The sequence below is a fragment of the Onychostruthus taczanowskii genome, unplaced genomic scaffold, assembly GCF_017590055.1.
Source record: "Onychostruthus taczanowskii isolate IOZ18803 unplaced genomic scaffold, ASM1759005v1 scaffold12, whole genome shotgun sequence".
Classification (NCBI taxonomy): domain Eukaryota; kingdom Metazoa; phylum Chordata; class Aves; order Passeriformes; family Passeridae; genus Onychostruthus; species Onychostruthus taczanowskii.
Genome location: NW_024498351.1, coordinates 6,351,800 through 6,423,888, shown reverse-complemented (window position 1 = coordinate 6,423,888; position 72,089 = coordinate 6,351,800). Strand labels below are relative to the sequence as shown.

Sequence of the window (72,089 nt, the reverse complement as noted above, 5' to 3'; positions counted from 1 at the left end):
TGAATTTACCAAAGAATAACATTAAGGTTTCAAGAAAAAATAACAATGATGCTCCACAAACCTATATATAGAAACATACAGACTTCTGCCCTAAACCTTTTCAGAAACCTACTTGGCAAAAGGAATTAAGTCCTTGTCCACAGTCTTCTAAAAGCAGATGCCACTGTATTCACGTTCTGATAAATGTAATGATCAGTTAAAAAATAATGGGACATATCTCTTGTCCATTTCAGAAATAGAAGTTTCAGTTCAGATAAAAAAACCATGTCAGACAAAAAACCCATTCACATATACATACAGAGAGAGCTTGACCTATGCAACAGCATTTTTTACCTATCTGGGTATGTTTTCAGTGTTACTTTCAGTCTGACCTGACATTCCTTGGCTTGAGCTGTTGTAACATTGTTTCCAGAATATGGGCATGAGCCTTCAATATACAAAATTTTTAATTCAAGCATCTGGCTCACAGGCCACACATGACTTAAAGAGATAAATTAGCTTACTAGTAAGTGCTCTCAGATAATCCTCTTCAGAAAATGGATTGTAGAGTTTACCTAATGTCCTGTTTTTGATTTATCTGACATCCAAAACAAACCGCTCTTCACTCTTTTAAATACTTATTTGTGTACCCTTACACGTACATCTGTGTATACACACATGCATATCTATCTTTATATGTATATATACACATTTTTGTTTACTGTGGGTTCAGTCCTCTTTTTAGTTTCCTGAAAATTAGTCCTATCAGCATTTAATTTCAATTAATAATTTAAAATTATATTTTCCTTAAGAAGACATTTTTTAATAATTTAATACTGTTTTCACAGAAGATGCCTGATAAATTATGTCATCTGAATTTTCAAAATAATGATAATAGAATAATCTTTACCTGTTTAATGCATTTTCAAACTAATACATTCCCAGGCATTATATACTCTCCTAGTAATTACTGAGTGTTCAAAAGGAATTATTTATCTTAAATATGCCTTAATTCTCAAAAGTATTTTAATCATGAGAAGCTTGAAGAAAAGAACTAATGAAACCAGCAGTAACAACATCACTCAGTGCAGTGGTGCTTAGTTTGGGTACATAACACATACAGGATAGTAACGGAAGCATTATGTACAAAAGGAGTTAAGTACATCCCCAACTACGTGCAGTCAATCACACCTATCAAAGTCAGTGTAAATTAAAACTTTCATTAGCATAAACAGAAAAAAACACATTTTCATATTTTATATACGAATAAAATTACATATAAACACATGCATTGAAGAGACTGACTGATGATATTGGTTTATTTCCAAGCTTGACTGGCATATTTAAGGCTTGATTGCCAAACTACTCACAAACTACTATTAAACATAACTCACTTTCAGATTTGTAGGAGTAAAATATATATTTGTACTGTATTCAAAACTGCATGGTAAATTTTTTCAGAAATTATGGACAAAATTATTTCCACAATCATATAATAAGAATTTGGAAAGTCAAGCAAGTAAGAGAAAACGGTTGGGTTTGTATCTGCCCACACTCTGGATCACGGCTGTGTGAAAATGGTCTGTGAGCCAGGCACAAAGACGCACAGCAGGGACAGCTCTGTCACACAATAAATACCCCAGGTTTCTTTATGAAGAACTCTCGGCAGTAGAAGAATGTTTAAAGTTTGCTACAGAGATCAATTTCGAGAGAAGAAATGTTTTGAAAGAAGAAAAATCACAGGAGGCTACATCCTAGTTTTATTGTATCATTTTACTGCAGAAACTCATCTGATCCTCACCATTTTAATTACAAGGAGGCACAGAACCTATTTCACATCTGCTCACTGAGCCTGAGAAATGTTTTATAGTGAAAAGGAAATGAGAAGGACCAAGAATACAAATGAACTGAAACACAAGCAGCTAATAAATTCCTCCTTTCCTTAAAATCAGTTCTAATAATTTATTGTGAAATACATTTAGGCTTGGTCCACAGTAATTTTAATTCAAATAAACACGTCTAAATTTTTTCCATCCTTCCCATTAAAGGATATTTATTTTTGCTTGTTCTTTAAGCATTATGCCAGCATTCTGCTCCATGCTATTTCTTTAAGAATGAAAGCTATAGCATTATATTCCAAAATGGTTGAGGAAACCTTGGCCATGACTCTCAAGTTGCAACATGCCAGATATTCATACGTTTTCAAAGCTGCTGGTTGAAGATATAATGAAAGGATCTAAGGTTTATGCATGAATCAGCATCCCCTTGTCACAATGTCATGGTGCAGTGATCCCTGCAGAGCTGTAAGACTTGATTTAAAACAGCAAAGCTCAACACTGACTCTTGAGCCAGCAGGATTAAACATCCAAGATTGTACATATATAACTCTGTGCTCAAACTACCATACAAAAAACTTGTTATCGTTACGGCAGTTTTATAGTACTCCATAGGAACCTCTCTTTAAGTGACCCCAATATCCTCTCAATTCTAAAATATGTGAGAACACAATACAACCAGTCCAGAAGCTGTCGGTAGGCAGATTTAAGAGGAAAGGATTTCATCTTCATCACTTTCCTTCTTACTTATTTTGACAGAATTAAAACTTTTAAGAAATCTGGTATCACTAATGGTCAACGCTCCTTCAATTAGACTAGACTCAATTACACTGTGCTGAAGGACAATGAAGTCCAGTGTTCTGGATGTGTTCCAGTGGTTTGGATATGTTCCATTCTGCCCTGTGAACTGCCTCCAATGCTGTACCTTTGCTCCAGTTGTTAAGCCAAACAGAACCAAGGAGGTTCTGTTAGAATGAACCAAGACTTCTCACACACTGCTATGCCCAGCCCATTTCTCTTGAAAGCTGCAACTGCAGTCATGGCAGAAAACACTGCTCTTAATTGTGCCATTACTCTGAAAAAAACGTGCACCACCTCTCAACCTAAACCACCAGGCTTCCTAGTGATGCTGACTTACTAAGTGTCAAACTGCAATTAGATTCCAACAGCTACTCCCACTGACCTGTCAACACAGCAGTCCAACAAACTAAAGTGACTATTTTTATGGCTGCTTTTTGAACATAACTGTGTTCCTTTCCCACGTTACATGAAAGTGGCCTGTCCACCTTGGTCAGAATCAGTAGAATTGGGCCAAATTTGCTGTCAGGCAACACATCATGACACGATCTCTTGGTGTTGAGGTGAAATTCCCACTGAAGTGCAAGTCATTACATGAGTTAAGGCTACCTACTCACAGAGTGTCCGCTCCACTTCTACACCCATTTTTTGCCCATCTTTAAATGACTGAGTAGCATCACTGCTTGGAACATCACTCAGGGGTACGTGACCACCTCCTCCTCTCTAAAGTTTAGGAAACTAATTTCAAAGTAATACCAGCAACACTGGTTCATCTAAAAACCATTTGCTCCTTCAACACACTCCAAGCAAGCACCGAAAATTAGTTTGAAGACTTTTACATATTTTTGCAGCGGGCTTTTTGTTTGCTTGTTTGTTTTTAAAGCAGATGGAGTAGTGTGCTGTTGCCCCAAAGCTACCAGGGGTGGGAGGGAGGCAGGCCGAGCCCCAGTGGGATGGACCCCAGGGCCTGCCAGCTGCCACCAGCTGTAGTGCCAGGTCGGGACCAGCGGGCAGGGCACCCCACCTCTGCCACACCAGCCAGAGCTTCTGCAGCCTGAACCACGGCTGGCTCAGGGGTTTAAATCAAGCGCCAAAATATTTCAGTGGCCAGTTTGGTGCAGAAAAAGGTAATAATTTCTACTATGGTATAAGTCTGTACATTTCTGTGCAGGACAACTGCCTTGTTGGAGTGAAACACCCAGGTAAATACTGAAGCATTTTCAGATACAGATTATCCTATATTTTTGTGACCTTCTTTTACACCTGCATTGTTTCATAGTGCTGGTTTGGGGCACAAGTTCTTTGAACCCTATTCCAGAAATAAAAAAAAAAAAACAAAAAAAACCCAAAAAAAACCAACACCCCTCCCCACCCAAAAAAAAACCCCTAACAAAACCAACCTGCAGAATGTTCACTATTTCAGATGAGAACAAGCATAGAGGGAACAAAAAGAGATGGATTCTTCTTAACCATTTTGTATGCAGTGCTCTGCAATCAGCTCCTAAATTCTACTTCTTGTAAGCCAAATATCTGTCTCTGGAACTCCTTGTTCTCCAATCAAACCCTTCTGGAAATGTAATCGAGGGGATACTGTACATATTTTTAGCACATGCTTCATTAGTCAATTAAATCCAATGCACAAGACAACTTGACTACATCAGTGGTAACTGAGGTGATGATAAAACAAGTACATTTTCATGTCTTAATTTGGAGCTCTTCGAACCACTTGAATGTCGAAGCACGGGACAATGTTCAGACAAAGGAAAATCCGACACATGGACGGCATCCATCTCCCTTCTGCTGGAAGCCTCGAAGTCCACCACTGCAGTCTACAGCTGACACGTAGCATCTGAGTTTTGTAAAAGCTCTCCATGAGAGACAAGAGCAAGGCTAGTATACGCACACAAATGCTGGCCAAAAGCATTTGATGGTCTTGGAGAAAAATATGTAACCTTTAGTTTCTCAAAGACAAGGTGACTATGCTCGTCTCTACCGCTAGTAGGAAAATACTGGTGTTTTGCAAAACGTGTTTTCAGCATTCTGTTAACTTTACAGATTTGAGAAACATATTGTCACATTTTTGCATAATGCCATGAAACTGCTATACTTACTTCACCAACAGTCCAAGTAACATCATCTGCAAGTACTGACCACGTGCGGTTCTGGTTGATACAAACCCCCATAATTTAAGAAAGGAAGAACTATCCAACACTTTGCAAAGATTAACAATTTAGCATTACTGTGGCTGATTACATTCTCTGACATTTTTTGCCTTCAGCTATGGACGCTATATCCTCCTACCCTCCCACATGCCAGTGAAAGCTCCTTGCGTTGAGCTCTTGCACCACCTATCCCAGCGTCCGTGCCAAGCCGCCCCTCTTCAGCACCACCGCACGGGGTAGCTGAATGGGGGAATAAAACAAGGTCGCCAACGGAGGAAAACTGCTCCCGCTGACAGCTAATCTCCAGATGCAGTGTCCCTTACGTCTTTTTCCCAGGAGGGACGGGAGAACGCCTGGGGGAGCGGGCGATGGGCGGGAGCGGCCGGCACGGCACCGAGCGCGCTCCCCGCTCGCTGCAGCCCGCGCCGCTGCGGGACCTCCGGTTCGCCTGGACCGGGCACGGGCGGCGGGGAGGGCAGCGGGGCAGAGGCGGGCACGCCTCAGCGACCTGGGAACGCCGGCCGCGGCACCCCGCTCTCACCCCGGCACGGGCAGTGCCAGCCGAGCCTGGGCGCGCTCCGCCCGGCCGGGCCCGCCGCCCCGCGGGGTCACAGGGCGCCCGCCGGCCCGAGCCACGGGAGGCAGAAGCGCGCACCGCTGCGGGACTCGCCGCCCGCCCGGGGCTCCCGTCTTCGCGCTACCGCCACCGCGCTGCCCCGCCCCGCCTTCCCCGTCGCCTGCCGCGCAACGCATGTGCTCCGCGCCCCGCGGCACGCGTGCGGCCGGGCCCCGCCGAGCCGAGGGCGGAGCCGGGCATGGCCCCGCCAGGAGAACCGCGGGGGCGGCGGGCTCCCGGCGAGGCAGAGCGGGCGGCGAGCGCGGCCGCCCACGAGCGCTGCGTGCGGGGGGCGAGCGGGCGGCGAGATGGAGAGATGGAGCCCGCAGCCCCGCGCGGCGTAAAATGGCTGATCGACCCCGCCGCCCCGCTCGGCTGCTGGCCTGAGGGGGCCCCGGCTCTGCCCGCGCCAGTAGCGAGGTGCTCCTCAGCCCGCGGGCAGCCCTGGGGCGGCGGGGGAGCGCTGCGGGCAGCCCCGGGGCCGCGCAGCCTTACATAACGCGCGGGGGGAGCCGCCGGGAACCATCTTACACCTCCCGGAGGGCTGCGGGGGCGCACGGAGACCCCCGCGCCCCCTCCGCACGGGGCCGGGCGCTCCCGCACCTGCTCGGCGGCGGGGCGGCTCCCCCCGGTACCGCGCCCCGCACACAGCCCCGCACCCCGCGCACACGCACACACACACACACACGCACCCCGCACACCTCCGCACACACCCCCGCCGCACCGCTCGCAGCCGCCCCGCCCCCGCCGCCACGGCAGGCTGGCAGCGCCCGCTACTCACAGGCGTTGGTGACGGCGAAGCTGTTGGCCACCTCCAGGTTGTCGATGTGGGGAGTCAGCCTGAACTCCGAGGTGGAATACTGAACCATCCCTACCCGAAACGCGCTGTACTCCTGATCGGCGCCCCTCGGGAACAGCCCCCCTGCAGGGAAACACACACGCGTCAGGCGGGCGGGGGCACCGGCGGAGCGGCGCCGGGGCCAGGTCTCTGCCCGCCGCGGGGCTGGGCTGGGCGCGGGTGCCGGAGCGCTGCCGGCCGCGGCTCCGTCCCGTGTCGGGGGGCGCGGGGGCCGGGCGCTGTGGTCGGGGAAAAGGCGAGGGGACCTCGCCGGCGCCCGGCGGGCACCGCGGTGGGACTGGGAGCGCGGCGACATGACAGGAATGCCCGAGTGACAGCGGCGGGGATGAGGGATCGGAAGATCCGCCGGGCGGAGAGCGGGGTCCCCCCAAATGCGGGCACCTACCGATCTGTATGCTGTTAGAATTGACCCCCCAGAGCAGTCCCCACAACACAGGAGCCAGGAAGACAGAAATATGCATAATCTTTTGCATTTCCAGGAAAAGTAGAGCATCCACAAAGCCACGGAAACAGCCTTTTCTTCTTCTTCCTCCTCCTTCTCCTCCTCCTCCTTCTCCTCCGCGGAGCGCGCTCGTCAGCAAATTAGATCCCGTGCGCTCCGGGCGAGCGGCCGGCGGGAGCAAGCGAGCCACGGGAGGGAAGGAACGAGAAGAGCCCCGCGGCGGGCGCGGGAGAAGCCGCTGTCCGAGGAGCTGCCGCTGCCGCCGCCGCTCCGGCGCTGCTGGCGGCTCCGGCGCTGAGCGGGATGGAGGTGCCGGCGGTGCCCGCTGCGCTCCCGCCGCCCGGCCCGGCCCTGCCCTGCCCTCGCACGCGCTCGCCCGCGCTCCTCGCACTCGCCCGCCCCGCCGGGTCCAGCACCGCGGACAGCGGCCTCGCTGTGCGGAGCCGCTCACTTTATTCATTATTTATTTTTTTATTTGTTTATTTATTTATTTCACTGCTTTCCCCAGGATGCAGCCACCTCACAAATGCACCTGAAAAGCAAAATTTGTTTTGTTTTGTTTTGTTTTGTTTTGTTTCAGCTGCTGTACCCAAACCAAACGTTAATATGCAGAAAGAGTTAAAGCCATTCTGATGCTTCATTTCCATGCATAATGGGGATTTTTTTTCCTTTTTTTTTTTTTTTCCCCTTTCCAAGATGGGTTCCAGCTGTATTAGCTAGACATGCTATTTACTGCAAGCTAAATTTAACATTTCTCAGTTTGGCACGAAGTCTGTTGCTCCACAACACACAGGAACACACACATTTTATACAAGAAAAGGCAGTGTAGCATTCCTGTGACCATGACAATGAATTTGCTATTAAGTAATGATTTTCTGGCATATTTTTTATTAACTTATATTTACTTAATAATGCTGGAAAATATCCACATAGGAAAGGATACTGATCTTGCAATTACTTGCCTTTCCTTTTTTTCTCCCTTTTTATTTTTATTTCTGTTATTAGTTTTTTTTAATTCTCCTTTCCAGGAGGAGGGTGTCAAAGCTCCAGGTATTCAGATGTCAATATGAGTACATATCCTGAACACATAGGAAGTTGGTAATTTTAGTCCCTTTACTCATTACTAATTCATGATGAGTTTTTTTCGTTTGAGTCATTTTACCAGGAAATCCTGTGCAAGCCTTTTTCTGAACTTGTCTCATCTTCTCTCTCTCACCCACAAAATGAGATGAGCCTGGAAAAGAGAGCTTTAACACCCTGAGCATAAAGCCCCTATGGGCTTATCTGGCTGGAATGGCAGAGTTGCTACAGCCCTTCCTCACTTTCTCCCCCAGTCTGGTGTCTCCCAGAAGCCACATTTTGCACTGCCTCGTAAAACCTACTGTTGAATTCTGTGAAAGGGGCAGGCAGCGTCACTGTGAGAATCAACAGATTAAGCTGCCAGGGGAAAGCTTGTATTCAGGTCGTCTTCAGTGCATCCCAGACAATGAAATGTACAGACATTTACTTTTAATAAATATTTCAGTGCAAAACTGCCAATCTTTAAGAGAAGCATAAATAAATTGTATGGGGTTTTTTTTCACTGACGTCTAAAGCATCCCCTTATGTATAAAAAATGAGGTTAAAATGAAGGAAAAAGTCTCAAAGATCTCTGTATTTTAATATGTTATAATAAAACAAAAAAAATCAAATTTGCCAATACACATTATAACTCCATAATGAAATAAAATAAAAGAAGGATTTGGGTGAAGTAAGACATAAAAATGAAATAATTGTTGTTGATTTTGTAATGCATATTTTTCCATTTCAGAATTGTGAACACTTACATATGTGAATGTACTACTCCAAATTTGTATCAACACTTCAGAACATGTAGAAAAAAAGAGTCGGACTATGTGGCCATATTCCACTGTTGGTGTGACAGGGAAAAATAGAAGATTTCAACTGATATGAGTAAGTACAAAAGGACAGCATGGGTGAGTCAATCACCAAGGAAACAGTTCAATCACAATTTAGTAATAGTGAAAAATGTCGATAATAAAAAAAAGTCTTCTTCAACTGTCTATTTCTTATAACAATCCTATGCTAATTGAAAAGATGCAATTGGGCAAAGGAGGAAAAAGAAATTTATAGGTGATAGTAATTTATGGACATGTGCTAAGAATAGATATGCTCATTAACACTGTGCATGAGAAAATCAGACTACATTACTGGGAATCACATTCAATAGTTTTTTCTCAAGGGAAAAGAATCTTGCAAGACGTAAGTAAAGATTCTGTTCTTAAAAACAGAAGATTATATTATTATATGCATTCTTCTGAATCTATGAAAGGAGCTCATATAAAAATGCATTAATTCAGAATGTGAACAAAGCATCAGTGGGGAGACTTTTAATAATAAGCATCCATCACTTGTTGAAAGGAACATAGCAGTGCAATAATAATGAAAACAATGGCAGATGACAGAAGTCCAGATATCAAATAAAAAGATGTCAGACCCCTGAAAAGCCAAAGTGCTTAATCTTGATTCCATAGAACTCCAAGAGAGGTTTGCTACTCACTGCAAAGAATCATGGCTATACTTGATTTAACAATTTAATGCTGTCTAATGGATATTCTGAATGTAAGGCAGAAGTTGGTGAGGAAGTTGAAAAGAGCTGATATATGTGCTAATCAGAAGTATAATTTATCAGGAATACATTTCCTCTGCAATTCATCCTGGCACAAACCTGGTTGAGACCGTGGCTGCAGCTCAACTAAATGTTCATATGTTTCATCAGTTGAATACAAGATGCAGAAAGAAACTTGGAAAAGACTGAAAAACTGAACATTTTTGCCTTGTACTCAGAAACATTTAAAGATCACTCCAGATACTTTCCAAAAAATAGTTCAAGAATGATGCCATGCCTCAGGAACATCACTTAGACAATATAAAACACTTGAGGAGATGGATGGAGTAAAAAACTGAGTTGTTCAATGCTGATATTGATCACATTCAGATTAGAAATAAAATTTATCTTTTGTTTTGCCATTTTAATAATGTGTCATTGACCTTGCAGCCATATGCTGAGCAGTTCAATGAAAACAGTCAAAATCAGACTCTTCTAAAAATCCTAGCTGAAAAAAGTTAAATTCTGAGAAGGTCCTTGGCAAAAGCTCAGATTAAATAGTTATAGTAGGCCTTTTGGACTTTTATCATATCAATTTTTGGGGTTTATATTCACAACTATTTTCTATATCTTCTTCTTTATCAAAAAATCTTAAAATGTGCAGATTTATTAGGAAGCAAAAATGCTGTACCAACATATGAATCCTTTGATTCCATGGGTTATCAATAAATACTTCCCTTCAATAAAGATTGTTGTCTTTGGATTTTTGAGATCTGCAGAAATTTTTCAAATACCAGTAAGTGTAAATGAAGAGGAAATACAAATGAAGGTTCCAAATCTATTTTGAAGTGTGCAGTCCCATATGTTCACTCTGGATCTCGAGAGTCTTTTTAAAAATAAAAAGTATGTCCTGATCTTTCATGCTCGTTCTGCCTCCTGTTCTGATTAGCAAACACGCACTGTTCCCGTTAACAGCACCCACACCCGGGGAGGACACGTTCTGAGTAGCTTAACCTACCTTCTATTACATGATTTTGATGATAGAAAAAGCAACATCATGATCCTTCTGGCACAACTGATGTAAAATAATTGGTAATAACCATACAGCTTTCACTTCCCTTTGCTGTGCTGTGACAGTGCAGTTTGTTACCATGTTAGCTAACTGTTATGAGAAATTTATAGCAATGTGGGATTTACTTTTTTTATTCGAGCTACTTCTGTTCTTTCTATTTGCAGGAAATTTTATATTTATTTTGCCAATAAAATCACTTAAGTATATGCTAAATAACCTCTGTGTGTGGAAAATCTGCTATAGATTACTTCAATTTTTTCTACTGAGATTATAGAAAATTACATTATTAAGTCTCTGGAAAAACATAAAAGGAACATTTTCAGATTTGACTATGCATGCTAAATCCCTGATTCTTGTCTGGAAATATCTCTTTTTCTTCTAGTTGTGTAAAAAACTTCCATGGCTTTGTCTCAGACCCAAGGGATACCTTTCTTATTCCTGTCCTAATTTTTCCCCTGCCTACCTGCTACTTCTCTTCTGCTTTGCTGTCTCCTTTCCCGGATTTCCATCTGGTTTTCCAATGCATTGCCATCAGAATCTCCTTTTCTCTACAGTTACTTTGATTTTACCCTCATATCTTACTCCCCATTCCCCCTGTGGAGCACAGCTAACTCAAATGTGTTGGACTGTTGCTTTAGACTATAATGGCCAGCCTTGATCCTCTCTTTTTTCATCTACCACCTCTTCCATCTGTTCCACAAACAATGCCAGCCTTGACTTCAGTGTTGTTTTTTATTCTCATCATGTTCTTATTCCCTTTTTCATGCCAGCATCTATATTTGAAGTATCAACTCTACACCCATATCTCAGGTCAATTCCTAATCACTGAAATTCCTCTTTAGCCTTGCATCTTTTCTGTCACCTGTGAGAAATGTACTACTTGTTATTCAGAATGAAAAGCCTTTTGGAGATGATGAAGACATCAGATCTCATATACCAGTGGACTGTTCCCTGCTGAGATATGGTACTTGTCAAATCCCCAGTACTCGTCAAATCTCCTCTCCATCTCACTTACCTGCATTCATAAACAACACGCTAAAATGTTAAAAGGCAAATATGAGCTGACAGGAATGTTATAGTCTGCTCTCTATTGACATATCTGGGGTACACTTTTAGTGTTAGTCTCTAATTTCTACTAACTTGTGACTTAGACCTTTTTTCTGTTAAAACCAGGTGTTTTTCCCCTCAGCCATCATAGAACTGTGTGGTAATCCCACATCTTCAGAATCCCAAGCAAAAATACTGAGAAGCAGCTCTGGAGCTACAAATTACAAACAGATTGAAATCCAAGGCTAATATGTGCCAGTGACAGTAAAACCTCTGTACATGCTTGGTCACATATTGCTCTGCACTTAAATTTATGAGTGTTGTAGGAAGTTGATTGTGTCATTGTAGTGGGTACGCAGAAGTAATATTTTAAACAAGGACATAGGAAAAATACCAGCCAAATGGGGAATGGACTATGTAATGATCATTCTCAGCGTGGAAAAGACGTCTTCTTAGTTTAATATTTCATTCATACATAAAAACTATTCAGAACATATATACTTACTCCCTTTACCTCCAGAAACATGGAGAAATCAGCTGACTTTTTAAAAATTTGAACCTGTCACAAAGCTGATGAGCATCAGAGACTTGACTTCTTTTTGTATGCCAACAGGTAAAATTAATCCATGAACACTGAATTCTCATAAAGAATGGAAGCTCTCCCTCTGGTTCTCCATGCCAATCAACACAACAATTTGCTTTATGACCTTGCACAGGATTCAGGGCAGTGTTCACATAAGCTTTGCAAAGATGCTTCCTACCACAGCAGAACTAACTGCTAAACTCCTTAATCCAGAGAAGACAGCTTCTCATAACATTCCACATTGCAGGAGTGAATCTCTCCTTCTCCTTCTGGAATGCTTTCTGTATGACCTTGTTCAAATCCTTTGCATGAGGCTTTGAGGCCAAGAGCTTTTTGAACAAGCAGGAAAGCTGCAATGACTACACCAGTGCTAATCCTTCTTTTGGGTTGGGGACCAAGGCAGCCAGGGCCAAATCAGGGGAGGGGAAAGGGCAGTGTGTCACCTCCTTCCAGCCCTTGGAGCTGGGGAGCCCCATTCCAGGCTGCTCAGTGGAGCACACACAATTTGGCCAGCTGTCAGTGAGGGGAGACGTATGAAGGAAAGAGGCTGCTTTGCTGCTCCCTCCACAGTAAAACAGAGCAAAATCCACTGCAGTCACCAAGGGAGAAAGCTCAGTTTTTCTTCTTCAAAAGAAGAAAAACTTCCCTTTAGAATCTTACAGCAGCATCAGAAGGCATGCAGGCATCAGGTTCCACTTGCCCCATTGCCACTGGTCACAGTCACAATGGTTGTACACCAAACAGGTATTAATGTGTCCACACGTAACTGAGAATTAGGGCATAGATTCATTTATAAGCACATTGTGCTAAGCTGCAATTTTTTTTAAGGGTTTTTAGTTTTGCTTTTAAAAGTGAAAAAGCTTCAGAAACCTCATTTTAAAAAGAAAGATGTTCATGATAAGGATTTTGTTTAAAAATGATTATGTTATTGCAGTGCATTTTATTTATTTAATAGTTTTATAATTTTTTCAGGGCTTCTGTCACTGGGAAAATAGAGTAAAATTACGAGTAGAAGTTTAAACACCTATAAGTAAAACAGTCCCTATTATGTTTTCATTAAAAAATCAATCAAAGAAAAAGCATCAAGCAAATGTTAAAATCATTTATTTTATGACACAAATAGATAAGAGACAAATTGTTTCATAAATTCTACTATGGAGTACAAGCATTTAGCAACATTAAAAATAATTTAAATTGGAGGAATAGATAGAATTGCATGAGGCAAGATAATAATCCCTTTCTTCAGGAAATATCCAAAGGATAAAAAAAAATTATTTTGTCCAATTACCCATTGCAGACATTTTACACTATATTTTTAAAAACCACATCAGAAATAGGATGTAAGATTAAAAGGATTTCTGTGATTTGAAACATCAGCTCTCCTATCCTAATCATTATGATCTTTCCACAACAGAAATTTCTTTTGGGTTCACCATTTACCTTTTTGACATCCATAATTTTTTTTTTTTTTTTTTTTTTTTTTGTCTAGAAACAGCTTGCTCAAGTTAGCATGGAAATATACAGAGCTGTGCTCAACAAAAGTTTATTTTTAGTTCTGAAAAACCACTTCAGATGTTCAGTCCCAGAACTAGTTCACAGCACAGATATTTTTACTTTCACCTCTGCATTGGCATACCTTCCCAGAGATTAGTTGTGATAGTGTGGTGTTAATGGCAAGCTTTTACAATAGGAAAAAAACCCCAAACCAGAAACGTAAAAGAAAACCAAACAATTCTTATGAGGCACTTAATTTCACACTTTGGACTAGAAATAAATCTACTTCAGAGTAAATATGCAGATAATAACATTCTGCTAACTGCACAATTGTTATTAATATAGGGTTTAATAGACAAGCCTATAGCAGGAAAATTTCTGCTTATAGAATTTGTAACATTAAAGACAACCTAAACAATTCTTGCATGTCTTTACTGAAACTTCATTGGTGTTGTACTGTTATCTTATAGCTATTAATTGCTAGTTATTATTGTGGTCTGTGGAGTTGCCATTCAACCTGAGACTGACCTTGCCCCTCGCATTTGCATTGCCCTTAATGAGACGTACTCACGGAGGTGATGTGCACGTGTGGCTGGGTTCTGAACAATTCCAAATTTCTGGCTTCCTTTCACTACAGGGACACATACACAGCACAATGAATGAGGGAATGCATGAAAGGCTCCAAAAGAAAGAGATGAGCTGGTGGGGTCTCAAGGGCAGTTCAAAAATTATTGTTAACAAGAGGAACCTAACCTTGGTCTTGGAAATGTCACTGGCATAAGTCTAAATAAGTAACAACAAAAAAAAAAAAAAAATGGGCAGAAAGATGATTTATGCTACAGCTAGGAATATGTGTGGCAATGACAGGGATACATCCTCTCTCCCAATCCTGGCGGCACCTGACCTGTCAGTACCAGCTGTAGCTACTGTGAGAATAGCATTAGTGCCTTGCTGTTAAATTAAGCAGGTCTTCTGATGCTATCCAATGAATTCATTTTCTATAACTGAAACTATAAAAATGCCTTTGCTGATTGTATCTGACATAAATAAGAGCACAGAAAGGCATTTTCTGCAGGAGAACTCTCACAAACATTTGCCTTTATTCTGCTGGACTCCCTGTGGTTTTAGTGGCACTAACAAAATAGGACCTTAATTTCAGAGGTTGGTCAGCTGTAGCAAATAAACGTCAAAGGCGATGAAATGAGCTTACACAAAACACACAAGGCCTTTAGAAAAAGCTAGAGAAACATAAAGAGATCAAAAGCTTATCTCCTGAAACGTGTATCCAGAATCATCCAGTCCTTACTGATGTTTTCATACTAGAATGGTGGCAATAGTTCAGATTTTCTTCACAGCAAGAAGCATTCAGTTATTTGAAGCAGTTAAGAAAAATCACAGATCTCACCAGCACTCGAAGCACTACTGGTGAACAAGATAGCAGATTGCAATATTGCTTCCTTGCTTGCTTCTTGCAGCACTGCACATAAAAGTCTGTAGAAAAAATGTTATGCTTCAGAATGGAATTCTCTCCATTCATCATCTGATTATTTTATAATTTTATTAATTATAGCTCATCTCAATTCAGTGCCTCATTAGATGAACAGACAATTTGGTGTTATTGACAAATGATTGTGTGATACATATGAATAATAAATTACAGTAATACTCCATGAAATGAAAGTGAAATGGATTGAAAATACCACCCTTCATGGGTTCCTGCAAACTTTTCTTTTTGAATGTCAGCCATGAAAGACAACCTAGCACTAAGCAATTCATGGGTCAGACAGACTTGTGGCACACACTTTAGACTTCCTGTGTATGAACCAGTCCCCAGGTGATTCTATTTACACTGCTTTTGGATTACATCCTTTAAAGGCAGATAGCATAGCCTGACAGGAACTTCCCACCTCAAGGATTTAGCTAACAAACCTCCAGAAACATATCCATATTTTACTGTACCTCTTTTATTAATTCATTTACTAGTAATTCACTTAATATGCCTATCAATTACTATTGATCATTACTAGCACTGGTGAGCTAATAAAATACTGGATACCGACTAATCACACTTTTTCTTTAAAGGAATGAACTTACTGTAGATTCTATATGACAACACTTGCTTTGAATTTGTAATTGAAAGAGCTATTCCAATATGTGACTTGAGTGTCCAATAAAATCCTGGAAAAGATTATTTTGGGAAGTATTGAAAAACATCTGTAGGACAAGGCAGTCATTTGGCACTGCCAGAATTGCTTCATGATGGGGAATTCTTGCTTGTGATGAAGGTGATTATTACCTAGGTGATGAAGGGAAGCCAGTTGATAACATCTTTTGGACTTAACAAAAGTTTCAATATTGCCTCTCACAGGATCCTTCTGGACAAAACATCCAGCATTCATCTGGATAAAGACATCATGTGATGTGTGAGCAACTGGCTCAGGGGTCAGGCACAAAGAGTTACAGTGAATGGGGAGACATCAGGCTGGCAACTTGTCACTAGTGGGGTTCTGCAGGGCTCCACCCTAAGCTCAGTTCTCTTGAACATGGTAATTAACAGGTTGGACACAGGACTCAAGGAAATAATAAGTAAGTTTGTTGAGGACACTAAACTGGGATGAGCTGTTAACTCCCTCAAGGACAGAGAGGCCCTGCAAAGAGACATTCAAAAATTAGAGAGATGGGCAGTCACCAACTCTGCAAAGCTTAAGGGCAAATGCTGGATTCTGCACGTGGGATGGACAACCCTGGTTGTGTGTATTGTAGACAATGAAAGGTAGATCAAAATGCTGGAAAGCCGTGCTGTAGAAAGGGACGTGGGTCAATGAAGTTGAACAGGAGTGATTGTGCCCTGGCAGCCAGGGAGGCCAACCTGTCCTAGGGGGTATCAGGCACAGCATCGCCAGCTAGGCAAGGGAGGGGACTGTCCCACTCTGCTCTGCACTGGGACTTAGCCTCACCTTGAGTGCTGGGGGAAGTTTGGGGGTCCACAATATAAAAAAAATGCATTATTAGAGAGTGTCCAAAGGAAGGCCATGAGGATGGTGAAGGGCCTTGAGGAAAAGCCATGTGAGGAGTGGCTGAGGTCACTTGGTCTGTTCAGCCTGGAGGAGACAGAGGGAACCTCATTGCAGTTACAACTTCCCTGTGCAGGGAAGAGGAGGAGGGGGCACAGATCTCCTTTTTCTGGTGACCAGTGGCAGGACCCAATGGAAGGGCCTGAAGTTGCGTCAGGGGAGGTTAAGTTTGGATACCAAGAAAAGTTTCTTCATGGACAGGGTAGCTGGGCATTGGAACAGCTCCTCAGTGAAGTGGTCACAGCACCAAGCCTGACAGAGCTCAAGTGTTTGGACAATGCTCTCAGGACACATGGTGGTACTCTTGGGGTATTCTGTGCAGGGCCCAGAGTTGGACTCGATTATCTTTGTGGGTCCCTTCCAATGCAGAATATTCTATGATTCTATCACGATTTATATCCCATGGCCCACATTTCTCACTCTGTGCCATGGCAGGGGATGATTTATTTTACAAGGAACTGGAAAAATACATGGTTTGATATGGATGCACTTTGCAAATGCTTGCCAAACAAAATAATATTAATAATGGAAAGGGAAAATACTGGTAATTTATTAAATCCTGACATACCATTTTCAAGAAGGCTTAGTCCTAGGAATGCCATTATATTAAATATAGATATTGATGCTTGTGCATATTAAATTATAAATGGGTAAATATATCATTTTAAAAACTACAACTTCTTCCTTTGTTTCTCTTCAAAGTCCTCTGGGGAATTTGGATCCAAGTAAGGAACTAAGAACTATGAGGTTATTTTAAGAATCTTTTTTAGATATCAGAAAGAAGTAATATTAAAGGAAAGAATGCATGCATGCATGCATGCAGTGGATTCTCCTCTGACAATAAATCAGAAAGAACTACAGTGAAAAGCCAATGTAGATGAAGGGGAAGATCAGGCACTTGAAATCAGTCAGACGACTTCCAGAAATGTTAAGACTGGGAGAAGACAAATAGGCATATCACTATTTTATGCCACTGAATCTATGATTAATAGTAACTGAAATATTTTTTATTACTACTTGTGTGCTTTACAGTAGTGCCTTAAGGCATTGTGCAACATATAGCAAGATAATATTTTTTGCCCCAGCCATATCCTACCTAAACAAAAGGCCCTTGACACAACAGAAAGCCACCTTATTGTCCTCTGTCACTTGGTGCAGAGGAATGGAAGAAAATAGAGGAAATAATCTGCCAAATTTGCAGTGGAGACCTGGGAAAGGACACTTGCCTCTGCCTGCTGGGTATTGTGTTTAGCTACAGAGCGCCATGTGCGATGTGCAGACTTGGGCTGTGCACAGAGCCGTGCCCCAGCCAGGGCCCGTGTGCACCCAGCCAACAGCCAACACCTCCTACTGCTGGGTCAGAGAAGGAATAATCCCATTGATTGAATTCTTGCAGCAGGAACTGGCTGAAAAACCGTATTAAAGGAGAGCATGATAGCTGCGTGCAGATATGAGGACAATATGGACAAGACTACCTGGTCTCTTTCATAAAGGTTTGGTTTTTATTTTCATCTGAGAAATGAGAACTGTTGAAAGATTAAATGCTGTCCTATCTTTTCAACTGGAATCTCCTTTCAGACAAAATAATTTATTCCAATTGTCAAAGCTCATCAGACTCTCAGTGTGAGTCTTGCATAAATGGGTTTATTCCTGGGTTTATTCCTGACTGTTTCATTTGCACACGCCATGAAATTTTTTTTCCACCTATTTAATTTCATCAAAACTTTCTTCACAGATGCTAGCAAACTTGCTGCAAGATCACTGTAATGTAAAATACACTATCTCTTCCTTATGTTCCTGTGGGAAAAAATAGGGTAAACCACAATATATTTTAATAATTAGTATACTTAGAAAAATATCCATTTTAAAATGCTGTTCCTGAAATAGGAAGAATATGGAGGCATAGGACAAATAAAGTAATAAAGTCATGCTTATGGGTAACAGATAATAAAGTACTGCCAGCTTGGATATGCACTTGCTGTTTAAAAACTCCCATGGTAAAATTTGTAACATTTGCTGTTCTACAGTAGTGGTGTAGAATACTCCCATGAATCTGCAGAGCCTGGGAATATTATTATGGTACCAACATTGTTATTTCTCTCAAGAAAGTGCTTCTCTGTTGCAAGAGAACTCATCAAGTGTTGAATGTGATGAACATGTTACTGCAATGGCACAGAGCTTGGGAAACATAGCTGTGTTTTCCTCTGGCTGCTTTGCTTTGAATGCAGCTTTGAATACAGGGCAGGTCCTAAGCAGGGAGGGTCTTGTCCTTGTCCAGCCTTCTGTGGGGCAGCCAAAATTACTTCAGCTGCAGCATATCTTCCAAAATCTCCTGGCATAAAGACCAGAGCAAGATAAGAGCTGTTAAATCCAGAGAAAATGAACAAGGCCACTGTGATCCTCTCCTGCCATCATGCACATTTGGTTTTATTAATGTAAGAATTATGTATTTAAGAAGATTTCACCTTGTGGAAACAACTAGAACATATGAAGAATTACTAAATAAATTACTAAATTAATTACTAAATAAAGTCTAAAGTTTAATTCCACAAAGTAGATGATATCTCATGGTGGATTCTGTATATGATTTGTATTTGCTTGAAAAAAGATTGCTTCTGTAATAGTGTGGTCCTGAAGCACATCCAGAAGGGGAATGGAAGCAGGGCTGTCTCAGAAACTGACACAATCAGACAAATATTTTAAAAAGCCTACAAAGATTTTACGCCCTCGAGTAGGCTGAGGCTAAACAGGATTTGTCAGAAGCAGGAGCACGTATCAAGACAGGCTTTGTCAACAGCAGAAGCTGATGCTGGAGTGGTACTGGTCAGAACCATTACTCTTTACAGTCAGTTCCTGTCAGCACGATGCCTTTGAAATAACCAGTCTCCAAATTAATGTTTTCCAGTGAGCTGGCCTTTGAGAGTCAAAGAAACAAACAAATTAATCTGGAAGAATGAGCCTGCCTGAGACACTGATAAATCTGTTATGACAATGTAAGGCTTATTAAACACTAAGAAACATTATTTCTCTAGCCTCTGGGTCAAATTCAAGTTTTAAGGTTAATAGAGGAAATCAACATTATAAAAAATGCCACATGGATTACCTTTTTTTTTTTTTTTTTTTTTTTTGTATTCTGCTTTTCACAGGGAATTCATAAACTAAACTCAAAAATATAATGCATGTAGTTAAATTTTATTCAAATATCAGAATATTTTTATATCAGTTATAGTGACATAACTGAAATGGCGTAACAAACATAATGTTAAAATGAAAGAAACAAGTAGGTCCCAGGTCTTCTCATATATTGCCATTTAAATGTTCTTGAACATCAGCACTGGCTTGCCTTCAAGAACTCTATCAGAGTCACACACTATCTTTGCTCTGACCGCACAGAGATGAAAGGTAGGATATCTAAAGCCTATTGCCAAGGAAATAACTCAGGCTAGATAAAAGGAGTGCTTTGCAGAACAGAAAAGCTAAACAGTACTATTGATTATCATGATGTATGTTACAGGAAAAGAAGGTGGAAGCACAGGGGCTGCCTACACACAGACTTTCCTCTCAGAAGCAGCCACAGTTTCAGCAGAGGTTTTCTTTTCAGTTTATGTTGCTAGAGAAGGTTTCCTCTGAGCTGAAAGGATTTTGCAGGGGGCAGCGGTACAACAGCTTGACCTGCTATACTCAGGAGGGTTCCTTGGCCCAAAAACCTCTTGAGTTTGCTTCTTCAAGTAAAAAAATAACTCCTACTGTGAATATTCATAGAAAGAAACAGACTGACACAGATATAGATGAAAAACCCCATACTTCCCACTGCCACAGCCTGAAGAACTCATCAGGTGGAAAGCATTTACACAATACCTTATACTTTATACTCCACAATCCTCATATTTCTTCCTGTCAGAGCACATTATGTGGCCCAAGTAACTATGTGAAGGGACAAAAATCCTTAGTAACAAGATGTTACTCCACATTGCTCGATTGGTTGGTCTTCGTTACAGTAAACCATATTTAAGATGTTACTCCACATTGCTCGATTGGTTGGTCTCCGTCATGCAATAAGATGAAAGGCCATTAATTTTCTTGAACTAAAAGACATGTGCTTAATCTACTTGCTGCTTCTGTGTGACAGCTAATGGTGCCAGGCAGCTTTGGATTTACTTCAATACTCAAAAGATGAGTTGACTAACAAACTTGAAGGCCCTTCAAACACCCCCCTGCTAGGAGGGAGTCTGTGGGTGCTGGTCTCCAGAACCTGACAGGCACTGACATGTTGATAAATCCCACGCTGAAAAGCAATCCATGCCCCTCAAAATTAGGGTTGACCTGCATGGACAACCAGGAAGTCAAAAAGACTTTTACAGTCTCATTCATGTCATTCTCAATAAATTTTTTAGTCTCATTATTCATTCAAAAGATTGTGATCTAATATCCACTGTTAGAGGCAGGGACCTTAGGCAGAATGGCTCATAAGAGGGATGGTCTTATGGCCTAGACTCAGGAGGAAACCTCGTTGATGCTCAGGTGGGCCAATCCAGCTCATTCATTTACACGTGCACTGGTACAGAGAAAAAGCAAACTGGCTTTTTTTTGTCACTGCCACCAAATGCTCCTGTCAGTGCACAAAACTAAAAACGTCACAAATCCTGTAGGTGATCAAGAGCTGTGAAGAGGATATTTTACTGTGCCATCTTTCCCACCAGCCGTAGGAAGGATCTCTCTGTGCTAGCACGCCGTGCGTCACCCAGCACACACCTACAGTTCACAGGCACGGGCTGACGAACACCCACACGAGTTAACTTTAAACCAGCTGCTTGAGCACAACAGCCAAGGCAGCACAAAGCTTTGTGGGGGTGAACTCCAAGGATGTTTTTTCCTGCCCTAGCCAGCAGGTAGGCTTCCCAGCCACAGCTCACTGTCACCATGGTGATGTTTCCAGCCCGCCCCAAAACAGCCACTTTAAGGCTAATTTGGATAAGCCTGCACTAGCTGCAGACATTTTAGTGACTGCAGCATAGACATACTTGTAGCAATGAAGGGTTTTCAGAAGGATTTCAAAACAGCCAGGTAATCGTTATTTTAAATGTGTGCTGACACTATTCCCACTGATGGAAGGAGTACAGGTGCAGGGGGAGTACAGGTGTGGGCAGCTTTCTTGAGTAAGGCAAAATGCAAGGGAGTGCTGCAAGCAGCTCAGATTGCCTGTGACTGATTTGATACAATGGCACAGACAAAACCACAATGATGAGGAATTTATGTCCTCAAATTTTTCTTTATATTCTACTGTTTACTTAGGTATAGAGCTTCATAGGAAAATAATTTATTTCCTTATCTTTTGGGCACCACAGATGAGCTTAATTTTCCTAGTTTTTTATTAGTTCCTTATAGTAATATAAAAATAAGGTAATTTATTTATATACAAAGCAAATTTCTAGACACAAATTAAACAGTTGACACAAACAAAACCATTATTCAATTTATCTGTATCTGAATTTCTTTCCACATTACCTTCTCTTATCCTGGAATTAGTACATGAAAGCATCAAGTAACAATGTCCTCTCATTCCCTTATCTGCTACACACCTCATTTGTACTCACTGCAGCACTACGGTATCTCAACAGCCTGAAAAATCACTTGACACTGCATATATTCAGGTTGCACTCCCTTGGAAATAAATAATTCAATGCTACCTATTCTATAAACACCCCCATCACAATCCCCCAGTAACCATGAGGATAAGCTCCTTTAATTGAAGCAGAGACCAGGGTTTGTATTATAACTGTATTATAAGGTCTGTTAAGAGATTCCCTTAACAGCTATAAGAGACTGCTTAAGTAAGGTATTGTCTCTCTTCAGAGTAAAATATTTTTAAATAAAGATTACTTGTAAGAGCATTTCCTTTAAAAGATGATAGAGTCAGATCAATCACTGTGGTCACGCCCATTGACACTAACCCAGAAGGCAGTATTGCTGCTTTCTCTTTAATGGGTAATAGGGCAGCAAAGATATCTTCCTTTACCCTGTTAACAAGTCCAAATAATTCTGAAGACTTTTAAGACTGAAAGCTGCTTGGCAGAGTTTCCAAGTGGTCAATCTTCTCTACACTGCACTTACAAAAAATAAACTCCTTTCCTCAAAAGACCAACAGCTCACATGCGCCATCTCAGCCAGAATTAAGGGAAGAAAAGAGGAGGTGCCATTATACACTGAAGAGCTGCTCCTAAAACCAAGTGTCAAACATGAGCTGTGTGCTACAGGGAACAAACACACAGCACCCTACACACTTCTCAAACTGCATCCTTACTTATTGCCTACCTTAAATTTGTAGATGCAGTTGAGAAATGAATTAAATAATCTCCATGGAAATTCCTGATGCAGTGTTTAAAAGTGTTCTAAAATCCTGCAAAAATGTAGAAAGATATCTAAAGGGTGATGATAGTACAAAAGAACAAAATTAGCTACTTGAATACTACCCCTCAATGATGAAGAACCAAGAAAATACCAAGGTTTATCTTAAGGGTAGAACAAAAATTTATAACTCTCCTACCAGTTAACAGCAGAACTTGAAGTAAATGTCAGCTGAAATACAGATGGGCTCTCCCACAAAACCAGACTTTGCTGTCATGTGGTTTGTTTAGACATCAGGACTAGTAATTGAGTTACTAAGCTGCAATTAATGTACCTCACTTTTGCTACTACTTGAACATGCTCATTTCTATACTTTAAAATTTTAACTGCATGGAAAATTTCTACAGCTGCACATTGATTTTGTGCCAATTTATTTTTAATTTGATTTTTTTTTGTTTCATATTACAATTAGCAATTAGGGTCGTATTTTGCCTATATAATTTTATATTTGCACCTTCTTCTGGAAATCAGTCAACAGGCTGAATTTTACAACTAGAGGGTGCTGGTGGACCATAATGTGAGATGGTACGCAAAACTCTTGATGACCTTTAGTAGAAAGAAGAAAAATAAAAGAGATCAATTATTACTGCTCAGTAGGACAAGCTAATATACTCCAAGGTAATACAAATACTGCAATATTATCTAGTGTAAGTAAAAAGAAAATTAATACTTTAGAGCTGATCCTTGGTTTAATTTTAAATTTAGTTTCAAATTTGATGTTAAACTTCGCTTCTGGCCTTAGTTTTTACACTGTAATGAACAAAAAACCCTTATCTGAACAATATGCATTCCTTTTGCTTCCCTTTGTTTGTGTGAGTTGGAAAGCAATTACAGTGTATTATTGATTAAGTGTTTTATGATAAAACACAAAAGCCATCAAGTAAGCAGGAAAGCAAGAAGGGACAAAGATTAATTTAACAATAAAATCTATAATTGAGATTTTACAGATAGAATGTGGACATTAATTACAGATAAATCATTTAATAAGAGTTCTAACAAGAAAGTTATCTTCCAAAATTCGTATAATTTCCAACACAAGGTAATTATTTTTTTGCCTTCCAGTATTGTAAGAAAAAATACAAGTATGAGAATAAATAATGTCTATAAATATACCATTCTGTATGTATAAAAGTTCCCCCTCCCATCCTTCTTCTCTTTCATTTATCCTTATTGCTTCTTAGAGTCTCTGACAATTCTGCAATTACCCTCAACTAACGGAAATATTAAAAGTGTGAACTAGACCTTAAAGTTATCATTTCCCTCAGCCCCTGTTCCACACAGCTCAATAACATCTTGGATTTGCCTTCCATTTCTTTGGATCAGAAAGAAACCCAAAGGACAAACTGTGGCCACTTGGTAGAGTGGCTGCCAGAAACCCCCATGAGACTGGCCAGGAAGCTGGTGGAGTGTGTGTGACCATCCTGTGAAGAGCAGATCTCTTCAACCCAAACATGAGTTGCTGCAGCCAGCCTGCTGATCACAAAGTGGCAGTGGCTTGAAAAAGCTCTGGGTGTGCAGGTTCACCCGATGTCCAGTGAAGGCAGTGTGGCGTGCCATTCCTCTTCTTACATTCACACTTTTGACCTTGTGGTTGCACATGTGGACAACATTCTCCTTGTGGGCAACTCCCAAGTGATCCAACAGTCCCCTTGTGGTCTGCATCAGCTCAGCACATCCAGGACATACCAGAAATGTAGCACATTAAGTGTGATTGTTTGTTTCCACACTATGGAAGGTTAAATCTATTTAAACCAGTCCCTTCCTAGCCTATGAGGGGCCAACAGTCCAGATTTCCTTTTATGAATTGCCCTATTTTCATACTGTAACTAGCTGTGGTGCTCCATCTCCCCAGCAGAGACGTGTATGGCACACTCTCATGGGCTGAGGCCCAGTCCCTGTTCTCAGGAAACACACTCTACTCACATGCCTACCTACATGCAGCTTTCTTTTGGTTACGTTTCTTTTCTTTTTCACATTTCCTTTTCTTTGCCCTCATGAAGGGATGTACCCTGGCATCCACTGGAGACCAAAGCCCCTACCCTATGCACACCAAGGAGCTCACGTTAAGGTAGCCTCCATGCCATAGAATTTCCTCTGGAAAACGGAAATCAGTCTCCTATCAGAACTACTTCATGCATAGGACCTTATTCTCCAAACTGTAGCAGCCACATCAATGCGTTGGTGAGGGCAGCCATTAATTAACACATAGGCACACCAGGGCTCATGAGAGTCTCAGCCCCTTAGACCTCAGGACACGTTTTCACTCCTACTGGTGGCTACGTGCTAGCTAGCACGCAAACAAGAAAAGGTGTCATCACTGGTGAAAATGGAATTTTGTCTTGACAACTGGTTTGTTTAAAATAAAAGCTTTCAAGGGGATAAACAAAACAAATCCAGTAAGAAGTGTCCAATGCAACAACAAAAAAAATTGTGACTTACATACTGCAGGCTTGCCAGATGCTACAGAAGCTGAGCCAGAGGACAAACTAATGTAAAAATGTATAACAAACCTGATACTGAGCTGCATCTTGTGATGCCTCTCCAAAACTCCTGATACCTTTAGTCTAGAAAGAGGCCTGTTTGTTTTTTATACATATTATCTAGTTTGTGGCTAAAGAAACAGCAGTTAAAATTTGCCCGAATGTATTATTGCCAGCATATTCTAACACACTTAACTGTGCCTGCTTCATGGACACAGTTGTTGGGGTTTTTTCCCTAAATGAGCTGATTTTACAAAATTAGTAGTGCTTGATCTTTATTTTTCCACATAGACAAAATCTGCTTACTTGATGCTGCCTTCACTTACAAAGCCTAAATAATAATAATAATAATAATAATTACACCTTAGCTTTTTCTTCAACAGTGCCAGCTGAAATTATACACGAACAAGATGTTTGGTGGGTGTTTCTTTTTCCTCTGGAAATCAGCAGAAAAGCTGTTAAATACTACATATACTAGAATACTGATTTTAATAATACTCAACGTGCACATCAGTTTCATTGTCAGAAACACTTTAAATTTCTGTATGTTACTAATAACTGAAGAGCGTTATTCAGCTTTATAATGTAGTAGGCATCGTCCTTCATATATATTCCTAAAGCAGGATGTATGCTGTACATTTATATACAAAGTTGGTCAGAGCACAGACATTGCAGTGTCATGCTTTCATTCGAATTTCAGATGCCACATGTTCAGTACAATCGCACGGCATCAAGATGCAACATATTGCTTTGCAAATGCAAATAATTTCACACAGTGGCCTTCATGACTGGGAAGGGATAATGAAATGGGCTATATTTTACACATATGAAAAAAATAAATAAAAGATTTATCATAAATATATGGACCAGTATATGACGTTGAAGAACAAGAAGCAAAAAGGAAACAGTGCTCTTGCATAAAGATCGATTCTCTTTGCTGCTGATGGAATGACAGGCTTGGGAGGAGGAGGCTTCTTGTTGCTCTTGGCTTGAGATTTCCCGAGCCCATTGTTGACTTCAATGGGCTTCCCATAACAGTCATAATTTGATAATTCAAAATCCCTTGGCAAGCTTCCAACGATGCTGAAATCATTGGATCTCAGATCAGATTTCGAAGTGCAAACTTTTTTGCATCTGGTCTCACCAACCTATGAAATAAAGAGTGAGGAGAATCATGATCGACTCACCACAACTCATTAGCAAACTTCATGCAGCTGCTAAAGTACACTGCAAACAAACACAGAGCAAATTACTTGTTGATAGGGATACATTACATCAGACTAATTTGTGGAATGGTTATGTTATAAAGTACTTAAGGATGATCAGTCAATCATATCAACTAATCCAAACATTTATAATTGTGTAATTTTCCATGCACAAGGTGCCTCATGCTCTGCAATCTGCTATAGTTAGACTCCTTCATTTTAAGATGACAGAAGGGGAGAGAATATTTTTGTGGGGAGTATTTTTGGATTTTGATTCTGTGCTGATAAACCTGTAGACCTGATATTATTCAATATTTGCATTTTTCTAAGCTCTGAAACCCATAGTCAAAATTAACTCTAAAATTCAATGTTTGATGCAATTAATTTCAGTTTATTCTGGTTCTAAAGACTTATCAGGTCAGGATCCTATATCTCATCCTACAGTGACCATCTTGCATTGTACCTGTGGAGCTTAGTGCCTTCTAAAGACAGGGAACACAGATGTAACACTATTCTCAGCACTGCAGAAGTGTTTAACTGTGAAATCTAAATCCAACAACAGAATTCCTGTGTTTCCTATAGCTCCTTTAGTGCTCTTGGGGATCAAGCAATAATTAAATGTTCCTATATTCTCTTCCTTCGATTTTATAAACTTTTTCTTTCAGATTCAACTCATCTCTAGGAGAACCAACCCCACGCTGTTCAGGGAGCTTAAGTGATTTAGAGACTACTTGCAAGGCACTGTGCTTTGTGACTTGGGTAAACCACCCCCAAATTTTCATTTCAGTTGGACTACTCAGGAAAGCAGAGAGAAAAAAGAAGAAAAAAGAATACAGACTATAAAGTTGTTCACATATATAACCTTAGCTTTAGTTGAAAACTGATAGTCTTCAGGCTATACCCATGGGCAACTGACATAAATGTATGTTTCAGTAAGGCTTTCTGGAGCCACTGGTCCACTAAAACTCAGTTATGCGAAAAGCTGCTTGTCCCTTTTACCCATTAGCCTGTCTCTCCTCCACAATGGCCTCAGGTATTTTACCCTCAGCTCTCTCCACCTCTGGTTTTCTGCAGTTTTTGGCTGATAGTTTGGGAAATTTGCATGGTCATATTTTGTAGCTACTAAAATAACAATAGTGTCATAAAATACAGTAACAGGTTTATGGATTAATGAAAAAATGTTCTGAAGGATATTATTAGCTTCTCTATGACAGTGACAACATCTCCTGTGTGGAAAGAACTGAGGCAGTCAGGAAAAGACTTAAACTTTGATTGGGGCTTTTACTCCTATTATTGACAAAACTGATTCTAGTGAAAGGTGGAAAAAAAGCATGGCGCTATTCCTTCTGAAAAAGAGTGGATGCACCTTCCCAGATTTTCCAGAGTCCTATTTCTCATTAAAGCAATACATTTTGAAACCAATGCATTAAACAGAGGTGCAGGTTTGTCCTGGTTCCAGCCAGGGAGAGAGTTCATTTTTGCAGTAGCCAGGAGGAGGCATGGCCAGGGCACAGAGGTTATTCTATATCACGTCATGTCATTGCCAGGGCTGGGGAAAGAGATTCTCTTCTGGCACAAAGACTTTTCTTCTGGTCGACAAACGTGCAGCGGGAACCATCTGGTATTGCCTATTGCCAGAGAATTTTTCTGTGAATAATTTATTTTCTTACACCTTTTGTTGTTATTATTGCTGTTAACTGCTTGATTTTTTATCTCATTGCCATTTTCAGTAAATTTTTCTTATCTCAAACCATTATCTTTACCTTTTGTGCCTCCACTTGGAGCAAGGAGGTGGAGCACTGCATGGTTTTGGTGGGAGTACTAAATTGGAGAATACCATTTCTAACACTCCACAAAATCAAGAGTCCAGGTTATAAAAAAGAAAAACAAGATAGGTGTTCCCTGATGGCAGGCAAAACTATACATACAAATCTCTTGCAACTGTCTCCCAGTCCTCAAAGATCTGACAGCCTAAGACAGTGTTCATTACTGGAGTAGCAGGGCCAAACTGTCCAGTAAGGTGGTGACTAAGACACAGATAAACATGATTATACAACCCTGGGTGACAGGATGCTATTATTCACCAGTCTGAGACATTCCTTCCAATCAGATCACATCCAATGACATAGGTAATAAAGATAGAAAGCAGACCCTTGTGCAATGGAAAATGAGCTTGCAGGACTGGGATGAATGTTAACTGGAGTCATAGGAATATTAGATGTTTTCCATGGTGAGACCTAGCAAGATTTAGTAAGGCCACTACAAGAAATAGAATCATGTATGAAATTATAGGCCTCCTTTTGGATTTGAAAACTTGTAGTCCATTCCTCATACTACCAGCAATATGTTGTAAAAATTCAGTGACACTAATTGTAGCCTAAATTCTCTCATTTATAGCACAGAAAATTCCTGTTCCAACTGCAGTATCTAGAGTGCTCCCCTAAAGACTGTTACAAGTCAGTTCTCATTCCCATTCAGGACTGAGAGTGGATTCTAGGTCACCTCTGCCTTATAAGCAGAGAACTGTTCACAGCATGTTCACACAGAGCTCTGCTTAGTTCAGTGTCAGCTGGAGTACTGATTTATCAGGGTGACACAATTTTCCTTGTATGAGCAACCTGGCCCAAATTTTTCTTTAGTAAGTATACGTAACTTTTGAAAATAATTTCATCTATTTCCTTGGCTTTACAAATCTGACATTCTTCGATTTACTACACTCAGCTGCTGCATAAACATATTTTAAATTTTTTTCTCATATATCTCTTCAATTCTCCAATGTTTCTGTTGTTTTAATCTAAATTCACTCCAGCTTTCCTTAAACAATGTTAGATAATATAAAGTATATATGATTATCTGGTTTTTTATTAATTTTGTCTTGATTTGTGCTAGAAGCCTAACAATAATCCTAACAATGCCTCTGTTTCTCCTGACTTTCCACATTTACTGCACAAAAAACTTACCAAAGGCTATAGAAACCTTTTCTGTACAAAAAATATTGTAGGACTTGATTTTAGAGTACTACACTGAAGGTGTGTAAAGAAAAGAAAAATGTTAAATGCTATATCCTTTTGACTATATCCTGACACAGAAAATATTTGATGTCATTTGCCTTATCCTGCCCCAGCATCATGACCTGTGGGCCAGACCCAACCCACAGGATGCTTCCATCAGATTTATGGTTTTTCCCCAGCAGGGGATGAGGAGCAACTGTTTGGGAAGGGAAGGCTTCAGGGATAGTGTAGGGACACCCTGCATTCCCAGGCAGCTGGGAACATCCTTGTCCCTCTGGCATGGATTTGGTGGGGGGCAAGGACACCGCAGGAAGGTGACGGCTCTTGGGGCTTGGCCCGAAACACAAACCTAGTTCCCTGTTTCTTCCAGGACTGGACAACCTTGTCTAGGTTTGGTATGATGGACAGAACACCTGTCTTTTGAAGAACAGCTCAGAAATGCCTAAAAATGCCTCCTAGACTCCATAAGGCCCCTTGTGATGATCCTTTCTCAACTTTTAAATAATTCAGGCTGACTGGTGCTCGGTGCCAAGCTCAGCACCTGCTGCTGCTCCAGAGCTGCAGCATGTGTGCCTCTGCAGAATGCCTTTGGTTGCAGAATTAGTGGAATAATGTAAGAAGAAAATGGGGAAAGAGATGAAAGAATAAGTGCTGCCTATGCATGCAGACTGGCAGGGAGGAGCAACCAACTCCCCAGCTCTGCCTCTGCTGCTTCTGGTGCTCCTCCTCACTTTCCACATTTATTGCCCAAACTAGTTACACTAGATTTTCCTTTAAAAACATCCAGGATGGAGAATTTTTTCCATGACCTTGTTCCTCAGAAACATATGTACCTTATTTCTAATCTGAATTTATTAGGCTTCAATGTTCACAAGGCATGACTATAGTTAGTGTGATTAACTGCTGGTACACAGAGATGGTAACGAAACTAACCTTGATTCTGCATAGTTCAGATGATGTAATCAGACTGACATATGAAGCCAAGAAAAATGTTCTTAAAGAGTATCTTACCTTTGCATCATTACCTCTGTCAACCTAATTGATAATATTTAAAAAAGTTATATTCAGTTTGATTAAATCAATAAACACACAGATCAACTTTTATTTCACTGCCCCATTTATTAGCTAACATGGGGCTGAATTATGAGTAATATTAAAGATAATTAATACTTATAAACAATAATTATTAGATAGAGCACTGTAAGCTATGCAATATTCTCCACTGATTGATGTCAGGCTTATAATTATTCATGTTAATGCCACTTAGCTTTTAAAAGTACTGGCACAAAGTTAGCTTCTTGATGTATTTTGAAACCCTCCCAGATTTAAAGGATTTATTAAAAAATCAACATTAATGCTCCACAGCACTCACAGACCAGCTTTGTAAAAAAATTCTAGATGCAACTTAAGCTGAAATATTGATTGTAAAATGTCTAACTTTAATAGTTACTGTTTAACATTCTCATAAGCTACTGTGAATGAGAACTATTTCATCCACACATTGAATACATCTGGCTTTCCCCCAGACATAGAGCAGAATATTTGTCAATGCTTTTCTCTTCTCAGTAAATTCTTGATACTTACAGAACCTCTATCTTTACCCAGTATAGTACCATTACTCATCTTACAAGGCATTGTATTCTTCCTCTGTACGCAAAGTAACTTCCTATTGCCCTCAGTTATGCTAAGCATATATCTTTTCTTACTTGCACAATTATTTTATTGAGTTCAGCTTATATTAACTGCTATCACCTCCAATTTGCCAGTGAGGAGAAAAGAGAAATGCTCAAAGCTGAATTAGTTTTAAATCTTTGGGGAATGTTTTCAATCATGCTGTTTGTTAGGTTTTGGGGTTTTTCTTAAATTAGTGTACTAATTTAAGTTTACTTAAGTTTACTTACTAATTAGTTTACTTCTGGTTTGAACATTATTAGCTCACCAGTCCCATTTACACTTTTTGTTTAAATTCTTCCATCCAGATTAGACAGTTGTCAAATTTGTGAAATCTGACCTTTCACAGCACCAAAAATATCAGGGACTTAATTCAATTTGTTTTGTGCAAATAGAATAAAGATCCTTTTCAATTGACTGTTCATCCTGTGATCAAGTCCTCTTTATCCATCAGGATGAAGGGTAATATAAAAGCCATCATTTTTGACAGCAGAAACGTATTGTCCATAACTCCTAGCAAGGCTTCAAACATGCTACAGCACTGGCATCTTTTCAAGCCCAGCACGTGTCCCTCAGGCTGAAGAGCTTCCCCACTAGAATGCTGTGTTCCCTGTCCAACAGAGCACATCCTCCTTGCCACAAAACCACTCTGCTGCTGTGCTCCCAGCCTCCTGCTGGCATGCAGATCTGTCCCCAGTGCTGCCAGCTCTGGAAGGGGCTTCCATACAAGATTGAAGGAGTTTTTTAGCAAGCTCTGTTATTAATCTCTCTTGCACTTGTTTTGTGCTCTTCTCTTGTTCTTGCCATAATGATAGATGTAGATCATCAATAAAGTAGTGATTGTTTAGCATTAGTCTGTATTCACATTGGGTCTATTTTCTGGTTCAGCTCAGCAGGAATATGCTACCACATTCCAAATATTCCTTGCAAAGTACAGGACAAAAAATATTAATGCATAAAATATCACAGTATTACAGCACAGCTGAGGTTGGCAGGGACCTCTGGAGATCATCTAGTCCAACCCTCTGCTCAAAGCAGACTGCTCAAGGCCTTTTTACAGTCGTGTTTGAATTATCTCCAAGGATGAATATGGGAGTCATTGGAGCAGAAAGTACCTACTCTGTACCTGAAATGCTGTCAGGAACTATTAAAATAGGCTGCAGCCTGTGGTTTTGTGTACAAGGTAAAATGTAAGCTGGATTTTTGGTGGTTCTACAATAAAAAAAAAAAGAGTCTGTAGTTCCATGTGAGGGGAAAAAGCCTGAGAAGAATAAGTCACCACAGGTCACCACCAGTGTTCAAGTACATTATAACTCAGTAGAGATGAACATAACCCATCTCTGGTTTCAGAGACTAGACATGGCTCTGACAAGATAAAGCAAGCAATAGCAGCACTTTTTAAAAATAACTGGCATTAGAGCTATTACCATCACTTGCATAGTGCTATTCATCATCTGCCAGAACCATTCTTTTAGCAAATGTTCTCTCCAGTCATTAGCACATTATCTGTGGGGGACAGCTTCTAAAAACGGGCTTGATGAAAATGTGACTTTTCAAATTGAGGGGTGTTGTTATAGTTAACAGTGCAATCTCTCACTGTAATCGCGTCAGCAATGAAAGCAAAAAAAAAAAAACCAAGATTCATCTTCAAAACATTTCCCTTTTTGCTTGTTTTTCTCACTGTATGATGTTTCATTGCTAGGAAACACACACAAACTCCTGCTGAGGATTCCCAATAAAAAGCCAGTGCAAGCAGTTATCACCAGATTGCATAATTTTCTCCTCTGCTTAGAACAGCATCTACTTGCAGTCGCTATGAGCTGAGGGAGCCAAGCTGTATTTTCTCATGGTTTTTTGCCTCTAAGTGCATAGCCACTGCTTCTCCTAGAAAAGCACATCAGAAGTGCTTATTTTCTCTCCTTTTCCCTACAGATTCAGGGTGATCTTGACAGACAGACCACTTGACTTTAATCAGACAGTCATATTGATAAACCTCTGGATTTAAAATGGCACTGACATTTCAAGGGTTTTTGTTGGAGGGAGCATGACTCATAAAGCTTGGACTTGAGGGGTTGGCGTGTGCTAGCAACATGCAGCTTTTACATCAGCCAGTTCTTAGGATCTGGTGAAGTAGCTGTACATCCATAGAAGCCTTTCTCCATCTTTGGGTGATTGGCAAATTGTGAGCACTCTTTTCACCCTGCCATATTCACTGTCACTGGTGGTGATTATTGATCATGACCATTGACTATTGATACAGTGACAAAAGTGCTTTCTGCTGAAAACTTTCAATGGACCCTTGCAGGTTCTGTTATAGGGGATCTCTTCTCCTAGATTGCAATTATGAATTATATTAAGCTTTTAATATTCATGATATACTGAAAAGCTTATCCCTTTACTCCATAAAATTGGAATAGCTGCTTGTATTTTTAGGGATTATCATGAGGTTTTGTTATGGTGGTTTTTTACTAAAATAAAATATGCCAAGTCTCCAAACCATATGCCATTTTAACTTTCACAAACGGAGCAAGCACATGAAAACAAGTTGTTTCATGAAGACTGGAACCAGGGATATTTGATTGCCCCACTTGCTTCCCTCTGATCCTCCTAATAACCAAGGATCTTCTCAACCCAGCAAGTCCCCTGTACCTCACATGCAGGCCCTTTCCCAAGATCTCCTGCAGACACATCACTGCTGCAACACTGCAAAAGCAGGAAGGGCACAACTTGCTGCTCAGGGAACACAAACTACCACAGCATCAGGATCAAGGGCATTTTAAAGTGAAATAAAGTAACTTCTCTTTTTAAATTTGATTCCCCTCTGAACAACTTACAGATATGTATCAGCACCATTAAGTTAATGTTTCATAATATGTAAGACCTAAATTTAAACAGGAGAAACACTTATAAATGGAATTATTCATGCTGTTTCCCCACTTCGAGTTGCCTGCTTCCATGTTTTTCTGTTGAATTTACTTCAAGTCCCATCTGGTCCCATCTGGTTTCAAGCCTAGCTATGCTGACATTTCCAGCTACACCCTCAGTCACTTTTGTCTGAATATCACCTCCTATGTGGAAAAAGAACATAAACATTTCTATAGGACATATACTTATTACAGGGGTGCAGTTATAAGTCATCCTTTTCTCCTTAAGCTATACACTGGGCCACCTAAGTCTTTCCAGATATTTAGCAAAGTATTTGCTCTTGCCTCCCACACAATCCTACATGACCCTGATGAGAAACAGCTCCTGAAGTTCTGGGACAGCTCTCTGGCCTCTTTTTGTTTTGTATTCTTTATGCCTTTCAACATACAGTTTTTTTCCATTACCTGCTTCTTTAATGTTTCTCTCCCTTGCATATTTTCCATATGACAAATGCATTCTCTACTTGATCATTACTAGGTCTGTATGGGAGCAATCCAAATTTTATGAGGCAGGCCTAGTTTTGGATTAGAAGTCAGAGCTACCAAAAGATTTACACCTGTTCTGATTTAGGACTTTAGTACAGGCTTTTTCAGAGCCAAGAACTTTCAAAGTACTCCTACGCAATAGCAGATTTAGAGAGGGAGTTTTCATCTAGGCAGATTTATAGCTTTAAAATATATAAAATCTAGCATTACTGTCCTACCACATCCTGATGTCAAATGATTAACTAGTCTGGGACCTTTTTCTATCTCAACCTGGTCATCTTCACAGAAATTACCAGCCTCGGATACGTTTCCTCTGGTAGGGTGTGTTTCAAAGCAGGTGGATTAATTCAAGTTGGATCATTAGCCATGGGCCACTCAGCCACATGACCAACTTTTACAGCAAGGAATACCTATTTCCACTATGGCTTGTAGAATAATTTCTTTTTTGTAAATCTCTGTATAAAGATCATCAGAAGCTACTTGAATGTTAAAGGTTTCTCATAACAAACCGGGAAGATTGGGAAGACCCTGAAAAGTGCAGGTCAAACATGAGAAGCTGAGCCTGGCATCTCAAGATCATGGAGAGGAAATGCTAAAGAGGAGGGCAGACTGAATTCTGAATTCTAAAAACCTTCCGCCTACTGCTAGACACCACTCATGAGGAACATTGCTGAACTTCTGTGGATAATGATTCCCCTTCTAAGTCTTAAAACACACTGTATACCAGTGCTAGAAATAGGAAAAATATATTAGATGCTGCTCTGCTGAGTTTTTGCAACTATTCTGTCAGAAGAAACAGCAGAATTTGGGACCTGCAGATTGCTGAACACAAAATTATCACATTCAGTTCAGGGAAAGCAAAACCACAGCAGAGCCACTTTCTTTCTGATGTTGCCTAGGCTTGGGGAATTACTCATGACACAAGTCAAAGCAGTCATGGGGTTACTCTAAGCCGAGACTGGTTGCCTACCAAAGCATTTCCCAAAGATTCTTCTACCAGATGAGAATCATGATAGTTAGGTGCACTGTTCTGCAATACCTGCAGCTCTTCTGGACTGGGGACAATTAGTTATGGGGCAATCCCAGCTTGATACTAAGACAAGATTTCAGCCATTCTTGCATAAACTATTCCTTTCTTAAAGAAACATTGAAGTCACAGTGTACCAATATTACCACTTGGATCTAGCCTAATAGCTTTATTTTATACAACAGAATTGCTGAGTCATTGAAAAGGACAAGCCAAATTCATAATAGATATGCTGTAGAATAACATGTTTTCTTCTGCAGAATAAACGTCAAGTAAATACCACTTAGGACTGAAGGCAGTTGGACTGGGACGTCTGATAACTCTTGAAGCACAAACAGGGACTTCTAAAATATCAGGAATTTAGCAATATGATGGAACACTTCGGCCTAAGTGAAGATGTACATGTCATTTTTAACCATATAGTGAAATCTGACTGATTTACACATAAACTCCATCTGGCAACAAAAGAAATGCAGGAACTGTTTGACACAAACAGACAGGTCTTTTGTCTACAAATGTCTTGACTTGTGGTTCCTGGCTTCATAGGCATGCAATGCAGTGCAGCTGTGGCTAGCCCAGGCAAAGCAATGAGCTGGGTGTTATTTGAGTACGCTCTCAGCAAATACTGTCTGAGAGTTCTGTCCTCTGAATAGTTACAGTTTGACAGCTGCTATTTATTATGAGAAAAACAGCAACTGTAAAGCTGCTTGCTACTTTATTTACCTGAAGCTAACCAGCAACCTATGGTTGCTATGGTATGAAAAGACAATTTTTTCACTTAGAACTTCTGACCCCAAATCACTAGGGACCAATTGGTCAGATGGCTGGCCATTAGTTACCAGCATGTTTTTACTGTCTTGACTCCTTCCAAGATTAAGCACGATTCAAAATTATTACAAACACTATATTCCTGGAATTGGGTTAATAGAGAAGAATGCTGATTTTGCATACAAAGCTTTGCAGTTCCTACCTGTAAAGTGCTGATGTGAACAGGAGTCCCTGTGCCATTCACAGTGTTCTTCTTGGCGGCATTTCCACCCTTCCCTTCCACTTGCTCTGCCTTGGCAATCTTTGCTTTTTCAGCTTCAATTCTCTTTGGATTGTTTAGCATTACCTGAACCACAGCGTATTCCACCAGGGATGCAAACCCAAAGAGAAGGCAAACAATCAGCCAGACATCTAAGGCCTTCACATAAGACACTTTGGGAAGTTCAGCAGCAAGAGTGGTACATTCAGATGCCAAGCTGAGCACTGAGAAAATACCTACAAAAAGAGAAAACAATATATTGAATAAGAAAACTTCCCTTTAATGGCACTGGCTTTGCTCTTCCTCTGAAACAGACAATAGTGAATGATGTTTTGCAACAGTGAATGGGACTTCACAATGTGGTCAGTGCAGCAGGTGTACAAAGTGCACATGCCTTCAGCTAATGAACAAGTTAAACACTTAGGTAGGGTAGTGCAGTTATTGATGAATTCTTAATAATGATAACCTTCATTTTATAAACAGAGAAACAAATAAGTGAGGCTAAACTGGTTGTTATGGTTTCCCTGTCCCATCAAACATCACACAGTTGGGAAATTGATTTTTCTAAAGAAATATTTTACAATGTGCATCTAATTCTGGAAAGGTGGAAGAGAAATTTATGATGCTTAAGACAAAAGACTCTAAGTTCTTTAAATTAAAATAGCATTGTCCCAGAAATCTAAATTGTGCTATAGCAGGAGCAATTCTCTGAATGAGCTGCTCACAATTGTGATATTCAGACCTTAGGTAAAAGGAAAGTTTTTGCTGATGAGCAAAGCTGTACGAGCAAATCAAAAAACCTTTGTTCCCAATTCACTGAGAAGATGAAAACGTGGAGGTGACTGAGGGTCACAGTCATTCCCTATTTGAGCTTCCAGAATCTACAGGAAGCTTTCTAGATAAAGGGCATTTCATGAAGCCCTTATAATGAAAAAAGCCCACATGTGCAAAGGCTGTTAAAAGGTCATATTCATCATGGATTTCACCAGGCATTTCCCCTAATAAGGCTTCCAAATGTCACCATCAACACAGGATTCATATCACAAGGGACAAATACAAGCTTGACGCCAAAGAAAGATTTCTCACAGGCTCCTGTGAAAATAGTAGCACGAACAGCTACATTTGGAAAAAGCTAACTTTAGAAATGGCTATCATGTAGTGAAAACTTAGTTTAATCTCCAAGTTCAGAATGTCCCATTTTGGTTTTGTGAATGCTAATGATAAATTATTATTTATGACTGAGAGGCTTAATGAAATAGAATTGATGTCTATAAAAACGTTGGCCAAAAGGAGTCTCAACTATGTTTCTTATAGTGCATGAAAAATTTTTCATTCACAGAGAGATTATTTCCTTCAGATATGTTTTAAGTAACTGAGGATGTGAAAATGTAAATTAAAATGAAACTATCTGTATTGGCCTATAAAAATATTAATTTCTACTTGATCACAAACAACAGATTCTTTAGCTACTGTTCCCATTTGGATTCCAATAAGATTGATATGATATTTTATTTAGCATTAATCTCAAATTGACAATAGCTCTTAGAACACTGAAGCATAAAGGAATGTTAACAGTCATGTGATTTTAACCCACAAAATTTTATGATGCTTTATTTAGAAATGTGTAGTATCAATGTATCACTGCAAAGCTGGACTTTTTTTTTTTTTTTTTTTTTGTCTATGGGGATAATAAAGAATGACCAGATGTGTTATCTCAGAACAGAATGATACAGCAAATACTGAACTGAATCCTCAGTGTAATCCTCTGGCTTACTTTCCATCTACTGTATCTGAAGCATTCATATACAAACATTCCCATAAGGATAAAAAGTGAGCATAGGATGCTTTGCTTTAAAAAAAAAAATTTCACTTACCAACACCTGCAGACTGGAGATCCTCTGGCTTACTTTCCATCTACTGTATCTGAAGCATTCATATACAAACATTCCCATAAGGATAAAAAGTGAGCATAGGATGCTTTGCTTTAAAAAAAAAATTTCACTTACCTGCAGACTGGAAATGAACACTAATTATGGATCACAATGAATTGCATTAGCAAGTAAAATAAAACAAACATACTGCCTCTTAATATAACTGGGACAATTTTGCCTGTGTCCCAGGCACTCTGTTCATTCTCTAACAGTGTACTGCACCAAGTTCCATACTTGACTGCTGAAAGGCAGCCTCTATCCTTCTCCTGAATAACAAAATTAGCCAATAACACAGACTGGCTCAATGTCTTGGATATAGTATTTTCTTCCTACTGACTTTAAAGTTTTTACTATCTTAATATGTGATAATTAATATCATGACTGGTGCCAAAAACATTTGTAAACCCACTTTTTAGACCTTAAAAAACTATACCTTACAATCTTGGATTGAACTCTACAGAACTAATTTATACATTCTAGCTGAAAAGATTTTTGTGGAGCTTTTATTAACATGTTCAGTAGAGCAACTGAGGCCACAGCGACCAGTAGCTAATTTTCTTTGGAGTGGATTCCTACAATGAAAGGTTCACTTTCAGAGTCTAAAAGACTTCTACCTTTTCAAGGTAAGAATAAAGTGAGACAGAAGCACAGAAATATTCTATTCAGCAACCATTTGCTGCCTGATGAATGTTGGCATGGCCTCAGAGACCCTAGTACCAGAGTGTAAGCTGCACTTCTGGCAGCTGCACTAGGTGCCTACTTATCACAATCCAAAGCTTAAGGCTCAAATGTGAGTGAGGAGCATGAGTAAATAAACTGAAAGATTTGAAGCTCCTCATCTAATAAGATCTGTAACTAGCCACTGGTACACTTTCTTGAGGCTAGATATCATTTACTTTACACACAAATGTTGATCTTGTTATATTTCAAGGTCAAGGATCTCAAGGATGTCATTAGAAGAATTAGCTTGTTGCTCTCCTGAAACTGGAGAAAGATAAATCTTACCCCAGTGACAGTGTTAGTAACTGTCATACTAAATACTGACTCAACTAAGGGAGTGTCAGATTTACAGGTTTTTTGCTTTTCTGGGGATTAAGGAAAAGTCACATAGTCAGAGCAATGGCTAATGTCTTTGAAATTCATTATCTCATAAATGCTAATGCATGAAACAAGCCAATAAACACTTACAATGAATGAAATAAATAAACAATAAATAAGCATGCATATTTAGTTACAAAGACACCCACATTACTTAAATCTATGCTAAGACTCCTATAAATCTAATATATCTTTAATAAGCCCATCTGGTTCACTATTTGAAGCATGGGATTATAAAACTGGCAGTACAGCTTGGTTTTGATTCTAGTTTTCCAGTTCCTCTTTCATTCTTTTTAATTTAATGCATGTTACATTTTCCCCACCATTTTTGTCTTCAAATGTTCTCCTAAAATTTTCTTTATTATATAAAGCAACCTTGCAAATTTTCAAGGTAAAAGATTATACTTGTTACTTGCTATGAAGCTAATACAGAATTGAGACTTCTTCCTAAGTAACTATTTTCAAAGGTTAAAAGAAAAAAAAAAAGAAAATAAAAGGAAAAAAGAAAAAAAAAAACATTAAAAAGGCTGCACAGGAGTCATATCCTGTGGGGGTGTAGCAGTTCCAGTGTGGGTAAGAGGTTTGTGACCAAGGCTGGCAGCTGGAGGGATACTGCAATTGCACCACTGGGGAATTGGAAACAGGTGCACTAAACCTCCTGGGAGATGGCAAAGATTTGGAAAGTATGGACTTGGAGAGGAGGGAGTGCCAGGGAAAATGGGAGCCTTGGGAGGCCAAACATGGGAAATGGAATCCAAACAGAAGTGTCAGGATGCAAGAGCCTGGCTCTGCACGTCATTGAGCTCTTGGGGTCAGCAGGTTTGGCCACGCCAGAGCTGTAATCCAGCGTACAATGCAATTAGTCAAGATAATATTGTTACTATTAAGTCCGTGTCCTGCTATTTCATAATAAATTAAGGACCTGCCTACTGTGTTGAGCTGAGCAGCATGACTGCATGAGCTTGAAGTACTCTCACGAAGCGAGTCTCTCATGAAATAAAGCCAGTCAGGTAACATGAATGCTAGCTCTTTTCCAAATATTGTTTCTATTAATCTTCAGAAAGACTTCTCCAATAGGTAGCTATTAAGAGCCTTACTTATCATCCTGCTTTCTTATTCATTTTTCAAATGTTGAAAATTCCTGTAAAATGCATATTGCCTGTGTTTGCAGCATCACCCGTGCATATACTGATCAGATTTGTCCAGGCTGAGAGGAGTGGAGAGAGTGTGCTTGTCACCCGAATGCTGGAACTACAATCAAGTGAACTCCTAATGCCAAGATGGAGTTTACAGGACTTGGAATGAACAGATTTCAGTGAAAATGATGAGTGGATAATGGAAGTGAAGTTGCTTTCAGGGTCCAGTGTCATGTAGCCAAAGCAACTGAGAATGGCTCAATGGTGTTACAGTGGATCACGACAGTACGTGAAAACGCAGGTTACCCAGCGGGACTCTTGCAGCACTTGCATCAGGATTGATCCAAAATGACAGCCAGGACAGAACAACAATTAGCAGTGTAGGAGCATAAACACCCATCATGTAAAATCCAACTTGTCTTCTTAAAGTGAAGATTACTTCTACACAAGTGTAATAACCTTTAAAGAAATAAATGCATTAATGTTTAATGGGCTTTGCAGGTGAACCTTTGATCCATATCTTCCATGTCTTTTTCTGCTTAAGAGCAAAAGTTCAAGGCTTTGATTTTCTTTATAAATGTAAAGAGTTTCATTAAAAAAAAAATTAAAACCACAGATTTCCTAAGCACCATGTGTGGTTAGGCTGTGGTACTCTGTGGTCTGTAAGGAACCCATCCACTTTCCAAAGCAGCAGGAGGCTGAAGCGACTCCCAGCTTTATGCTGGCTTCAATATGCAGTTCAGATAAAACCAATGGAATCTGGCAGTCCTACTAGCTTAAGCTCATCTGAAAATCCTACTTAGCATTAATTTGTGTAAAAGATGAATTAAGAAATATTAGTCTAGCAGGTTTAGAGTTGAATGAGGTGTTCTGAATGTGACTCTAACCAGAGATTTCCCCAGTACCAAAAGTTGGCACAAAGAACTTCTAAAATTGGTACAAACATTTTAAAAGAGACTCAAGAAAAGCTGCAAATTTTGTAAACAAGGAACAATGTAACAAATCTTTTAAAATGAACATCTAAAGCATATAAACTTCAGAAGATATTTAAGACGAATTCAACACAAAACAAAGTTGCAGTTACTAGATGTTTTGCTGGAGATAACAAATGTATCAAGAAGTCTGATGACCAGAAAATAATTTCTGCCCATATTTGCACTCAATTAGAACTGGAATTTCTATGTTAATAATAACACAACAGTGTTGGAAAAAAACCTGAAATCTTCAAAAACTATTTTATCACAAGAAAAAGGCATTCCTATGTTATAACAACTTCAAAATTCAAATCAGACTGTATATATCAATCCAGTTGGTGAGATATTTATTTAGAACATAGAATGTGTCCAGAAGTTCTCCATTTTCCTCCCATATTGTATCAGTTAAGTGCTGTATAATGATACATCATTGTAAAACTGCTGTTTGGGCATATAAACACCACAACAACAAAAGTATAAAACATTAAGGACAAACACCCTTGTGTAGAAGACACTATACTGTATTTTATAGCTCATTCTATCATCTTCAGTGATCAGTTGGCTGAAAAATTTTCCCTCTATAATTTATGAATGGATTCCAGACTCTTTTAGGTTTTGTTTTCAAATGAGAGATGACCTTCAAAATTATTATTTGTTTGTGTTATGTAGGAAATGCATTCTGTATGCCTTCATTTGAATAATATTTCATCAGACAGAGAATAGAATCTATTGCCCTCATCATTCAGCTCAAAAGGACCTATTTAATCTGTCATAAAATTGATGAATATAATAGGAAATTTGCAAATATAAATATTCAATGTATTGCTACAAAAGCAGCCCAGATTTGCTGACCTTCTTTTAACTTAGGTAGGTATGATAAAACACCCGTTGACAGAAATAGGCAGTAAAGATTAAGGATTTTTGCAATTGTCAGGGAATTCCTACATAAGCCATAATTTTGAAAGTCTGCTCCTTGATGCAAAATTTCTCTTGATTATCTGACCAAATTATTTAGCTCTGTGTGTGAAATCTGCTGTTAAAAAATAGCTTCAGCATAAGAATCTTCAAGTAAATAAAAAAATGGGGCATTGAAAACAGCCTTTAAAATATTTCAACATACTAAATATTCGACTCACATTAATGAAGTATTAATTCTGGGTTTGGTTATGAGATAAAGTGGAGATTCTAAACAGAATGGATTTGCAGTAAAAGAATTGTGAAAACTTTTCAAAATGGTTCTCTCATGTTCTTTCTTTAATGCTCAAAGCACACACACAGAGAATGTGAATATTTTACTGAACATTTTGCACCATGTCATTTGTGGTCACAAATTGCTGAAACTTGAGAGAACACCACTGATTTTCTTTGTGTATAATTATTAAATATTTTTCTTTAAGGTTCCTAAAAACCTAGGGTTTCCATCTAAAGATTTAGATATTTAATTTCAGATTTAGGGCACACCTCAAAATAATCACAATGGAATATGTTTTACAATTTTCCCATTTGTATGAATTTCATTTGGAAAATGCAAGATCCATTCCTTTAGTTTTCCACTACTTTAAGGGCTATTTTTTCAGTAATTTCGTTTTTTAAATAGGAACAAAATATTTTTCTCACTGCTAAATAAGGTTTTGCCATATCCTGAATGCCATCACTGCTAGCTGCTGGATATACTTTCAAAAAATCAGAATTTTCCTGAAGAGAGCTAATCTCTTATTATTTACAAATTATAAATCACCTGAGAGGATGAATTACCTTCTTAGATCTCACTCATTTTGCAGTTAAAAAACAAAGTCCACTTTTATTTCCATTATCTTTTCAAATTCAATTCTTAACTCTGAGATCTGCTAATGTTCCTTGAGATCTCTCCAGGCTTGGAATCTACCACAGGAGCAACTGCAAGTAACAGAGCCTCCACTTCAGCTGAACAGGTAACAAGAAACTTGCAGAGGGTCCTCAGAAGCTGCAGCACCACAGACTTCCCAACTGAGTTTTAATGGAAGATTTATGCCCATGATATAAAAGCACTGACTAAACTACAGCTGCTCTTGTAGAAAGTCTTGTGGTTGTCACAGAATGAGTAGTTTGGATATAATCATAGGCAGGAATAAATCAAGGTGAAAAAGGTAAATCACTAAAAACCAGAGTGCATAAACCATTGGAAAATTTTGTGCCAACACTAAAAAAAAATAATCATAGGAATAAACAAATAGAGGGCTGAGGACTGCAAGCAGCTTTCAAAAATGACTGAATTTCCAGAACATTTAGAGAAAGGAAGAAGCTGCAGGATGAAGCATTTTGAATTACAGTCTAGTACTATCCACTTATGGAACAGAAGTCTAACCAGAAAATCAAAATTTACCCACTTTGCTGCAACTGGCATGATTCTGTAAGAACATCCTTTCAGAAAAGTTTGACATTTACAAGCAAAAAACAGGTATTAGGACCACAGAAATAAAATGGTGTTAATAAGATCATGATATTTGTAAGCAAAGCCAAGACAAACATTTAATATCTTCTTCAACTTGGATATTTTTATATTTGAACTAGTTTGTAATATCACATATTAAACTTACCATTATATGAACCATTCATTAGTTAAAGGTAATCTGTTTTATCCCAGGAAATGTAAGATGTGGACTGGAATATTAACCATTAACTCTAAACAGTAACTGAAGGAAGCTTAGAGTTTTTTACCAAGGCAATAACTTATATTACCTACCTGTGCCTTTGTAATACTTGGTACAGTTACCATATTCAATATCCTCCTTTTTAATATCAAACTGAGGCAGAGCAATTTTCTCTAGCTGTACAGGATCTCCAGACTGCCAGATAAACCGTAAATCATCAGTTGTGTAACCAACTGCAAGACAAAACAATGATAATAATAATAATAATAATAATAATAATAATAATAATAATTGTTTAAAGATTCACCTCAATCACAGCAAACTCTGCAAGTAAACCTAGCATATATGTATTGTATCAATTTCAGTCTTTTTCTTTTTATTTCCTGTTCAAATAAATAAATACAAAAATAATCCACAGCTGCATTTTTATGTGGGCCGAAGTTGGGACTTAGTGGGTGAAACATTACATTATCAGCAATATTAGGATGAATAAGAGGTATTTGTTACAGGGTGTACTTTTCACACAAAGAAAGCAAAGCTGTATTTTCCACAGCTTTCAAGCCTCCATATTCATTCATACTCCATTTCAGCAAAATATGAAAAAGATTAATTTTAAACAGTATTTATGAATCTGAGTAACTTCAAAAGAATTTAACAACTCAATTACTGTGATAAATCTTGGTGTTTGTGTAAAACAACCACACTGCTTATTTTCTTGGACTAAAAGCCCTGATTCATGGCAGCATTGCCATTCAGGAAATACTTGCCCAGGAATTAGGGCAGATGTGCAATCCTGCAGAAATCAGCTCAGTGCCTTCCTGACCCACTGAGTACAGACAGACCTCAGCAAACCTCTGAGTGCCCAAATCATAATACATACAGCACCACCAAGTGAGAGGCAGTACAAGTTAGACTCACAATATTCAAGAATAAAACAATATTGATTAAATATGCATAATCAGAATCATGGCTTACAAGCCATTTTTTTGCTACCTTCTGTTCATTAAAGATTAACTTAATTCAAACAGAGATAATGTGTGTTAGATGAAAACACAGATGAGGAAACATAAAAAAGATGGAGTTGGAATGCATCATTTTGCAGTTCAAAGCCTGAGAAAAATGTTTAAAGAGCCATTCTTTTTCTGGAGGCATTAGATTATTCTTTTTAATTTTTGAAAAACAGCTGTGATTAAGAAAGTGAAACTGTTCATAAATGTATTTATGATTCACAATAATTTAATAAAAATCACAATGTTTCAAAGCTTCATAATATAATACGCTATAAAAATATTGTTTTAATGTTTCATTCATAAAATCATTTCCACCCCGTTCCAACACACAGCATATCACAAAACTGCTAAGATCCTTTATGATAACAATTACTGGAGAGTGAAAATTGTGTCTACAGAGAACATGCAGAACTGGGGATTATAACTGTGGATATGAGAACATCTTAGTAACAACTGATGGCCTTTTTTAATTTTGAAATTTAGTAAGTAAAAACAAAATACTGATTTGAAAATAACCTAAGAATAAAACTGCCAATGGCTAGCAGGGAAAGAACTGGAAGGATACATAGGAAGTCATAGGTACCTTTCTAAATTTTGATAACTGAATTAAAAGGTAGATGAAAGTTTAGTGCACAGTCTCCAAAGAAGCAAATTCCCTGCATTTGTGTATATCATCTTAGCACGATTTTTTTAACTAGTAGTTTCTCCTTGCATGACTATAGCTTTCAAAACTTGTAAAGTAAGTGGACTTGCTGGACTGAGAAAACTTAAGTGAACTTATATTAGTATTACTAATTCCAGTTTAACCTCAAACTGATTTGGTTTTCCATAAGAGTTTACTTCAGCTAATGTACATACAAAGTAGTGATGAAATAAAATCCTAAAGATAGATGCTGAAAATCAAAACCTAAATTGTAAAACTATATTATTATTATTTTTCATAACTATTATTATTATTATAATTATTATTATTATTATAATTATTATTATTATTATAATTATTATTATTATTATAATTATTATTATTATTCATCCTGTCCATATTGTGATACCCTGCCCAGCTTTGGCTAAGCTTACTTTTTCTTCACTTTTGACTTCCTTTCCCTAGCCTCACCTTTCCCACCAGACCTGCTGGACTAAGAGCTGAACGAGTTTATATGTTAGAGCAGGAGCAGACTAGAACAGGTCACCTTCCTTCTCTCTGCTTCATGCTCATCCTTACTCAGGAAAACAGAATTACCACGAAAGTGGGATCACCAAGGATTAAACTGTTGGAAAAAGCTGTAGTTGAGTAGACACCTGCGTATTTGGAGAACGGAAAGGAAGATGGATTTCGGAAATATTTTGTCAGCAACTTCCAGCATGGCATGAAACCCTTCAGAGATGTGACCTGTCTGCCCTGTTGTAAGATTAAGTCACCTGGAGACCAGAAATAGATGCCTGACTACATCCACAAAACATTCTGAAACCACTTTCAAAAGGTTTGATACTAAATGATCTCACTGCTTTGGCATAAAATGATTTTCCTTTGGTACTATATCAAAGGAGTTCCAAACAATACCAGTGTATCATCAATGCAGGGGGATAAATTGGGCCCCAAAAACCTACAAAGCAGCACAGGCTGGGGAAGTTAAAACCACCTGGCAAAACCATTCTTTTTTCCAAATAATATGTTTCCATTTATCTGAGTTTATTGTAAATGCTTTTACAAAAGGTGCCAGTTATCATTCTGGTTGATAGCAAAAGCTAAAACTAAGAGTGCACAGCGCCATAACAGTAAGAAATATCTCTGATAGGGAAATGTACATTGGTAGGAACCAGTGAGTATCAATTTAATGATTCATTAAAAATGTTGAGATGAAGTAAACAGAATTAATAATTTTTGTTTGATTCTCATGCATGCCTAGAAGAGAACTGTTTTTATGGACAGACTGATTTACATACAGCTTTCCAATTGCATCTTGCAGCGCTGTGTATCCATAGGAAACAAGGTCAAGTCCAAAGGGCATGACAGTGTAATAGACAATCTGAAAATACAGAAATGGTATTTAGAAATGGCGAGAGTTGTCAGGTAAGCAGTAGATGGCCATGAGAAAGAAAAAAATCACAGGTTTATGATTTTCGTCTTCTAAAAGAGCAGAAACAAAGTTTAGAAGTTATAATTAGCATTTTGCTTTGGAGATCTCTCTAGTATAAAATAAGACAATACAATTTTATAGAGAGTTTTAAACATATCGAACCTCACAAATTAGAGAACTACCAATACAAGACAAAATACATATAGGTCATAGAATAACCAAAACAAATGCCCATATAGAACAGAGTCCTGCCTCCAGCACTGGACAATGACAGACTTCTAAAGAAGAATATGACACTACAGCAATCTGGAAGTGTTATTTTACCAGATGTCCAGCAGCATCCAAAAGTTACACCTCAAGGGCTTCCCAAACCAGAAGGGATGTGTGAGTATTTAAGGGACATCAACAGATTTTTTGTCTCCAATAAGTTGTTTTCCTTTCAGTTGCTTTCTGGAATCTAGGTGTTCTGGTTTCACCTGGGACAGTTAGTTTTTTTCCCTAGTAGCTGACACAGTGCTGTGCTCTGGATTCAGTATGAAGGTAACATGGATAACACACTGATGTTTCTGGTAGTTGCTGAGTAGTGCTTACCCGAAATCAAGGACTTTTCAGTTTCCTACACTCTGCCAGTCAGCAAGCACACAAGGAGATGGGAGGCAGCAGGTAGAGAGCAACCTCTTATTACAATTAGTATTAGCATAAATACTTTTATTTTGTTCTAATTTGCTGCATTTTTAAGAGGTTCTTGACCCCTTCTATGTCCTTTATTTTCCTGCTTCTCTCCCCTGTCCCATTGAGGCCAGGAGGAAGCGAGCGAATGGTACTTAGTTCCCAGCTGGGATTAAACCCTGACACCATATAGAGTTTAATATGCACAGCATCTTGCAGCAAAGAATGCCATAGCTAAGCTGCACACACTCTAATCATACATTTTTACCTATCCTCAGTCTGTCTTATAGTTCTTTCACTGTAAAAGAAGGCAAAAAATCAATGTCCACTACAAATGTGCCATTTGTAATTTAGAGACCTTTACATCACCACCTCCATTATTTTGCTTTTTCCAGTGTGAAAAGTTCAGCCTTGCCCAGCTGTTCTGTACCTTTGACTGTCCTTGCCTCCCTTCCTAAAGCTAGAAGACCAGAATTGCATTCAAAATATAAGTATAGCATACTTTTATGCACTGGCATAGCTTTAATCCCTAATACTTCCAAGAATTCAATTCACTTTCACAAATAGTACTGAGCTATTAGCTGATATTTTCAGAGAACTATCCATTACTACTCAAAGCTAATTTTTTTGGCTGGTAATAACCAACTCTAGATCAATCAGGCTTTATGTGAAGTTAAAATAGTTTTTTTCCCTCATGCATAATTTCCACTTGTTTACACTGAATTTCATCCCATACTTTGCTACCTAGTCAATAGACTGATTTGTGGTTCTCACTGTTGTCTCTTATCTTTACTGTTCTGCATATTTTGGTATCATCAAATGCACTTGCAAATTCAGTTTTTCAGATGATTTATGTTGAAAAGCACAGAACACAAAATAGACATTTTTGTGGGAATCTACTGTTTACTTCCCCTGATGTGAGCAGATGTTTATTCCTGCATTCAGTTTCTTAATTCTTAACTATTTGTGCAAGAGCTTTCTCTCATACATATTTTGCCATGAAGGTATATTGATAACTGGACATTCTTTCATTTATACATGATAATATCTCTGTAAACTAGAAACACAGGACATAGAAATTACGTCTTTTAAAAATGTCACCAAACAACAGACCCTAAAAAAAATCATCTTACCTGCATGCATATAATGTAAGAACATAGTGTGCTACTAAAATAAACAGAGTATTTTTAGAGGATGACAATAATTTCTAACTTTATTGAACCTGGTTTTCTTATCTGCAAGTTTTCAGAGAATAATTTTTCTATCAGAAACACTTCCATTAGTATTCACTCAACATTCACTAATCATTAACACTACCTATTGAGCTCATTTATAAACACCTGCAAAACAGAAAAAATATTTAGAAAATATTTCAGTGTTTCATTTAACATTCACTCTTTCAAATGGGAAACTTCTTTCATAACTGGAAGCTATTTTCTACTTTGAAATATTAATTTCTACACACTTCAAAACTACAGAAGCAGCTGAAATCAGAACCAAGATCTTCAGAGCAAGCCAAATGAAATGCTTTGATTGCCCAATGTATTTTCTTTTCTGATCACTGCAATGATCTTGAAACTGATTTTCCTCATCCTCTTTTGAAATGGGAGAAAAAGAACCCCAGCTCTTTAATATTGTTTCTCCCTTTTTCTATCTATTTCTACTCCAGGAAGAAATAGCTCATGTAAACCTCGCTTCTTTTGATTATCTTTAGATATCTTTATTATTTTTTATTATTTTATTTATTATTTTTTATTATCTTTAGATGATCAAAAATGATTAAAGGTAAAGTTGCAGTATATTTAGATAATCATTTTTGTCTATCAGGGCAATATGTTACAGAACACACCAGAAGAAAATGCACTTCCTGTTAGAAAATTTAGCCTAATCTCTGAAAACTAGAAACTATAAACTCTCCATGTCTGCAATTCACTATTACCTTCTTTTTAATCAATTAATTTTCTGGTTTAAGTGGATAACTATTTTTACGGCATTGTGTATACATTTGATAAACTAAGTCAAACCACCAAAAAAGGATATGACAATTGCAATTAAATTGAACAGAAATTTGGAGGCTTCTGAAAACAATTATATCCAGTAGTGTAAAACTTAATCAGGATTTTTTCACAGTACTTTTACAAAACATACATCTTCACAAATTTTATTATTTATGCCTTTCCTTGTTTCTTCAGCAAGTAATCATTGTTTACTTTAGTTGCTGTAAAAACTCAAGTAGTGTGCAACATATACTGTTTACTGAAGGCTGTACTTCAGATATATTATCCACTCCACTGTGCTTCTAGGAACCCAAGAAATTATCAAAAGGGTTTAAATTTAGTTAGCTCAGTGTGTTAGCTTAACATGTATATACACTTCAAATTTCTCACACTTGCAGTGCTATCATCTGATTTCTTTACGCATAATTTCTTCCAGCATTGTTTAGAAACTGTCTAATATAAATTTAAATGCTAGTAATAAATTGTATTACATTACTAAGGCTAATAGAGAATATATATTTCATATAAAATCACTTTAAAAAAACAGTGGAAACAAATAAATAAAATACCTCATGCTGACTAGGACATCTCCATCCCGAAATATAAAAAGAAGGATATTTTCTTGTGTGACATCATGGAAGTTAGCATTTTTTTCATTTGCAAAGAATAAGTCTGGCTTCCAAAGACATTTAAACATAGTTGGATCCACTGTCAGTGTATCTGAACCTCTCCAGTCATTGGGCAGTTTGAGTCTGGGGTCATTCCACTTCTGTCTTAGAAAGATGTTGACTCTATAATCCTGATTGGAAGAATAAACGAAGATTAGACTAGCTAAAAGTCTAGCAAAAACACCACAGAGAAATAAAACAATTCCATCAGACTTGGAAGAGAAAAAAATTATGCCCTGATTTTTCTATCACAAAGACAGTAATCACTATTCAAATCGCATTACAAAGTATTATGTTTAACAGACTTTACTACAAATAGATTACATCTCACTCATGGTTTTGAATACAGCAACTTTCCTTAAACAAAGGATCAAATTACCACTCCAGAGTCATTTTTGCATCCCCTCAGTAAAAGCTCCTGTTACCCAGGCATAGAGAAAAGCATGCAGCAGGGCAGAGAGAGGCCACAGCTTGACTATAGCTTGACACTAAAGGGCTGCAGGCAGCAGGCATGATATCACTTCTTTCAGGATATGCTGTGAGTGCCAATTCCAGTTTACTCTTCATTTGGTTGTGGCACACTGATGGTAAAATATCACATTTCACACTATAAAAGCAGGAAACAGACAAGGTAGGTAATAGATTTCATACTACACACCCAGAATATAGCCTCAGACCTTCTATCAGTGATCTGGGACTATCTTGGTAACAGGAAACCTGATGCCAGCTTGCAACATAAGTACTGAGGTAGAAGGTATGAAAGGAGAAACAGAATCAGTCTCAAAGAGACAAAATCAAGGCTTTACAGAGGAAATCTCCTTCTGAAATCAGTAGGACTCTGGCTGAAGGAAGGACAGTAGTAGGGCTGTGCTCAGTGAGAACCTAATTTTGCTTTTGGGAATCGAAGTAGCACGTGTCTCAGGGCAAATGATACCCTGCACATGTTCTGTGCTTAGTGAAAGCTGTGGGCATCCGAAGGAAGAATCTGACCTAGAATGTCAGCTAGGATTTTTCAGTCTTATCTTTTAAGTCATTTTGTTTTTTACATTTACATTTAACCCAGTGCCTCTTTTTGATGTATATGTAAACTAGGCAGATCACATACAGAGAAAGAATAAATTTATTGTTGAAAAAAAGTTAAACAAACCCAAACAAATGAATGAAAATTCTGTATGTAAGATTGTTTCTATCTCCAGTCTTCCTAGTTGTCTTCTGTAGAGTGCTTTGCTTTTTCATAATTGTCTACTAGGTACAAAGCCTCCTGAGAAAAGGGTTGTGTCTTTCAGAGCAGTGAAAACACTGCTACTGCTCTACAATTATAGCAAAATGCTAGAAATGTGGTAGTGAAGGTTCTCGCCATAGTTTTCGTTTGTCAATATCTGCATACAAACAAATTTTATAAAATTTTTTATTCTCCATGTCAATGACTCTTACACATTTTTTTGTTGATACAACTGAATTATCTTCTGCTGTACTTACTACATTTGCAGTCCAAAGCAGGTGCCATGTTGAGACAGTCATCCTAACTTCAACCAGAAGGAGTCCACTTGGCTAAGACCTCATGCAGAATAATTTAGTCTGTTGATTTGCTCTGTATATTTAAATAGAGTGCCCACTTTCCCATGTCCAGTCCACCAGCCAAATTAGCCCAAGTATTTCTTTATCACACTATACTGTGTAATATTTTTCCTTACTGCATTGTAAGGAAAAGCAAAGCATCAAAACTAAGTACTTGTTACTTGTTAGTAGTTGATTTTTGAAGATATACATAGTCTGACTCTTATTTATACAAAGACCTATGTTGTCTTGCCAAAGAAAAGAAGAAGCAAAAAAACATGGTTAATATGAAGTGAATTTGTACTGGAAGGCTCTCATAGAGAAGCTTCATAATTGGAGGGAATTCAGGCCATTATCCCAGAAAGCATCTTTTCAATTACATGTATATAATTGAAAATTTATTTTACTTGATTCTTGCTGAAGTTCCCATTCCCATATGCACTTCTTCTCTCAGTGAAAAAAATACTCAAAATCATATGAGATAAATACTGCATACCATTCATGCTCACAAGCATTACACTATTGGTTACACTGAATTAAATTTCCCCATAAACAAGTGCATTACCCTAATTTTAAACAAAATAAGATGCCTTCCCAAAGCCATAGGCAAATGATAAGCACTTTTAAACACTTGCCTTCACCTTACCCATTCAGTAGAAGGAGATGCTTACATCACTGAAAAGCAGAATGCACTGGCAAAATAAGAATTGGAAGTAACATCAGGTGGATGCTATTTTGTTTCCTTCCTTTCTTTATTACAAATGAACTTAAACACCAAACTATCAGATGTTTTGACATTTTAAGAACTTTAGTCTGTTCCTATTTAACTCAGAGAAAGAAGAATCCCACTAATCTAAAATGGGAGGTTCAGGCCCAAAGTAGGGATACTTGGAGAGGAAGGCCACCACATACTTGAGACAATACAGAGAATGTAAAAAGAAGCAGAGATGTCACGATACAAATCTGTGGCTAGCCAGATAACAATGTGCAAAAGGGCAGCTTCTTAGAAGAGCATGCATCCTTACAGCATCTGGCAGCAGTAAAGACTATGATCTGGTATAAATTGATCTTGAAAGAAGTCTGTAACCAGTCCTCTCAAATTTGAACAATGAGTTTTAAGATTCAGTAAGTGTATTCGAATTAGGTTGAACAGTGGCTGAAGAAGCAGTCTGCATGGAGCACATGGTCTTCCTGCATTTTATATATCCAGGAAGACCATGTACATTTTATATATGCTTTTTTTAATTTCCAGAATGATTGGCATTTTATAGTAAAGGAGAGTCAAATAGCAACTAAAAAGCCTGAAACTAGGGGAAGAGGATGGAAGAGACATTCATCAGCATCAGAGCTAGGAGGACCTGTCAGGTAGAAGGAAATACAGAAGCAGAAGTATTCTACAAGGCTTTGTTTTCCCATGTAACTCCAACAGAAGGCAAGTAGTTTTAAGGGAGGTTGGGAGGCATTCTAGGAAATATTTCAGAAGTCTACTAAATAGTGGGCATGTGGCCAGAAAACCACCTCAGGCCAGAAAGCAAGCACAGCCTACACATATCTCTGCAAAACAGAGCACATAGAAGATCATGAAAGACTAACTACATAAACTGTGCTCATACAAAGAAAGGCAACATAATAGTGCTTCCTTTTAATGAAGTAGAAAATGTCATTTTTAAAACTAAAATATGGAAACTGAATGGTTTTTATAGTCATGAATATTAAAAAGACCTTTCTATAAGATTTTAAAGTAAAGGAGAAGGAAGTACTGGTGTTTTGTTGCTTGAGTCAGTGAAGAAAGGTCACACTGCAAGCAAAAACCTTGAACATAGATTTTGTAGACAGAAAGTCAGATCACCATCGCAGAAAAAATACTATAGCCCTACGGGTATTTATACCAGAAACTCTCTATCCCTAGGAATCCTTGACTGGTCATCCAGTTTAAAACTGTTTATAATTGTGACATAATCACCATATTATACCACAAATCTGCAGTCTGAAAATATGTGTGCAAACTCAGAAGCAGAGTTAACATGGGATCCTTGACAAGTAGTCTAACGATAGAGAAGGAATAAGTTACAGGATTCAAGATAAAGGGAGCTTACTGGAATGTAGCAGCTCTGGCATTTGCTCTTCTCCTTTTTATCTGTACAAATTCTGATTCTCTCTGTAGTTCACTAGTTCTTTTGCTTAGTTTTTTTCCAAGTGACTTAGTTAGTAAGTGTGTGGAAGCACTGCAATTCTCTTCAATATTGAACAACACAACATGAACACTATCCTTTCTAAACACAGAGCAAACATTTGCCCTTCAGATTCTTCACAAAGGCTTCAGTAAAGTGATCCAGGATTCTGGGCATATGACCTGCAAAATGGGTATTCTCTTGCTTTAAAACAAAGTAACTTCAATGATTTTCTATAAAGAAATTTCCTCCTTTCTTAAATCTAAGTGGACTATACCTCACAAGGAGCTAATCCTAACTCTTTGTTGAGGATGAGCCAACTGCATAGCTAAGAACATGATTAGCACAGGACCAGAAGGACAGCAGGCAAGGCCTTCTCTCACTGTCACTCTATGTATTTGTTTGTTGGGCCTTCGACCATAACGTGTCTTCCAGTCATCTGGTACCCATCGTTATTTTTTCCCACACTTCCATCACACAAAAGAAGGAATAATTGCTTTAGCATGGCTTTACCCACACAGATTTTGCAAAAATTTATGAGTTCAATTATTACAGCCAGCAGTGGCTAGGGAGCAAAGCATCATCACAATAATTCATTGACTTAAAAACTTAGAAATACGTTATTTCAAAATTTTGAAAACACTCCAACCAGTTTAGTAGCTTCTGGTAATTTTAGAGACAGTCTATAAATCAATACTCCACATGATTCTCACCAGTGCCAGAGACAGTAGAGATGTAGCCAGCCACTCTCTTCTCCAACACCAAGGAACCTTTTCAGGAGTTCTGGTGCTTCTGCAAATGTCTCCTTTCTGAACACAAGAGACCCCTCTGATCCTTCACCGACTTGGTGCCTCACCTCCAGGAAATACTTTTCCTGTGATTCCAGAAGTACAAGTCTTTCCTATTCTAAGCAATCCATTTCTACTGTCCGGTGTATTACCCAGACCATTTGAAGACAAGTACAAACCTATCCCCAAGAGAGAAGTGATTCCTGAATATCCAATGCCCACTGCAGCAGGAAGAGTTTTCTAAATAATACATGGAACAACAGATTGACTGTTAATTTTGTCAGTGCTTCCTGTATTAGATTAAGGCAATCATAAAGTTATCCAAATTTGACATAAATGTGCTTAGCTATCATGGTGATCAGCTAGACAAAGAAATCTAAATGAAAGCATAACATAAAGTAAAGAAGCTGTCTGACAATCAGATAGAATTACAAAGGAGAGCATGACTCATCATACAGCACATCTTAGTAAATTTGTGAGTGACCATATCAGGAAGGCACAGATAGGCATACATACATGGCTGTGGAGAGCATAGTTCTTTTTTTTTCGGAGGGGCTGGGGGAAGCAAATCTCTCACATTCATGTTTTGTAACTATATGAATCTGGGTGAATTGTAGAAAATCCTCTTTAAAAGTCACTTTTTAAAGCATGCAACTAATTTCAGAAACTTGAAAGGGCCATCTGGCCCAATATACTTCATATCTTAAGACACTTATCTTGGTCCTACTTTCCTGCTCTTCCTCCCTGTCCCTCTTTAAATTTGAGTCCTCTTTTTTGTTTTCACAAATAAATCTTGTGGCCTTTTGGGCAAACTTACATTTTTTTGTTTTAATGTCACTTCCCACTAATGGCATTAGTTGACTTACTATTATTTGCAATCAAACATAAATCTCTGCTAGCTAAAGAAACAGAAATTTCTGGCCAAGCTGCTTAAAACTGTTCCAGCCAACATTTATGTTCAACTTGGAGTGGCTTTGCAGTCCTATTGAAATTTCATTAGGGTAAGCTGGTTATGAATTTTAAGTGGGCATTTACTTCCAACAACAAAAATGTGTTTTATTGCTTATTAGTGGTATTGTGGTTTATTGCTTCTCTGCTATTATGTGTCAGAATGCTGCCTTAGTCACAGCATTAAAAAAAGCAACTTGATTTAGAACTGCCTCAATGCTTTAGATGCAGCAAGTCACCAAAGCGATCAGGGAATGCCTCAGAACACCCCCTCAGTGCATGTCTTGGCTGAGGCTTCCATGTATTGGCACGACATGGTACACTCCCCTTTTTTTTACACAAAAGGAAAACCTGATAAGGTCAGAACATCTTCAATAACTAAATTGCATTTTTAGGCAATATTTTTGATAGTGTTTGTTGGAAACACCATGACAAAAAAGACCTTCAAGTCCCAAAATACCAGAAAGTTTTTTGCTGAAGCAATCATATTTTGAAACTGATTTTATTTCCCAAAGAAACAAAAGAAGTCAAAATTGCAATGAGGATTATTTAATCCTGTTATTGACATATTGAAATTTTCTGGCTGAACTGGAAACACATTTTTATAAACTTCACTCCCCAGTTTATCTTTCCCATGCAGTAAATAAACAGCAGTAAGGCAATGGTCATTGATAGCCTATTCCTTTACTACAGTTCCTTGTATTCCATCACAATTTATTTACATCTTCAGATCCACATAAAATAAAAAATCTATACATTTCATCCTTATGCATGTCTATTCTTTTTCTCTCATATACAGTCTTAGTGGTTTGGGTTTTTTTGAATAACACACCAAGCAAACTATGTAACAACTCTCATGAAGATCTTCAGCTCATACTGTCAAATGGGTTCTTCCAATGAACTTAATAACCTATGGAAATTAGTCTAGCTCTTGCATCTTAGAAACCATGGATTTCCTTTCATGTAAATCAGATTCTAAAGCTACAACAATCTGCGGACACATATGGAGTGAAATACATTAATAGGTTTAGATCTAAAATATTTCTGTTTTATAGTTCATAATCCTCAGCCTGAAGTTTGATTTCGGAAGGAAATCTCCATGTGCACTACATTAATTTAATCTCACTCTTACCATAGTTGTCTCTTGAATTGATCCAAAGCTGTTAATGAAGATGTTAACTGCAACGTCAACTGGAATTCCTTTCAAAAAAAATAATTCTAGTGAGCTACACAATCCAGTAAAGGTACATTATCGTTCATTTAAAGCTCCTTTATACCAGTATCATAATGCCACAATGTAACTTTAAGTTAGTTTATACACAGTTATCAAAGTCAATAGAAATCACTAAACCACTTTTTAACCTAGTGACAAAAAAAAGGGAAAAATAAAAATCCTTAGTCCAGAGAGCTAATCTTACAGAATTCCACTGACCATACATCTAACTTAATAGTGATTGAATTTAATGATATTCTGTTATCTCAGAATGCATAAGCCAGTATTACTTTTGCACACAGTGTAATGATAGAAGCAATTCATATTTCTAGCAGCAGCCACTTTTAACTGTCAAGGTCATAATGACACACTATCATCCCAAATTACCTGTTTATGATTTATGATGAGATATTTCCTTATGCTTTAAGAAGATATCTTCTTGTGCAACTAAAGTACATAAGCCTTTACCTGTCTGTAAAGTATGAATACAGGCAGGTAAAAATTATTGCATGCATTTTTCACAGCTATCTAGCCTTCGTATGAAAGAGTTGGAAAGCTGCTCCATTTTACAATGGTTACCAATTAGCCAGGAAAAATTTTTAGAAGTCAGAGCTGTGAAGATACTAAGATGGCCTGGATTTTTTTCTCTTTTCCACAGCCAGGATTCCTGTAGTTGAAGAGGGATGGTATGACAGCTGCTACATCTGCCCTCTGTCACCCTGTGGGAACTGATTGGCAGTAATTTAATCTGGTGTTAACAGAGAGTTATCACAGAGCAAGGAGAAGTGACCTGATATTTGAGAGAACTAATTATGGACCACTACTTTTATTTAGTACCTCTACGGTGTGAGTGTCAGGATGTCCACTAGATGCAGGTATATCATTTACACAGTTACAAATACTCTTCCTAATTTCAGCAACAAAAGAGCTATAAGAATATATGAATACTGTTTTGACAGACTAAGCAAATACAGTACAAAGTAATATATGTTTCTTCCAATAGCATGTTTGTCTGCATAAAATATTTTATGCAGCTTTAATACAAAAAATCAAACTCATTCTTTTGGTCACTAGAAATTTATGAAGATAAAATTTCACTTTTTCAGTTAAACCAATTTGTTTGGTTTGGTTTTTTAATCAGACTACTTAAGTATTATGCTTTTGTTATGCAATAAGCACAGTACTTATTTTAATGCCTGACGCATGTGACAGAGCACTCATCACATCACTAGTAGCCAAGAGTGTACTCTCTCTTCCAGATTTGAATAGGATGTGCCATCCAAGAAAATCACTCATGTGTGAGGAACATTTTAACATGGGCAAACCACTTGTCAGAAAATGTTCTTTTTCTTCCACCTTCCTCTGAGTTAACATTACATGTCCTCCCTTTCCCTTCTGTTTGATTCTTACCAGACTGCCAGAAGGGTTATCAAAAATATAAAGAAATCTGCATCATGCTTTGTGATTACAAGCTGATTATGCTGAAGAACAGGTAGAGAAGAGGCTGGACATTTATTCTTTCTGACAAGACAGTGCTGTAAACATATAAATATGGTTCTACAGTGAATAAGAAAGAAGCTGTACACTTACTGAGAACTGAACTTAATAGGTTTATAAAACTGTTAAACAGAACTGAAAATAGCCTCTTCCAAAGCACAATAAACATTTAAGATTTCCAAATTTTTCATACTAGTGATATTCATGTTAAAATATCTCTTAATGCTCATATAATTACATGAGGAGTTTTAAATGAAAGAGCTGTTTTATGTAAACTGCTTTATCTATATGTAGTAAAATTGTCTACATCTTTTTAGTAGTACATTATTTACAGAAGGTAAATAATCTAATTCCTGAAAAGTCTAATTTACAGCCCAACTTGTGTGAATTCTTAGAGGTTTTGCAGAGAACATGTATTTCAACTTTTTCTTCTCATGTAAGGATTCACACACTCTACACAGAAGCATCCTGCAACATCTGACTACCAGGGAGATGTTTTAATGGCAGAAAATGTGTTTCAATGCATTACCTATATGAATTCTTCAAGTGTGTAAGCTTTATAACTAAAATATATTTAAAGGATTTAATAATTGTATAGTTTGCTAATAGTGATACTGCTGACCCCAACTTTTTTTAGTCATCTTAAAGGATGTCTATAGAGAAATCTGGTGGTTTAAAATGCTGTAAGGCAGAGTCTAACTAAAATGTAGGGATAAAAATATATTTTTAAAACTTATTCTATAAATTCTATTTCTACACTTTAAAAGTCTTTTATAAAATAAGACCAATAGTAATAAAGCATCACATACTATTATGATAATGAAATCCTAACCTATTGTCTTTCAGCTCAAAAGGATAAATATCTTCTGCAGTTTCACACTATCTAGGGAGGCTTCCATTAAAAAAAACAACAACAACAACAACAGAAATTTAGCTTGTGAGTATAATATCTACATAATTTTTCTCTGTGTGAAAAGAGTAAAAGTTAAAATCCAAAGATAAAAAAAGGCTGAAATATCTGACAAACCTTTGAAATTAGGCCTTATCCTGGGATCATAGCTGAGCAATAGTCTGTTCAAGATATTGCTGGTAGAATTAGCAGGTACTCTTGCAAGGTCTTCAGCTGATTGCTGCCTGTAAAAAAAAGTTCATTAGTTACTATCAAGACAGAAATAATTCCATGCTTAAACTGAAGTGATTTTAAAGTAATGCCATAAATGTCATTTCACAAGCAAAAAATGTACATTATTTTACAGGTGCCATAACGTATAGTCTTCCTTTCCTTGAGAAGTTTCAGTAGTTTTCAAGAAACTACTCGTGTAATAAACACAAATGCTCTGACATACTCTTAACTGTAAACTTGGAAGCAAATAAACTGCAATTCCCTAATTGTTCCTTTCCTTCCAAACAAAAATATGCAGAGGGACATGATTTCTTCATCAGTAGAAAGCAGCCACCTGAACTATTTTCAGTGACTGTCAGATTAGGAACCTCAGTGAATTGACAGCCACTTTGTAGGTGCCAAACCATGCAGAGGCTTTTGGCAGTCTCCTGCTCTCACATGCCAGTGCCAGCTATTCCACCCAGAGCTGGAGGATTGCATAATCTCTTTGTCAAGTGCTAATAAAAGCTTTACTACAGAAAACAAGGCCTTGGACTCTCTGGTTTTGCAGGAGGAATTTAAACATCTTCATTACCCTGCCATTATTGTGCTGGGTGTTAAATGAAAACCATTGCTGCAATCAAAAAAACCTGCGACAGGTAAATGTAGCTACAAGAGAACATGAAATTGAGTGTAATAAAAAACAATACGGGTGCGTCAGTGCCCTCCCCAGGTATTTTAAACACCAAGCAGGCTCATTATGGTATGTAAATGAACTTGTATGTTTCCAGAACCTATTCAATGACTGTTTCCAGTTTTGAATTCTGTCTCATAATCATTTTGCCATCCCTTTTATGATTATTTTGCTTTCTGTCATTATAATTCAGTAACCAGGATGCCATGTAAAGATAAGAGAAACACCCTACATAGGTATGATTCATATGCATCAACATTATCACCTCTTGCAAACTAATGTACAAATGTATTTTGAAAAATAATCAAGTTTATTTCCTTAAGATTTTCCATAATCAGCATAAGATGCTGTTGCCTTCTTCACCACATAATTTCTTTTTTTCATTATTGTCTCCTATACCAATGTCAGTTTGACAGACCTACAGGTTATCCTGTATAACAGCTAGTTTTTTTTTTCTTCTCATTCTTCAGTTTCCTTCATGTCCTCTGGAATTTATGCCTTATTCAAACATTTTTTGAAGAAAACAATAACTTTACAGAAGTCTTTTGACCAGTTTAAAAAAAAAAAAACAACAACAAAAAACCACATGAATTCGATCTCCTGATTTTAAAATATCTAATTATGGCAGCTCCTGTTCAGCATTTTCCTTATTTATTACTAGGAAATTAATTAATTAATAAATGCCAGCATAGCATGACATTAGTATTTAATTGAAAATTGGAGATGAGACCAGAGCCTAGCCCTTGAAGAGGTCTTACTAATAACCTCACCTTTAAAAACAACTGGTTTAACTCAAACCATAAGGGAAAAGGGAATCAGATCTGCTGACTTGGTAGCACTCACTATGACTTCCCAAAGAGATTTAATCTTCTCAGTTAACATTTGCAACTAAAACATTTATAAATAAAACTAAGAAGGAGTTCCCTATTATTAAAAACATGTCAACCATTTATGAAAACATAAATGCATTTTATTATATCATAGTCTCCTTGATACCCATTGAGCATTTTATTGTTCAGGAAAAAAATAATTAGATTTCTGTTTTCTTTGTTGTATTCAGGATATTTCTGAAACCCACAACTGCATATCTGCTTAGCTATTTTCTTGTATTTGCTTGATGTTATAAATGAGAAAAAAATTAGGGCAATAAAACGGCACTAAATCCTCCTTGAAATTTTGATTACTAAACAGTAATTAGCAGGATAAGTATGCATTCCAAAAACTACACAGCAATGTACCTACCAAGAAATATGTATCCAGAAGGATATCTTAAACTACAACATACAGGAAGAGAAAAGAATTGTGGAGCAGCATTAAGTGGCTGTAGTATATAATTCCCCACCCATCTCTTGCAGTAAACACACTACAACCTCTGTGATCTGTAACAACCACATGGGTGAGCTAATTGTTCCAGCAGAACTTCTCCAGAGATAATTGGTCTTCTAATAAAACAAGGAAGCATTTACTTTTAGCAACATATGTTAACTTCCTGTTATGTATACAGACCTGTATGTTCTGTATACAATAAGCCTCTGCTAATTTAATATTACAGCAATAAAACAAGGAATATATGTTCTAACTCCTTTCCTAATAATTGACAAATTCTCTTTCAAACAATCCTCCCAAGGCTGAGTTTGTAAGATTTTATATTTTACTTAGAATTGGATCATTATGCAAAAGAATTTGTTTATTTCCTCATTTGGTAAGGTAGCTGGACTAGATGATCATTGGAGGTCCCTTCCAGCTGAAATGATCTATTCTATTCTGTTCTATTACATTTCTGTAATTTTGAGATGTGCTCAGTTTTCAGTGATGACCTTTACCACTGAAGAGGTTGCTACAGAAGTATCACAAGCCAGTTTTGCATGATTATTTTGTTGCTAACACTAGTTGGACAAAAGGAAAACAAAATATTATTTTCCATTTTCTAGAAAGAGCAATGCAGAAAAGAATGTTCATCTAGCTATTAAAAAGGCAGGCAAACACTCTGTATGCTGCATTTTATCAGATACAGAAAGGTTCATGGCAGTGCTTCCTTGCAAGTTACACATATTAGCATCTGAAACATCTACATCACATGTCTACATCTCCTTAATACTGACAATAAGACTTCTTTCTAAATTATGTATAATGAAATATGAAAACAAATCCAAGTAACAACTAATGAACAAACTTAATTTTTTTTTTATTTTGTCATGGGTTATACAACGAAGTTCATTAAATAGTGAAAACAGTAATCTGAACTACACAGGATAACATGGGCACATAAATGAAATACAGATACTCATAAGAAGCAATGAGGAAAAGAGAAAAAAAAGTTTGAGAAATTAAATGAGTGAGCAACAAACAGCAAAAGAAAGCCAAATACAGCTGACAGTTTTATTTGTCTTTTCGAGTAAGAGGAATAAAGTAGTAGCTTTGTGAGATCTGAGCTGCACTGTGGAAGTATATCTATAAAAATATCTGTTCAAGTTGTTAGCTCAAAAACCATCCAAAAATTGGGCAAAGGAGACTTATTGCATTGGGAAGACAGTGATGGGAAGAAAAATGACAGCATAGCTTGCTGGTAAAGAACACCACAATCACACCTTCCACAAATCATGGGGTTGTGTTCTGCACTTATACAAGTGTAGAAGTGCATTTTCCCTTGCTTATCTAAGAACCAAGTGAAATACAATGACTTTCGCTGGTTTGAGTTAGGAGGACAAGCATTGAGATTCAGTAATTGCTACTTTTAAAGGTCACTTTGAATGAAGTGGTTGAAATAGCCACTGGAAAAAAAAAAAAAAAGCTCTGCTGAGTATCAGTCATATTTTTCATATTTTCGCTGTGGTTCTTGTACAGCATGCTGTCATTATCTACCATAATTGAACAGCACACAAGGAGACTTCACCACAATGACTGGAATTCCTTCTGAGAGCCTTGCTGACCAAAATGCCTAAACTTCACCTGCAAATCAGTACATCAGATGTATTTCTTGGGGTGAGTTAAGAAGTTAATGACAATTTTGGAGTGACAAATGAGCAAAAAGACCTAATGAGACAGTTAATGGGATATGTTAGCTGCTTGGATAAAGAAGCTGGGACTATTAATGTGAGACATTTACCTAGAGCCACAACTACCCCTGCTTAATTGGCCATTATGGAATGAATTAATGAGAGGCATATTTGTATATTACATAAGACAAAAAGGATTTGAGCTGAGATCTGCCTTTCTAGAAGAATCTTACTTCAGTGTGCTGAAGGCTGAGTCTCACATAACAACACACCAACTGAGAAGTTATTTACCATTTTTTATAATCCAGCCTACAATTTTCCCATTTGTAAAAAGCTGGTAACTTTGATTTCCACCAGTTGCAGTATGCATTTTAATTCTAATGCATTTATTTCAACCTCTGTTGAATGCATGTGAAGCTGATGGAAAGCATTAAGAAACAGGAATGTAGCACTCTTCATAGTAATTCATTAGTTCTAAGCAAGATACAGTGATTACCAAAGGATAAGGCAACAGAAGCCTCACAGTTGCTATGGAGAAAATTTAAAAGCAAGTAATTGTAAAGCTAGAACTTTCCCTACCAAAGATTTTACCTAAGTAATTAAAAAAGCCCACACAACCAACATACAAAATAACCAAACCCAAGGTTATTTTTCTGTCTCTGAAAAAATGAAATGGAAAATAAGCAGCATTCTTGCATACACAGAAGTATCTGCACTTCTACAGATAGTGTCCTCACAATCCAGAGAGAAAACAAAGTACAGTTAGTTTTTTGCTATAACATTCCTGTGTGAAATGACTGATCCTTGGGAGGTTACATCTGGTATCACTGACAAATCAAAGAATTGTTTTACATACTGTATTTCACAGGACATGCAGTCCTGTGGTGTTCAAGAGGTGTTCATCTCCTCTTCCACTGCAGCTCTACACATTTTATCACTGCCTTTGAAGATCATGATCAACATTTCAAGTTGATGGCAACAGGTTTTTTGTTTTCAACAGGCAATTGTTTTCATAATTCACTAACCAAAATCCAGAATTTCAAAGCAGATATGCATGACAAAAGGAAGCATGTATTATACTTGGTTTGAAATTTATACAGCTTTACATTTGTGTTAGGCAAATGTGTCAGAAGACATTATATCTCTATAGGTCATCATGATATTTATTCTCCAGAGCTTACTGAAGTTACATGGAGTCCTTTCCACATGCTACAGGAGGAAAGAATATAAACGGTATTCTACACAAACATGAAAGAAAGCTTTTTCATAGTTCTAAATTACTGGCAGATAAAAATACATGATGGAAACTGATGATGGAAACTGACATTTTAGTTATATAACATGGCTGTGTACATGTGAGAAAGGTGAAATAAGTATGGGAAACATAATAGCTATTATCCCACTATATACTTTAAGTACAATTTTCCTGATATAAACTATCAGTGTTCCGATTTGCAGGCATTTGATTTTTTGAGTGCAGTAACTCTAAGCATAAAAACAAGTTAATACATATCAATGACATACTATATAACTCTTCTGAGTGATCTCTCTAATCTCTAGTATGTTTAATAGCTACATTTCCAAACTGTGCAAGGGGACATGTCTATTCCTAAGAAGATTAATTACAATTACTCCAGTGAAAATTGGTATCACTAATTACATTAAAACTATGTAACTCTGAGTCGCCATTTTCATGCCTTCACAAATGCAGTTGATAGCTAAACACCTAAAATGAGACATGTAGCTTCAGTACTGAAATTTGGAGGTAGTGCAGTGTAGTGAAAAAAAAGAGAAAGGTTCCTTCACAGCAAATTTTGAAACAGAAACCCAGATTAGGCACCCTGAGTTGTGAACTGTGAGTTGAGGGGGTGAAACAGCTCGTCTTTCATCTCTTCTTGTAGATATACCACAGAGAATAGTCTCCTAATGTGGACACACAACCTTCCTGCAGTTAGGTAGTGTCAATAGCTGTTAGTGTCACTACTTCAGTCCTTGTCTTGCAGAAACCTCTTAAATGCAGCTTTGGTTTCATAATTCAACATTCCCAGGGTTAGACACCTTAAGGAGTGTTTATATGGGAATCTGAAGTGCCTTATTATTCAGTAAACTTGAGAAAAGCAAGCTGGTTCATCTGCCTGCCACAGATCTCACAGCCCCCAAACCAACAGAACCAGGTTAGCATGGTATTTCACCCAGTCTGAACTAGTACTGCTCTCAGCAATGTGATTTTTTGCTAAAGTTAGCTTGCTTGCTCCTAGCTTAGGCATCTCTGCATCCCACCAAAGTCACTACCTGTGACCCTTGTGCCTAATGGGAGTCTTGTGGTGTCTTGATATAGCACACAGATGTAAAACAGGATAAGCATCCAAATGTTTAAGCAACATTTTGGAATTAATTTATCTACATCAGTTCCATACCCCAATATTTTTTTTCCAAATGCTGTAAGTATGGAGACAATAGAAGGACCTTGGTAAAATCTAACCAACTGCATGGTGGTATAAGTGGAGATAAAAGAGCAAAATGTAAGCTGAGATACATTCTAAATAATTTGCCTTGACAACAGAATTCAGACCTATGGTTTTTCTTGGGGTTAGGTAAAGATGGTGCAATTCAACCCAGAGATCCAAGTTTTTTCTCAGTCTGGAGGTTGTATATGAAATACAAAGTCTGTAATCTTTCCAAAAAATTTTGGTGTCTCGTCACTCCAGTGTTGAGAATGGAGCAAACGTTGCTCACCGAGACGGAAAGTTACTGAACGATAACCAGTCTATCATTCTTAATTACTGTTTTACAGGACAGCTTAGGTTTTGCTCATACAGCTTTATCTTTTACTGCCCACCACATTTAACCATTTTGAAAACAAATTCGCAAACCTTCTGGAATGTGGCCCTATCTGTCTGGGATCACAGCTTTCCATGAGAGTTACATGACACAGAATAATAAAAGCATTGACCAACTGCAGTTACTACAGGGCAGAAGAATTTTTATAGGAACAAGACCTGGGCTCTGCAAAGTACTTATCATTGGAATGGCTGTCAGATTTATCTTCTTCCACAACCAAATTCAGGATTTCCTTTCAACTTCATTGCATCTCCTCCCACAAAGTGTATAAACCCTTCCACCACACCTACAAATGAAAACATTCACAGACTATCAACACAGTCTTCTAGATGATGGGAATGAGGAGGCCACTTTCCCACCAAGTACATTTTGGGGTTGATCACCTACTACAGATAGAGAGGTGATGTATACCCAAACACTTGATAAAAAAGTTACAGTTCATGGAGAAGTGGAGAGGACCCACGGTATAAAATATATTTGGAACTTTTACTTTAGTCTTAATAAGAAGAGCATGTCAGAAGCTTAAAATTAACCAAGAGAAATTTGAGGACAGAGTTTCATACGACTGCTTTAAACACATCAAAGCCTTTTTTCCCTAGTTCCACTGTCTTTTGTTGTTGTTTTTTAAAAGAAGCTGTTTATTGAACCTTTGCATCTGTGACCTTTCTAAGCTTCTGCCCTGGCAGATGGCACAAGCCATGTTTTCTGGAGGGCTTAGAGGGCCATTTCACAGTTTCTGAAGTAGCTGATATGCTTTATTCAATACAAGCCAAATATGATTTGTACTCCTGCTCTGTGCATAAAAAAGGTCTCTGTAGATATTATACAGTATTTATAAATCATCTACAAGGATACCAATCTCCATGTGGACAAATGCATAAAGGTGAAGAGGGATGCTGTTTTCAAAGGACAGTCCTGCTATCCAGACAAAAGGATGAGATTTAGCCACTGAGGTTTTGCTCTCAGCATTGCTGTGGCATTAGGGATGCTGAGAGATCTTCAGAAGTGAAAGCTGCGCAAGTGAACAGCTGAGTCATCCTAAAACTATAATTAACAGGGACAGCTGTGATGATGACCACAGTCATTACTGGTTTTATTAGCTGCTGTGTGACACTTACTTATCTATTCCTTTTATAACAGTGTAATAACCAAGCTTCCCTTTCCTTATAATTTCATTTCATCTAGAGATCTTGTGAGTAGTTTTTAGTAGAGAACTTCCAGGCTGCTAAGGATCGTGGAGATAACAGCAGCAGCTCAAACACCATGAAATAACATTGAAGTGTTTATTATGGTGTAATAAAAGGAAAAACATTTTTCAGCAGTGCTCTAAGTCATAACTGTCTCACATGTTTAAGAGAAGCAAGTTATTATGAAGAATTATGAAGAAGTTAATAAGAACCAAGTAACAAAGTCTGTGAGAAGGAAAGAGATCAAGTAATTTAATCTATCTGCAGCTGTATAAAAATCATCTGTATTAAGTATATGAAATTTCAAAATAAGCTTTGTAAACAGTAATACAGGTTTGGGTTGGTTTTTTTTTTTCTTGAAGGGGTGGGCCTGATTTTTTTTTAAGATTTTCCATGGCAAACAAAAGGCAAAAATTTTGTTACTGAAGCTTTGTACTTCATTGTACTTTGTATCTGTGGAAGCCAGTTTCTCAGATTTGTGGTGTGAAACTGTCTATTATAACATTTTAGGCCCAATATGTCAATTCCTTTGTTAATCAACAAAGATTCAGGAATCAGACAGAAGTATAATTATTCTATGTTTCACTTGGAAAGCCTGAGGTAAGAAGGAAAATGATCTAATGTAAGATGTAAAATCTTACATCTGTTCTGAGAAAGCATTAAATCAAAGTAAGAACCAAATGATTTAGTATCAGATTCAAGAAACCCTTCAATAAAAACCTGGGAAAAACAGTTTCAGGAGTAAATGAAAATAATGTATCACACAATGCACTGAGAAGTACAGCATCATGAACAATCACCAGGGTTTGCTCTAAGATACAAAATAGAATTTTCCTGATTTAAGGAAGCAAATATCTGTTTATGAGACAATAATGAACTTTTTATGGGGTTTCTAATCAACTTGTTTTCATCTTACCCTAAGAGTAGTTAATTTCATGCCAGAGGGGCACATTTGGCAAGAGGCTTGTATTCTGGAGAGCCATAAAAGGAAAAGTTCAAGTATGCTTAATTTTTTTCCAAACAAATTCATGATAAAGTCCCAAGCCAGTCTTGTAGCCACCCATTTCTTAACATCAAATTAAGGAACTCAGGCAGTAATATGAGATTCAATATAAGTTTTTCCTGAATAATGACTTGCATAGATTTGAATTTCATTATAAAGTTTGCAAGAGAGGATTGCTCCGTATACAACTACTAATGCAGTTTTTTGTTCTCTTGAAGAATTAAAATTTAGCTTTTCACATGCTGCAAGGAGATAAAAGGCAAAAATTTGTTACAATTAAGTTTTAAATTTTATTGCACCAGTAACCAATGCAAATTAAAGGTGGATTAAGAGTTTAACTTATAAAAGTACATTTACATTAGGAATTTGTACCATTCAATTTTATAAATTATACAAAAGGGGTTTTTTTGGTTAAAAATTAACATGCATTCTTCTAAAATATTTTTTTCATGATTACTAGAAAATTTTTAATTTGGACACTTCCTTGAGTAGTTTTAGTCAACCCTTATAGTGTCACTTGATTCCCTCTCCACAGCATTGTGTTTTGGTTTGATTCTGAGGAAAGATATTTTGCTTTTTTCACAAAGAAAAAATTACTACTAGTAGGCAACCTCTTTTACAACACAGAGTGCCACCAAATCAAGAAGTTTGGTGAAAGATCATTTAAAAAATGCTGATAATTGGAAGTTTGCCAACAGCAGCCTGAGTTAACAGAGCACTGGGCAATTTCTCTGCCAGACAGAGTTGATTTTCATCGCTCACTCACATGACAGGTCTTCTAGATGTCAGCCACAGAAACAGCAACCCCACTATTACAAGTGCTTGTCTCTCAAGCTGTGAACTTCAGCCAAGTGAGATGTAGACAACTTGGTCATTATTCAGGAGATGGAATAGGTGTCATTGCTACGGCAAGTCTTGCTGGCAACACTGCACAACGGATCAACAAGTACTGGATTCACTGGTATTTTTGCAGACAAATTCAACTGGAAAAGTATCACTTTGAAAATGATAGCATGTATTCAATGCTTTTTCAAGTGTATTGTTGACAAATGAACAACATACTTAATGGTACCAAGAACTACAGAGCTTAAAATAAAAACAAACAAGAAAAATCCACTCACAAAGATAAAATGACATTGCTGTTTTGAATTCTACTAAGACGAAGTCAAGAACAGGAGGAAATGCTGGCTATTTAAACAAGACCATGAAAGACCTGGATTCAGTTCCCAGCTGTCTAACTCACTTTCCAAGGGCTTCTGTTCTGATGCCTGTCCAGGGAACCCTGACATTTCGCTCCTTGCTATAAGCTCTCACAGTAGCTCAGACCAAAAGACTCATCCAGACTCAACTTAACTTTTAAAAGGGAAAGAATGGGTAGGGGTCATTTCAGATGAGTCACGATCATATTTGAGACATATCTTAATGTATTCAAATCTAACAAGAAATGTATTTTTTTAGGTTTGATATTAAAAAAAAAGAGAAGGAAGAAATGCACCATATGTAGAAACATTCTAAAATTGTAGGTTACAAATAAACATCTCTATCAATATTTGAAAAGAATGGAAACTTTAAAAAGTATTACTTGAACAATGCTTCTCTCTGATTATTCCACTTTTACTTTGTTTTTTCTTTGGAAAAATTGATTAATGTTAAATAACTAGTCTAACATTCTGTACCTCTTCTTTTATGGTCAAAAAAGAAATATGTTTTAACTGTGTCTAAACAATTTTATTATTTCAGTCATAGTAATTTTCTGCACTTACTGGCAACTTATTGTAGTCCACCAATCTTTTCCACATATATTTACAACATAACACTAAAAATGAGTAAGGCTGGCCAAGAAAATTATAAAAATAGCACTCACAAATAAAATATTGTCCTATGGATCACAATGTAAAGTGTGGTAGGCATTAGAAAGAGGAAGTTTTTTTTTAACATCAAGTAGTCATAGGTGTCCAGAATACATCCTCTATTCAATTGGGCAATCACAGATTATAATTTCTGTATTTCTACAGGGAGATTATTCCATAAGGGCATACCTTATAGCAACAATCAATACATCCACCTTCATAAAAGTTATAGAATTATACGATTGATGAAAGATGCTGAAGACATGAAGACATTAGTTCTATTCAACATGCAATTGGAATATGTGTAGGACAAGCCTTCTCTTACAGAACTAGCTAACCAGAATTTCATCATGACAGTTTTGCACCCTCCTTGCTATCCCCCATACAGCTGCAACATGATGCTAGACAGCATAGCACTATGGGACTATGCTACTGTGTCCCCATAAAAAGAAAGGCACTGGGTTGAAATCCACCACAAGAAAAGGAACAACTTTTGAGGCTTAGATTTTCCCCTTGCGTTAAAACAGACTTGCTGCAGAAGGAACACAATGACAGAACCATGCTGGTCAAACCCATTCCCACCACAGACCCCATTCTTCTACCAGATGTATCACCTTCTACTTCAATTGCCACATAACTTCCACTGTTAAAAACAGGGCAGGATCACCATCATACACAAGCATAAAAGAAAGCAGGAACATACGATGGACATAGATATTGCTTCTTTTTCCCTTTTCCTTTCTTTGAAGACTTCTCTTTGGAATAGACTTCTTCAATCCATAATGAGAATGAGATGAAACATAAAATTGCTAGTAAGAACTTCATCTTAAAGATTATGCTTCAGAGAAATCTTCAGTCTGTGGTAAAAGAAAGCAGCTTATGTTAGTAGGGCTGCATATAGCAAAAGAAAATACATACCTGCATAAAGTAAACACATATTTCATGGGAGTTGGGTTTTTGGTTGTTCTTCATTGTCCTGAGAGAGAGAATCTGTTCACATGTATCCCTGAAGTGAAACTGACTTAGGCAATTTCCAGAGAGTCAAGTAGCTTCCCAAAGTTGAAACTGACAGTGAGGAACTGATTTAAATGCAGGTTTGCTTCAGTGTGTTTAAGAAATGTGATGTCTTTCAAAGACTGCCTAACTGAAAATAGTCAGAAGCTTGGAAAGGGGCTCCTCACCAGCAATGTATCAACTGTATTAAATACAATGTCAACCAGTCATGTAGCAAGGCAAAGAACTGCAA

The 72,089-nt window shown here is 38.0% G+C and overlaps 2 protein-coding genes across 6 annotated transcripts in view; both read right to left on the bottom strand.

Moving 5' to 3' along the window:
* GRIA2 (glutamate ionotropic receptor AMPA type subunit 2) overlaps positions 1-6,737 on the bottom strand; it is an 86,898-nt gene extending 80,161 nt beyond the window's left edge. For 2 of the 5 annotated variants that reach the window (XM_041428009.1, XM_041428010.1), the window contains exons 1-2: positions 6,635-6,722; positions 6,172-6,312 (exon numbers count right to left, since the gene is read on the bottom strand). In XM_041428009.1, the coding sequence (XP_041283943.1) occupies positions 6,172-6,312; positions 6,635-6,722 (229 nt within the window). Of the gene's footprint in view, positions 1-6,171; positions 6,313-6,634 lie in introns of all 5 variants that reach the window. The other 3 variants (XM_041428012.1, XM_041428013.1, XM_041428011.1) reach the window with 2 other exon arrangements.
* A 19,568-nt stretch (positions 6,738-26,305) lies between these two features.
* On the bottom strand, positions 26,306-71,700 carry GLRB (glycine receptor beta). The gene is made up of 9 exons (XM_041428000.1): positions 71,547-71,700; positions 60,198-60,304; positions 57,593-57,660; positions 50,898-51,127; positions 47,529-47,611; positions 44,667-44,807; positions 41,277-41,429; positions 36,749-37,041; positions 26,306-26,602 (listed from the first exon to the last, which is right to left on the bottom strand). The coding sequence occupies exons 1-9, from the start codon at positions 71,666-71,668 to the stop codon at positions 26,306-26,308; spliced, it is 1,494 nt and encodes a 497-aa protein (XP_041283934.1). The 5' UTR covers positions 71,669-71,700.
* Positions 71,701-72,089: the final 389 nt, after the last annotated feature.

Bases quoted from the DNA above. Each gene is read 5' to 3' on its own strand.
- GLRB (XM_041428000.1), bottom strand. From the start codon at position 71,668: ATGAAGTTCTTACTAGCAATTTTATGTTTCATCTCATTCTCATTATGG. The intron at 51,128-57,592 runs GTAAGAGTGAGA...TCTTCCAATCAG, and splicing joins CAATTCAAGAGACAACTATG to GATTATAGAGTCAACATCTT. The intron at 26,603-36,748 runs GTAGGAACTGCA...TTTATTTCATAG, and splicing joins TTCACATCAGCACTTTACAG to GTTGGTGAGACCAGATGCAA.